At 39.5% G+C, this 59,413-nt stretch overlaps 1 protein-coding gene across 5 annotated transcripts; it reads right to left on the bottom strand.

Moving 5' to 3' along the window:
• Positions 1-25,336: 25,336 nt before the first annotated feature.
• Positions 25,337-59,062, bottom strand: LOC149814961 (uncharacterized). 5 transcript variants are annotated; one of them, XM_089989569.1, is made up of 9 exons: positions 58,310-59,062; positions 53,605-54,001; positions 51,831-53,278; positions 51,505-51,669; positions 50,643-50,797; positions 49,762-49,885; positions 26,550-26,676; positions 26,217-26,401; positions 25,337-26,113 (listed from the first exon to the last, which is right to left on the bottom strand). In XM_089989569.1, exons 1-6 carry the CDS (start codon positions 58,769-58,771, stop codon positions 49,834-49,836), a joined length of 2,679 nt encoding a protein of 892 aa, XP_089845695.1. In that variant the 5' UTR covers positions 58,772-59,062; the 3' UTR covers positions 25,337-26,113; positions 26,217-26,401; positions 26,550-26,676; positions 49,762-49,833. The 5 variants fall into 5 exon arrangements, with proteins under 5 accessions (XP_089845695.1, XP_089845694.1, XP_089845699.1 ...); XM_089989568.1 differs by lacking the exon at positions 26,550-26,676; XM_089989573.1 differs by lacking the exon at positions 26,550-26,676 and having other exon boundaries at positions 51,505-51,618.
• Between the last annotated feature and the right edge of the window lie 351 nt (positions 59,063-59,413).

The raw sequence follows: 59,413 nt of genomic DNA, 5'->3' as shown, positions 1-59,413 counted from the left end.
GTTGTCGTATCTGTCTATACTTTTTTCATATGTCTGCAAGATCATAATTGAAGGAAACGTTATTTAAAATTCAACAAATTCTTGCACAAGTTTTCATGGTGGTAGCAGTGTAGTTGACGTTAGACCACCAAGCGTATCGCTTTGTACTATTCGTAAAATACGAAAGCAACATTAATGGCTCTTATTCACCACTTTTTTCATATGCCAGCAATAAAGTGATGTTTAAGCATACAACATTTCATAACGATGTTAAATATTATCATTTCGAACATTAGAAGTCTTTGTTTATTGCATACATCGCAGTCTCACTCTGCGACTGTCAATCACGCGGGTTGAGCACACATCTTTTATCAATTACAAGCCTTTTAGATCCTCGTGACGCCTCCGTCAGTTTCTCCAATCACGCGGGTTGAGCGCACATCTTTTATCAATTACAAGCCTTTTAGATCCTCGCGAGGCCTCCGTCAGTTTCTCCTCCGCAATTAGAAAGGACGTCAATTTTTTGCAGAGTTCTTCGTGGAATCCGGGTATATCAACCTGCAAAAACAAATTGTAAAGTAGAAGCAATAGACATGCACTTAATCCCCAATAACAGAGGCGAAGAAATGGCATACAGCGTGAAAACAGGGTCCTGCACCATTGTATATCGCTTCAATATACTTCATTACAAATACGCCACAATCAACGCCATTATCTTGTAAAGAAGCATGGTATGTCGTGCGATAGATCCACTCGCTAACATCGACTCCCAAAATGGCTTTGAGGAAACCGATCTGAGAATAATGCGACCGACAGTAAATTCATGACCCCAGTACACGACTTGTTCCTCACATAGATATTGAAACTTACGAGATGGGAAATGTCTAGCCGTAAACCACTGTCAACTTCCAACAAATTGTAACACCATAGTTGTTTTTCGTGTAAATCCATCACGTATAAGACCCAATGCTTTTCATATTGCCAGAGTGTAGGAATCAATATCTGCAAATAGATTGAAAAAATGTTGTTAGCACTGTTATGCTGTAATATTGCACTCTAGGTTTGTTTGCTTACCTTTTCACTTGACAAAAGGTCTCTGCAGTGATTACTGTTAACCCAATAAGGTATGCCGTCTTGAAATCCACTGGAGTATGGCAAACGGCGTAAGATAGTCTGCAAACCGAAACATTGCTAACACCAACATTAACATACGAATCAATTGGACCAAATCAATAATGAAAAGCAACATAAAATACAACCGATATACCATGAAATATGGGCTGACGACGCTTACAGTCTGGCTTGGTGCGTTGCTTTTAATATAACTAACGAAATCGGATATAGTCTATTTGCAACAAATATGTTGTTGTTAACGCACATACACATGGCTTACGTATATAGACAACTGCTACTAGTTTCATACTAACAAAATTACTAATCATGTTGTATTGTGCGAATTCACTGCGCATTCGGTTGATGTCCTCCAGGAGTAATTGACTAAGTTTTCGCCCAACTTCGTCGGTGGATGTTCGACTGAAATGAATGCGGACATTGCAATGAACGATATTGAAATTACATTATATAGTACACAAAAATAAATCACAAAAAACGGCATGAAAGAGACGGATTTTGCTGAACATGTAGACGATGTGTAGACAATATACCCATGATTCGCCATTGTTGGTCGTGTAGCTGTCTTCGTCTGCCTCATGACCACAATTTTCTATGTTCGAGGGCGGATCTCCAGGTTTATGAAGGAACCGTCGGTTTGATTGTTGCTGGTTCATGAAGTAGAAGACAAACACAGCTTCCAATACTTGTGTGACTATTTATGACCTAAAAGATGTACTGCTCAACCAATATGATCAATGAATATTGTACGACAAATCAAACATTTATGGTTATCCGTTGGAACTGCGTAATTCGACTTCATATTCGCTGCATAGCGAGTTGTGGTTATCGCGGGAAAGCGATTTGTGCAGCAATACTCGGCCTTTGTAAAGGGTGTTAGTCAACACCGATTTGCGGTGTTAAACGATACTAGTATAACGCGATAATGAACGTTTGTTGATAAAAACTCAACGGATCGGAAAGATCACATGGGTTGAACTACATAGCGATTGTGAGAAATTGTGGAGTATCACTCACACTTGCACTTCCACTGTTAAAGCGAACAAAGTTCCCCCTGTACCAGATGAAGAGGTTTACTTACCTCTTAAGAAATGAAATGAGGAAGAGAAAAGACACATTGAGTAGCCTTTTATTTATAATATATAAATACAACTTTTCACAAGATAACAATAATGATTTCAAAAGGCAATTGGAGGTGTCGGGAACACGAAAGATTTGCTGGAGAAGAAGTTGAATCGACGCTAGGTCATAGCTTTGCCAACTAAAGTTGGTAAATTGACCGGAATTCCTTCTTTGTTCCATGGTTGATCTCTCTTCGTCCAGGCATGGTGCCGAAGAAGTGTAAGCTTCGATTAGTGATTATCGCTTGGAGTTGCGTAAGTAGAGTTCATATTCCCTGCGTAGACAGTTGTGGTTAACGCGGAAAAGCGAATGTGCTGTCATCTGGACAAGGATTTGTTGTCATCGTTAGATACTTTGTGCTATGAGTCAGAGAGTGATTTATGAGTAGTGGCTGTTAGCGATTTTTTGCTTCTGCAGGAAGTCGATTGATGACATCATTGTATGGCGATTTGTGGTTATCATTGAATAGCGATTTGTGGTATCGCAGCATAGTGATTTGAGGGTATTGTTCGACTGTCAATCAAAGCGGGATGATAAAGGTTGTTCAAGTAAGCTTTTTTGGGGCATTGAGCAAGGTTGAGCTTTGTTTTATGATCTAAGTAGGCTTTCAACCGCGCAGGTGATAGCATACTTAGATCATAAAATGAAGCGCAACCTTGCTCATTGCCCGAAAAAAGCTTACTTGAACAACCTTTGTCATCCCGCTTTGATTGACATTCGAACAATACACTCAAATCACTACGCTGCGATGCCACATATCGCTAATCAACAATAACCACAAATCGCCATACAGTGATGTCATCAAACGACTTCCTACAGAAGCAAAAAATTGCTATCTATCGATTTAAGCAAATCCAACCACGGACCGCAAGTCGTCAGTGACAAATAACTATAAACTCTCAACAAATCCGGCATTGTGGAGATCGGGGCATGCAAAGAGGCATGACAACTAAATTAATGGCCCACACGAGATTCCTGTGTCCCATACCTATCTGTCGAATGCATCAGAGCCTGTCATGAAAGAGAAAATATTAGACACTGAATTAAGTTTCACAAGAAATACATACCTCCTCGCAACATTGATTACATACCAAAAGACTTGTAAAACTGTAGCGATCGTTGCCGGAAATCTGGTCAGGAGGAATGTAGGTTTGAACGTTTGGTGGTACTTCTGCAAGGTATTGTTGCATGATGGACATTACACGAGTTAGCTATTTGACAAGCTTCACGCAATGGGAAACAATATAATGTTTTACATACCTGTTCATTTGAAGGGCTTTGTTGTTTTTTATTACAGGTTGGTTGTTTCTTAGTCCTGTTCTTGCCAACCAATTCTACTGCACCCTTTGCCCTCTGACGACTGCGATCAGAGGCAAGTTTTCTTTTGATACCCTTCGCTTCATGAATATGTCCATCACAATCAACAACGTTCACTACTGACTTGTTGAAGATAATGTTTACGCTTTGGCGCAACTTCTCGGGAGTGTCAAGCGAAACATGATTTTGACCTACGTTGTTCGATCCCATTATCTTCGGCTAGTATTCATTCGCTGCAACGGACTTAATGTGAATTAACTCCACATTTTCAAGTAACTCCGTTGCAACTTTTCTCGCACATGCATAGCCTTCTTCACTTCTCGATGCCAAATCAGCAACATGCATGAATGACCCACACAGTTGTTGGTAACGGGAGGCTATGTGGCACTTCTCGTCAACACCAGATTTACTCGCACTGTCCATAACGAGCATTTCAATCTTCGCGCGTCTCGTCCATCTTCGCATTACGTAAGACTCAGGTATTTCTTGTATCTTCTCTTGATTGAGTGCCTTTAATGCATGACAACATAGAATACCTTTGAATTCATACATTTTGCACGAACATCCTACCCTTCCGTTGTCAACATTGTACGTGACATGTGCTTCTTGTCTTTCTTGATGCTTTTTGCCCTGACAAAAATTATGGTATTTGTGCATATTCTCGGTTTGCACGAGTTCTTCTATTTTGCAATTCATGACATGCAACACCTCCTTCTTGATTCATTCAAATACAGTTAGTGTATACAGAGCTGCAGGTCTTATCAATATTTTCATGCCAAAAGTTAGAGGTCGTGTATTGAAGCATTTCACGTCTTGTTCAAGCTCATTATGTCTTAGACCGTCTACAAATAATTCATATTGTTCCATGAAACGAAACATTGTTAAACATGAATACAGTGTTTTCTTCAGGGTGGCATGCATAGATTTGGCTCTTTGTGTGCTTATCATACCTGCACAAAAGTATTGTCTTCCATATGCCAATGCCCACTTCTCTTTTTCTGCATATAAATTTTGTAACCACAGACAGTTAGTAAGGTCGTATGTCTCAATCATTTTGTCCCAATCTGACTTAAAGGTGACCTCGTCTACGCTATGAAGTACACACCTTGTAAACTTTTTGTCAAACCCTGTATTCTGATTAAATATGTGTCCTATGTTCTTTGCTGCATTTTGAAAGATATGCCACAAACATAGGTGATGATGTGCATATGGCCACACATGAAGCACTGCAGCCGCAATTTCGTGATCACCATCTGTAAGTACAGTTTTAGGATGCTTCTCGTTCATTGCCTGTGTAAATACTTTGAACAACCACTCAAAGCCTTCCTTGGTCTAGTCATACACAAAAGCACCGCCTAATATACAACTCTGTGCGTGATGGTTCACTCCCACAAACTGCGCAAATGGCCATTGTTCAGTATTAATCTTTATTGTAGTATCAAACACAAGCACATCATTGAAGCATTCATAATCTACTCTAGACTTTGAATCTGCCCAAAACATATTCACAGCATATCCATCTTCGTCCACTTGCATTGCACTAAAGAAACCATGTTCATTGTTTGATTTATTCTGTAAGTAACGAACCAAACAACATATTTCTCCGTTCTTCATGTTATTTGTCCTCTTCCTTCTCAAGTGGTTTCTTAGATCCAAAGGTGTGAATGGCACATTCGCGACCACCATCTATGCAGGTAAACAAATTGTATGTCTTCCTTGGTGCAATGCCGGCGTTGTCGGCTATTTCAGCCATTGCAGCATGTGCTACAGTTACTTTACGATGTGACCTTAGCATAGGAGTCATAAATGATGCAGATAAATCATGATTATGATCACTGATTAAAGTACGCACGACAAATTTCTCATTCGGTTGTCTTCTCAAAACCAATCTCGTCTGACATCCACATCTTGATTCTGGCATGCTCCTTGTTGGATTTCTCATTGATTTCTTCCAACCTTTCTTGGAACAGACATATGTCTTTCTAACCAAGACACCCTGTGCATTTTTTGACCAAGAAAACCTTCTCACACTGAAGCCAACTTTTAAGGCATAATCATTGTAAAATTTATATGCATCTTCCTCGTTATTAAACTACATTCCTTCTACAGGAACATAGTCAAGTGTAATTCCATGTACATTCCCAGTTCCTACGGTTTTATTAAGTGTATTGACATCAAAATCTACCTCATTATTGAATTGCATTTCTTCTCCTTGAACATTCAAGTCAAGTGTACTTCCGTGTACATTCCTAGTGCCTACACTTTTATTATGTGCACTGTCAGGGTAGTCTACCTCATCATTGAATTGCATTTTTTCCACTGGAACATTCAAGTCAAGAGTGGGTCTAATGCCTGCACCCTTCTTTTCATGTGCATCGTTAGTGCAGATGTTCAATTCTTCAGTTGCGTCATAAGTATAGATATTCAATTCTCCAGATCTTTCGATTGATTGAGCTACATCGTCTTTATTACAACCTGATGATAAGCTCAATAATGTTTTAAGCAATATATCAATTTGTGTTTGCAGCAAAATAGCAAATAAATCGATATTAACTAACAAAACGAGAGTCTGTTACTAATACAGTGGTTTGAGATACAATGCATATAATGAGTGAATGTAGGATACCTGACGAGGTAGAGGCCCTTCCTAGCATCTGCAAACAAGCATTCTTGTCAACAGGTCCCAGCGTCTTACAAATATCGATAAGTTTCCAACCTTCGTAAGAACAAGATCTACCTGCAATAACCAAACAATGCCTTAATGGCACACAAGACGACATGCTTTCTTCATCGATAGCATGATGAGATAAAAAGCTACTCACGTTGTCTTAATGGCACTGGTTGGAATGTTTGTGCATCATTGCTTTCTTCCATAATGCCTAACAACAACGACAAATAAAAGAAGACAGTGGAATGTTTTGTAAGCAATATATCAATATGCGTTAGCAAGCGGCATAGGTTTACTACGATTTAATCAGGATGCATATAACAACGGATACCACAAGCTTTAAGCAAGTCAAAGCAACGATTTAATGAATGAAAGTATCAAAGCAAGTGCGGTTTGATGTTTGCTTATACTGAGCATCGACTTGTCGCTTACCATGTCAATAAAATACACATGTCGTACATGTGTGTTGACGATAACGCTCTCACAATATCCACGAGGCTCTAAAGCGAGTTCAATAGAAGTCGTTGAGAGAGCAGCGATATGCATGCGAAAATCGCCCCGCCATGCGTGTAACGATGTGTTTCTGCATCCACACGTTTTCAAAGTCTGTGTACAAATATCTTACAAATACATATTACAAAACATATAATATCTTACAAAACGATATATATAGCGATTTGTAAGATATTGAAAATCGATACGGCAGTTCAGAATAATAACTTACAACTCGACGATACAAAACCATACTATCTAAAAGGTCGATAAATATATCGCACAATAAATTACAAATCGATAAGGAAGAACTTGAGCATAATAGCAAACAAATCGATATTAACTAACAAAAATGTATCTCACAAAAATGGAAGTTTGTTACTAATACAGCGGTTTGAGATACAATGCATATAATGAGTGAATGTAGGATACCTGACGGGGTAGAGGCCCTTCCTAGCATCTGTAAACAAGCATTCTTGTCAATAGGTCCCAGCGTCTTACAAATATCGATAAGTTTCCAACCTTCGTAAGAACAAGATCTACCTACAATAACCAAACAATGTCTTAATGGCACACAAGACGACATGCCTTCTTCATCGATAGCATGATGAGATGAAAAGCTACTCACGCTGCCTTAATGGCACTGGTTGGAATGTTTGTGCATCATTGCTTTCTTTCATGATGCCTAACGACAACAAAAATGAAGAGAAGACACTGGAATGTTTTGTAACACAAGGAGGCACGAGAAGGCGACAGTGTGTTGTACAACAGGATAAAAAACAAGGCGGAAAGCTCGACTGGAGACGAAGGCAAAGTTTGGGTTGATAATGGGAGCAACTGTTACAGCAGATGGCGCAGGAGTTTAATGAATAGGGAATGTCTCCACTTTAACATCAAACTTTCTGGATTGAGGACTTTTTTGTCCTTTTCTCGACCCGTCGTTTCACAACTTTTGAATGGAGGATATTTTTGTCATTTCCTCGAACCGTCATTTCAGGGCAAGAAAAGCAAGTAAGGGTGATTAAGTCTTTGCAACAGCACCAGAGTTCGATGCAAAGTTATGTCAACATACACGGGAATACGAGCCCCATGTGCATGAATATGTGGTGCTCATTCGATCCCCCGAACACAGACGTGGGATTCACTGAATCATCGGGGGCAAACATACACCACCCTCTCATAAAAAACTGACAAAGATTGGAGCAAGATGTGCAACTGGAACCATTCTTTTTTGATATTTGGACTTTTTTCATTATTTTAATTTTGGTATCAAGTTTATGGATTTTAGTGAGAGATAACAAATCCATTTTCCTTTTTCTCTATAAATATTTATGTAGAAACTCCGTCTGAAAGATTGATTGTTTTTATGAATATTTGCTTTAATTTCTTACATACTTTCGTTAGATTCTTAGCTAACATGACCTAGCGTAGCATAGAGTTGACATAGATCGCGGTGTAGATGTGCGATTCCACTTTGAGTTTCCTACATCAAAGTAGTATTATAGCAGGTTTCTCCATTGAATTGACTCGTTCAAAGTGACAGGAGAGTCCAGTGTTTGAATCAATGAGCAAGGAGATCAACGGTTGCATTTATCGACTTGATATCAAAGTGACTGCGGGATTCGCAGAGATGGATCAGGAGATCATACAAATCAGAAAGCCCTTAATGGCATACCTCTTGTCGAATCTATGAAGACAATAGTAAGGTTAAGACGTAGAATCATCAATATCTAAGGTACAAATGTGAACCAATGAGTGGGCAAAGGTTCACTAACCTTAACCCACCCCCTCCCATCCATTGTTTGAGGCTTCTCCATGATGAGAAACACTGAATCAGTTCAGCTGTGAATGGTTAGCTTGGTCTAGCAACCTGTGTTTTCCAACCAGTCGAACCAACCGGCTTCACCATTCAGACGATCCTGTTAACTTGATTTTGGACTGTTACTGCCCTGAAACCCCTCTAGAACCCAACATGCTTTGACCTAAACACTTACCTAATCCATCTGCGTCATAACCTTACCCAATATCAATAAGATTATGGTTGGGCTCAGACCAGATCTTTAACCCACAAAATCCAATCCAATACGAGACCCAACCCATTCCAAGTTTGGCACACAATTCATTTTGGCTTACATCCAACTCTTATTCAATTCAATCCAATCCAAATTCATTATAAAAAACTATTTCAACCTATATCCAAGCTAAACCCAAAGTCAGATCTAACCTAACCGTCTAATAAACCAAACCCAAACATATGAAAACCAGCCACTCTGTCCCCACTAGACAATCGGCACGCCCATATGGTCAGGCCCCATAAGATAACTCAAATGGGAAAAAAAGTTATCAAATACATTTATCAAGATTAAAAGTAAAAACAATGAGAATCATAAACATATTAATAATTTTAAAACATTACAAAATAGTTCTTGTATATCTTTACTAAATTCCAAAAAAAAAACAATGAATAATCTAGGAGTAACTCCATGCAAACTGCTTGTGTGATGCAGATTGAAGAGGATTCATCAGCATCCAACCAGAACCAGAACTTGCAGGAGGATTGAAAATTTGAGGCATTAAGCATAAAACTTCTCAATATGGAAAGAAAAGAATGGGCCCACAAAAATTGATGACCGAAGGCAAAATAGTGAATCATTGGTTTAGAAATAATCATACACACGACATTTATTTCTCATATCGTAAACATACATCTCTACCTATGGTTGAAAGCAACTTCCCTCTTTGGATGATGATAAATAGTTAAAAGCCTTGACAATTATGCACGAGAATGACCAACTCCCATGCATAAACTTTTTTTATGGGCAATAAGAGAGAGAGAGGGTCATGAATGGGCCAACCCAATGCATAACTAAGTTTTTCCAATACCTAGTTTGCTAGCTGTTTGACCAAACCAGGTTTTGGATGCAAAACTTGTTTGACACTCAAAACCAGGTTTGCAACCTGGTTTTAGGTGTCGCGGAGACTAACAGAATCGGATAGTGATCCAAGATTTTTTTCAAAAGGTCAGGCGCTGTTCTTAAATTTTTGAAAACTTAAAATGGCTATAGGTAAATTTTCCATAAGCTAGGCACCTATGCGTAAACTTCCCACTTAAATATTTGTTTCGCATAGCAGCACATCGTACTGAAGTTGTTTGCAATGAAACAAACAAATTAAACAAAGAATCTAAAACTCGGGCCACCAGTCATGCTGTCGTTTCTAACAAATTAGCAGCAGTTTGAAACTAATGAAGGAGGTGAAGGGCAATCATGGGAGAAAGTGTGGTTGCAATTTGTAAATAGTAATAATTAACAAGTTCCCAACTTTTCATGCACTCAATTAATTATATTTCTAGTTTTCATAACTAATTAAGTAAATAATAATAGTTTTCAAGTTACTATGTAATAATTGTTTTTTTTAATGTTTATATTATTAAAAAATTATTAAATAACTCAGGCTCATCGAGCCGAGCCGGTACCCAACGGGCCCGGGAGTAAAACTTTGGCCCATATTATCACTTATCATCATCTCACAAATGATGTTTGGTAGATAAATTGGTTTCTTTCCATCATTTGACCTAAAAGTTTTAGTGCAGTTATAATATTTGAAGACTTTTTGTGGATGTAATTGATTGACTCCATCCCTTAATCTTACGTTATTCGAACAACACGAATTGACAATCAAAGCATCTATCCGATCATGACCTCAATGAATCATAACTTAATGAAAAGGTTTGTTTGTAGTTTTTTTCTAAGTAAAAAAAATAAAAAATAAGATTTATATTTTCTCAGCTTCTTCGTTAGTCAAGTCCGTTTTGTAGGTCAATCAAATTGCTTGACTTGGTAGAACTGCCCTTGATTTCAGTTTTGGTTCCCACCCGATGCTAAGGTGAAGCTTTCTTGAAAAAGTTAGAGGGAGAAAGTCAAGCCCATTAGCTATAGACCGGACCTTTTCTTAACAAATCAAAAAAACAAAATCATTCTTCACTCTCAAGGATAATTTAATGTACTCGGGTAAGAAAAAGTGATTTTTTCTCAGTTTTTAAAATAATAAAAAGAAAGGAAAAGGAGAGAAACTGAAAAACATCAATAATGAGGACTGTGGCTCAAAGATTAAACTTTGACTGAGAGGCGACCTAGGTGTTTTGGAAGCAGATCAGGTCATGATGAACATGAGCTTTTGGATCATGCCAACATCGCGGCCGTCTGTTTGCATTTCGGATGAATGCCACTTAGCATATAACTGTTCTATTAATTTTTTAACTTTTCAAAATACAAAACTGAGGGCCACATGAGCAAAAAAGCTCATGCTCAGCATGACCTGATCTGCTTTCAGCTGTTTTGGTTGTTTCATCCATATGCTTTTTTGTGGGTTGTCATACATGTTTTCGAACCACTGCAGATACAAATTTATCACTAAGTGCATGTCTTTGTTTCTTATATGACTTAGTGCATAGAATCATTCCAACAGCATTTTTTCTCACTTATGCCCTGAGTTTTCATTTTGGGAAATTTTCATTTACGGGGCAACCTTTTACCAGCAATTTCAAAAATGAACCTCACTTCTCTAAAATTCCAGATATGAGTCAAACTTTTCATGAAAACAGTCATATGGGGACATCGAGCCAACATTTATCATCGTGGTAAACGTGATTCTTTCTTAGTACCCTTTATTTTTCCTTTAAAATTGAAAAATGCTCGTTTGTTCTCATAAAAAAGAAAAAGTAAACAGTTTGAAGTCTTAGTCATTTGATTTTATAATTATTTGAGTTAAAAGGACAATAATAAATGCAAGCCTTTGTTTCAGCAGTTTCCAATAAATCAAACGTGAGGCCCGTGTTTAAAATTAAGAACAAAAGGTTGGCCTCTAATAAAGTTTTCCCTTGCATTTTTCTTTTCAAGCTTCTATAAACCACGATATCAACTAATACAACTTTTTTAATTGGAGGCATGCTGTTGCCATACGAATATAATTCCCCAAAATGTTAACTATGATACTGTCCGACCAACAACATCATTTGCTATCATTACAACTTTTATCCTCTGAACGAGATGCACTACCTTTTACTTGTCTTTCAGGATGTGATGGGGATTGAAGGGCAAGAAGCTGATGCATCCCATCAGGGCGAGCTCTAAAAGAACTTGATGATGACATGTTCCAAGAAAGAACATCAGTGAACCTGAATGTATCAACTAAGCCCTCTCTCAGCTGAAATGAAGTTGCAGGACAAAAATTGCTTATTTTTGGGATCTTTAAATCTTATCTTGGGTGAAAATAAAATTATATTTTTTTCAAAAATAGGTTTTGAATGGCTAAATCTTTATTTTTGAATCCTTGTAATTTTTATTATTTTAGATTTAGTTTCAATGGCCGTTAGGATCTTTTAAGCCACTGGCAGGAGTATGCAGATTTTCTAGGTAGTTTTTTCTTATTTTTTCATCTTTTATTGTTTGCTCGTGCTCAGCCTAATTGAACCTATCCTTGGACGGGTTTAGATCCGAGCCCAGTTAGTTCCCTTACTCTTGGGCAGTGGGTTAACAAACAAAAATAAGGAGAGACGTGTTATCTCTCCTTCTTACTTTGTCTTGCTTCTTTTTTTTATCAACATCTCTCTCTTTTTTCTCTCTCATCTCTCATGAGCAGCGGTAGGGATGGCAGTGAATCGAGGAAAAGCAGAGCCCAACCCTGTTTGGACCGAGGATGAAGGTTAAAACCCATCCCCATGCGGTGACGAAGACGGGGATGGACTTACACTTTCTCCTGCCCCGCCCTGTCCTCGTCTCGATTCCTGCCTTGTCCCCGCCCTGTCCTCATCTCGATTCCTGCCTTGTCCCCGCCCTGCCCCCAAACCTTCTAAGGAATGACAATAGACTGAGGGGAAACGGGGCCTCGCCCCCGTTTGGACCCGGAATGGAGCACATGAAACGGGGATGAAGGCAAGGGTGAAGGTTAAAATCCCTCCCCGTGCGGGGATGGAAGCAGGGATAGAGGTTCGGATTTTGAGATGGGGCAGGGGTGGAGACCTTGTCCCCCGCCCCTGCCCTGGTCCATTGCCATCCCTAGGCAGCAGCTTCAAAGAAAAAAAATAAAACTAGAAAGGGTTGGGGCTCCTTGGGAGGCAGCGTGAAACCCCAAGGACCTCCCAACTTATCTCCCTCCTCATCTCTTCGCAACCATAAGAGATGATAATGAGTGTGCTTCTACCTCAGACAATGAGGGTTGAACTGTTTTTAAGTCCAAGAAGAGGCGACGTTTGGAGAAAAAACAGATGCTGGCAACCGCAACCGCAACCAAACAACAAAGTAGAGATTGGATTTGTGAATCCTGCAATTATCGAAACTTTCGGCGATGGCTGAAATGCCAACGCCGCAATGGACATCGGAAGCATACTCCCACTGCTTCCACTATGCCCGCCCATTCGGTCGTTGTACTCACCCTCTCACCGACCTCTATTCCTTACGGGCAGACGATGGCCAGTGTTCAGTCTGCTCAAATGAACGCATGTTCTTCCCCGGAGGATGCCATTTTTGTGGGACAGATCAGATGTCGCATTTCTTCCAGACTGCAACCTGCTGGTACTCCTTGCAGGGGCAACGTCACTCTGGTAGGGGCGATTGGCTGGCGATCCGGCCACCGAAGATGGGCCTTGGGGATTGGGGACGATTCCTCCCCTACAATCATTGCTCAAAAGGAAACCTTGAGGTCCCATCGTAGTGTGGAGGATCCCAAGGCGCCTCACACGTCTCACGTTTCTTGTTCAAGATTTCCTTTGCAGTTGGCACCTTCCAACGGAGCAATCATGATGAAGGATCTTTTAAGTTATGGGATATTCAAAGAAAATGCCTATGTGTCTGCCTTCCATTGGGATTTGGTTGGAATAAAGGCTCATAATTGTGTTATATTTTAATTGAGGATCTAGGCATGATCTGTGGTTGTGTTGCTCTGAATAGGATTATGTCTAGAAGCAGGTTATATGTCCCCCCCAAGACGGCTGTTAGCTACATCTCGTGTTTGGGGGTCTCAATCAGTGCCATGTATGTAAGCATGTGTGGCTCGTATCCCCATGTTTGTCAGCATAAGTTAGTGTCGAAGTCTGGTGCGGTTGCAAAGACTTAAGTATCTTTTCCTCCATTGATGTCATAAAACGATGATTATAAAAAAAGAGCAGTTGCAAAGACTTAAGTACCCCGAAGATGGTTATTTAAGACCCAATCACTTCACTACAAGATTATTTCGAGAAAGGAATCTCCCTCAAGAAGGCCATGAACATCAACCCTCTCTATCTCCCTTCTCTTTCTGCCTCTGTGCACATCCATCAGACGATCCTGAACTTCGATGCTAATTGATGCTGACATACATGGAGATACGAGCCCCCATGTGCTTACATATGTGGCGCTCATTGAGACCGCCCGAACACACCACCCTCTTAGAGGTTGTTAGCCACACCGCGTGTTTGGGGGGTCTCAATGAGTGCCACGTATGTAAGCACATGGGGCTCGTATCCCCATATTTATCAGCATCAATTAGCATCAGAGTCCAGTGCGGTTGCAAAGACTTAAGTACCTTTTTTTGTTATTCTCGCCTTGAAATGATGATTCAAGAAAATGACAAAAATGTCCTTCATTCAAAAAAAAGGGAAACGACGGATCAAAAAAAGGACAAAAATATCATTCATCCAGAAAGTCGAGGATGATGTTAACTCTTCAAAGTCCAAACAGCGAAACAAACCTGAAACACTCTCTCTTCCTTTTCTGTTTGAACTTTTCATCAGCATATTCTTCTTCTTCTTCCTTCTCCACGAAACACTGTATTAAGGGAGGCAAAGAGCCAACGATCCGATGGTGATGGTCGTCCTCTTGCTGCTAGCATTGGCCAGAATGATGCCCTTGTTCAGCGGGCAACCAACTGCGGTGGCCCCTTCGCCGCCCTCGAGGGACACCTACAACGAAATCTTCCTTCAGTAGACCTACAACGGAGTCTTTTAAAGTATAATCTGTTTACCCCTACATCAGCAATACTTCTGATCAAGGGTATGCCTTCCAAGGCACCCTGACGTTGCTCAACACGTGCGTTCCCACCCTCAAGTCTTGGCGGGCATCAGTCGGGTTCTGGCACCGCGAGGTCCTCAGCTCGACCTTCGGTGCAGTGCTCTCCGACGAAAATCTCATAGCGAAAATAAATGGCAAATCGCTATGCGATTTTCATAAATCACTAAATCGAGTAGCGATTTACGAAAATCGTGCAGCAAAAAAAAACAGAAAATCACGGGAAAGGGTGTTACGAAAACCTCGAGCAAGAAACAATCAAAGGAAACATATGAGCACCACGATCAAACAAAACACTTTATTGCTCTTTTTCGACAGTTGCAAGAGGGAAAGAAAAAAAAGAATTGATACAAGGCCCCAAAAAAAATGTTCTTGGGGGTGCTGCCCCAAAGACCCCTGCCAAGGGCGGGCCCCCCTGGACCCCCGCCGCTGACCGCGCAGCAAGACCCGCACCAGGGAGAGCCCCTGGACCCCCGCCCGCTGACTGCGCAGCAAGACCCGCGCCAGGGGGAGCCCCCGGACCCCCCTCCTGTAAGGGCAAAAACTCTGAACCAGGCTCCATAACTCATCAAGTTGAACCATGCTACAGTTAGTGTGCAGGTCAGTCGGTGCTTGATGGAGCAGTGTATGATCGTCTGCTGGATGTGCATAGAGGCAGAAAGAGAAAGGAGAGAGAGAGAGAGGGTTGATGTTCATGGCCTTCTTCAAGGAGGATTACTTTCTCGGATAATCCTGCAGTGCAGTGACTGGGTCTTAAATAACCATCTTTAGGGTACTTAAGTCTTTGCAGCCGCTCTTTTTCTAGAATCGTTGTTTTATGGCACCAATGGAGGAAAGGGTACTTAAGTCTTTGCAACCACACCGGACTCCGACGCTAACTGATGCTGACAAACATGGGGATATGAGTCGCACGTGCTTACATACGTGGTGCTCATTGGGACCCCCGAACACGAGATGTAGCTAACGGCCGTCTTTGGGGGGAACATATAACCTGCTTCGCCACCCTCTCTAGTCTGCATCCATCTTAGCTACATTCGTGCACTAGTGCAAAAGCTAAAAACAGCCAAGTGAATCCAGCTGCTTGACATCTACCATCAAGCATGCTTGAAAAGTTTGTCATTAGTTAGAAACTTACAATGGCAAGCACAAATTCTTGTTTACATTCGAATGCATATCAATAAACAATAGCAAATGCTTTTTGATATGCAATATTTCTTTTCTATGGTTGTAAATTACATAAATGATAACCATACCACCATTGTAAAGTGGGAACCCCATAGTAACTTGCTAAGAATATGATATCTTCAATTTACTACGGATTTTAGCAAATATTGAAACTTACAACTATATTAATTGTGGAGAAGTCTTTCAATTTTAATCGCAAGCATCCTTTTCTTTTTTCCTTTCCCTTTTTCCAGGGTTTATCAATCTCGACTGTGGGGCCTCTGATAACTCAAACTATCAGAGTGATATTGGCCTAAATTATACTTCAGACTCTTTCTACATATCCAGTGGAGTTGACCAACAAATTTCGTCCAAGTTCTCGAACTCCCCACGTATCTACCATACAGTAAGAAGCTTTCCGTACTACAAGAGGAATTGCTATGAGTTGAGTCCTGTGACCTCAGGCAAGAGATACTTGATTCGAGCTTCCTTCATGTATGGGAACCACGATGGGATGAACATGCTACCAAATTTCGACCTGTATGTGGGGCCTGATTTATGGACTACAATCAAGTTGGACAATGAAAGCCATATCTTCCGAACTGAAATAATCATCAAGGCCATATTAACAACCATGAGCGTTTGTTTGCTGAAGACATCTAATGGAGTGCCATTTATATCTGCGGTAGAACTTCGGCCTCTCCATGATCGCATCTGCGAGCCGGCAAATGAGTCTTTCTCCTTTTTGACATTCATGCGGATCAACTTTGGTGGAACCAAAGAAGTGTGGTGAAAATTCCTTGGATAAAAAGGAACTGTTTGGAGCTGGTTTGCGTGATCAGTTTTGGCATATTTTTATAACGACTGATATTCCACCTAGTTTTTTCTAAGAAAATACTCGATTTTCTCAAAATATCTCAGGGATTTTCCTCGCCGATAATTCTTTGTGACCATGCTATGGAGCAGCACTGCAAGGTCACCTTTAGGGTGCGTTTGAATTGTGGGACCCACCCGAGTGGGGACAGACCAGTCCCTGCCGGGGTGCTGTCCAGAGCATCCTATGCGACACTTTGTAAAGTGACTGCACAGGACGCGCCAGGGCCAGGATGAACTCTATGTGTTCCGCCCGCACCGAGTTTGTCCTGAGGCACAAAACGCTTTGAATTGTTCAGGCTGTCCTTCCAAGGACAAACGACATCAATGGTTAAGTTTTGAATGTAAAAGAAATAAATAAAAAATAAGAAAACAACTTGTACCACCCCAAAAAGGTGCTACCCTTTCGGGTCTCTCTATGATGCCATTTTGGGTAGCAGAGGGCATCTCTCTATCTCTCTTTCTCGAAAGCCATTAACAATGGGAACCTATTGCTGTCAACGCCCTTACCATCTACAAACCAACCCCTAATAATTTCCTCTTGCAACCATGGATTTAGAACCAACCTCTCTCTCTCTCTACAAGGGTTTCTGATTATTAAGACGACATGGAGCAGAAGCTAACTAGAAGGTGCAAAAAAAAAGAGCTAAACCAATTGTGTTGGTGGTGGCTTCTTCTTCCCACAAAAAACCCTTTGATGGGTCTCTCTCTCCTTTTATTTTAATATTGTGCCTTTAATAGGGTGCCAAGTTTGATTTTGTAAATTTCTTATTGGCTTTTAGCTTTTTGTAAGCCCTATTTCGTTTGTGAAGAATCTTTCCTTTACAATGTCATTATCATTAGTCTATTGCTTTATGTTTTTGTTTGTGGAAAAACTTTCTGAATTCATTAATTTTTTGGTATGTTGTAAAATTTGTTGAATTCATTAATTTTCTGGTATGTGGAAAAAATTGTCGAACATTGATGTTACTCCACTTCCATTGATGGAAGAGGTTGTTGTGTATGTGTTGTATTTTTAAACAATGGTTGCATTTTGTGAATTTTCTTGGTTTTTAACCTTTTTACAAGCTCTCTATACCTTTAATATTGTTGTTTGTAAAAAATCTTATTTTTACGATGTCATTAACATTAGATGCTAATGATATTTAAAAAAACTATTTTTTAATTTTTTGGTTTGTAGAAAATTTGATGAATTCATTAATTTTCTAGTTTGTAGCAAAATTTGATAAACATTGATGAAACTTTGAGTTCATTAATGAAGCAAGTTGCTGCTTATGTGATGTATTTGCAAACAATGGTCAAATCATGATGGAGCAAGTTGATTTTGTTGTGGATTTAATGTCATTGTCATCAAATGCTATTTTTTTAATACCATGATATTTTAAAATATGTTTTACTAATTTTTCTAGATTGTGGCAAAAATTGTTGAATTATTAAGATTTGAACTAGCACAATTCAGCCATCACAGCAATTTCTTAAAAAAATCGCCATCATCAAGAACATTATGAAAAATTCTTAGGCTTGCCCTAGGTGATGGCCCCTGCGTCGCTTGAGTAACCTAATCATTAGCATAGGTGACATCTGATTCCTGTAAACTGTGAACTGAATTAATTGAAAACACCAAAAAAGTTGAATTATGAAAATAAATTTTGATTATTGAAAAATAATCTAAAATTTAGAAAATGTCATATGACCAACCAGTTTATGAGTTCCATGGTAATGCAACGAATTATTTTTTAATTCAATTTTTTTTATTTGCAAATAAATGAAGATGTTGTTATCCCTTATTTGTTGATAGGGTTCTTGATTTGTGGCATGTGATTTGGAGTAGCTTTTATGTTCTTTGGGATGACTTGGAATGTTGTTGGTGTTTGATTTCTTACAATCGGGTTTGAGGAGTGCTTCTCTACTTGTGTAGGCTATTGCCACTAGTTGAATTTGTATAACTTTCTCATGTTAAAAGAATTTTATCTTTAATGTATATTTTTATTATAAAAGTGAAATATGGTAAATATTTTTTTATAAACAAGGCCTTAAAATTTTTTTTAAGCATCAGGGTCTTACATTTCTAGCTGATTCCACCATTGTTTCATACATTCCTTTATGCTTAAATATTTCACTGCTTTGCTCATGTGAGCATTTGTTGGGAATTTTGCCTTTCGCATCATGCTTTACGCATCAAGAAAGTTTCCAAAACTTGCCTCCAAGTGGCTTTTACTCATGAATATTCGGATGCAATTATCCTTAGTATCATTGTGTGCATGCATTATATATTGAGTTATTCTTGTAAAAGAGAAGAAAAAAACCATGAAAGCAGTTTTAGCTAAAAAACATCATTCACACCATTGTTCATGTGAATGTTAGCGCCTCATGTCCAATATTTGAATAGAATTTCATGGTACTCGACACTTTATATTTTTGCTAACTTGAAAATTTTAGCCCTTGTAAAAGGCCTAGTTGAAGTCCAGCTCAGTGGGTCCAATTTGCCTCTGTCTGGATGAGATGGGTTTGGAACTTGGACCATCTTTGTTTGTTTTTTGACTTTCAAGTTATGGATTCTTAGAATACTATAACCTGACTTACTTTGGGACTAACCTAAATTGGTTCAGTCAAGCTTCCATCATGACATGTACCAATTATATAAAATTAGAGGCATAATATAGAAGAAAGGTGAATAATATTTGAGAGAGGATACTTGAGAGACTTAACAAGTAGCATGACAACAAATTTAAAGACATTTTCCAAACTCTCTTGTGGATAAGATATAATTTTTCATTTTGATACGAGAAATTGGTAATCTTGTAACTACATACCCGACTTACCTAAGTGGGGAACCAATCTAGATGTGATCTATTTTATTGAATAACCAGATGCTTGGGCATCAAAATATAATTTGATGAACCTCCCTCACTACATATGTTTGCAAACTGTGGTTGGTAGTTGAAATCCTCCTTGACTTAATGACCCCCACCACCATAGTTTCGATACCCTCCTCTTAACCCCATCATTGAGCTTTGTCAATGTTATTAACTAAACCATCACGATTCAACCATTGTTTAAGAATACATCTCATGCATACCAACCTCTCCCATCAATGAATTTTAACATCAATGTTCAATAAATTTTGCAACAGACCAGAAAATTAATGAGTTCAACAAATTTTACCACAAAATTAACCAAAGCTGATCGAGGATTTTGGAGGATGGTTCGATTACTTGGGACATCATGCCAGTTGTGACGTGTGGAATGCCCAAGTTCACTAAGCCACTCACTCAGAAGGTTCTTTGGCTAGTGGGCCACTTTTATAAGGTTCATTACCGTGAACCGATGTCTGCATCATTTTTCTCAGATTTAGAGGACCATGAACAATAGGTGGCTGAAGATAAAGTTGTTGGAGATGGACAATAACTCAGCTGTGGAGCGTTTGCTTACAGACTATCACTTCTTCTTGGGAAACGACAACGACAAATTGTTTGTCATCAATGGACTGGAGCTGAATCCGGGTTTGGCGACCCGAATTGCTGACGACTAACAAAAGGACTGCTGAGAACACTTTAGGGTGAATAAAAACTTGTCTGGGCCTATTTTTCTGCCATTTTTCAAAATTTTCTTGAGATTTTCCAAGGTTTTATCAACGAAGGGCATCCACAAGCGGTAGAACGTCTGATGCAATGGTACACGCCACATATTCATCCAAAAACTACTCGAAAATGAGGTATGCAAGAAAAACCCTTTTTTCTCAAATTTTTATTTTAGTTTTCCAAGCCGTAAATGGCCAATTAAATCGGTGCAAACGGTTTATAGAGTGAAAACAGCATGTGGGAATGATTATGCCAATTAAAACACTCAAATTTGGCAAGAATAGAAGGTGACCTTTCGGTTTCCAAAAAAATCCCAAATCAGGTATTTGGGCCAAAACAATGCTAAATCTTATATTTTTAGGCTCAAAACATCAGAAAATTAGTTTACAATCATTGAAAACATGTTTAGAGACCCAAAAAGTAGGATTTAATGAGAAAAAATATAAAACATCAGAAAATTAGTTTACAATCATTGAAAACATGTTTAGAGACCCAAAAAGTAGGATTTAATGAGAAAAAATATAATGAAAGGGGTCGGACTGTCGCCGGAAACCCTTGGTCACTAATGACAATCTGTTGTCGGTGTCGGGTTTTCTGACGACAATCCTGAGGGTGCTGATGATTATTCTTTCAGAATAATGTGTCGTCAGCATTTCCTGTTGGTAAGCTGATGGCATATGTTAGTCGTTAGCAACTTGCTAACGACAATTGATTTGTTGTTAACGGCATACTGACGACATATGCTTGTGTGCAGAGCCCAAACATGGTGAGAGATACTTACCTGGGCTATTCTTCTACCTTGCAGAGATGAGTAGGAGGATTTGCATGCCATGATCTTTTGCACTTTGAAGGGTGAAGGGCATGTGTTTCTTTTGAGGGAGGCTCTACAGAGGAGTGGAGTCTGGAGATCCTAAGGTTCTTCTCATCGAACCATACTGAGAGTGGGTCGAGGACGCTACTTGCAAAAGGTCATAGCAGCCTCTTTAGGAGCAATTGTGTTCCCAGTGGTGGTGCGTCCATGGTGGCAGTTGTTCAGCTCAAGTAATTTTTTCTTCTGCTAGCAGTTTTGAGACTTTCTTCCTGATCAGATACATCATATCTCCGACCTTGCACTTGTGGGAGCGATGGCTCATTCTTTCGTCGCTCACATCATACTGACTTATTGCTTTATAGTTCTCAATTGCAAGAGATTCCAAAGGCAAGGGTTTGGGCACACTTTGATTGGCTTCGATAGCTTTGCTCAATATGGGATGACCAAAGCCAATCAGAACATTCTGGCACTGGTCGAGAGATGGAGGCAAGAGACAAATACCTTTCATTTTTCTTGGGGTGAGATGATCATTACTCTGGGTCAGGAGCACCATCTTTTGGGCTTTCGATGGTGATTACGAGTGAGGATCCAGTTAGGATCTTTCAGCAGATCTTTGGTCAAGAGCCTCCTTCAAACAACAAGCTTCAGATGCACTAGCTACGGGGCGAGTATGCAGTACTGGAGGGTGGTGTTAGCCATCTGGGCTGCATTTCTCATGTACTTGATGGGTGCAATCCACTTTCCTTCAGGCAACGGGACCCACATGCCTCTCCAAGTACGTGGAATTTGTAGCGCAACTGACTCACTACAACCGGTGTTGCGCAATGCTAACTTACTCCTACCGTTACTTCAACCAGTTCATTCTGAAGACAGTTGATGCTTTGATGGGCAGAACCCTCAAAGTATAGAATTTCTTGGAATTTTCTTTTCCTGCTACCTCACATTTTTTATGCATGTTCTTGACCATGCCTGATTTTCTTTGCACTTCTTAGCCATTTGCCTTCAAACCGAGCAGCAGCTAATCTTTTCAACAACCTCATAGCCAAGGAATTCCCAAAACAAACACACAACACTACTGCACATTTTCATGGGACCTCAACAAGCCGAAACTATCCACTGCTTCCATCCTGATTGCATAGCATGCATCTGTTAATGATCATATATCCCACTCTGTGCAACTGTTGAGGTTCATAATACATTGGGTTCTATGGATGTCAAGGGACCTCGTGCTACAGATGATAACAGAGTTTCTAAAAATCTAAAACCAAAATCACTTGATTGGTTAAATTACTTTTTCTTTCATAGCATGGATTTCAGTAACAAGAAACACCAATTTCTCCTAAACATAAATGAAAATCTAAATAACTCCGCCTGTGTAGTTATACACTGCCGGTCCCAAGCCCGGATAAAGGAGGAGGGTTGCGGTAGGCCTGTGACAGCCAGCATAAAAACTTTGTCATATCCTATGAAAATGAACCAATATGAGAATTTCGTTGGGGCGTTCCCTACTGAGCGACGCGCTGTACTCTCTAGGCCCGGAGGCAGTGATAAATGTGCAAGGGTTGCTAGGTCGTCGCCCAGAAGCGACGCGTCACACCGGCGCCCGGGTGTGGTGTCAAATAGGCAAGGGTTCCCTCACTTTGTTGGACGGGTGGGGGTAAAGAAGTTAGTCCAAGACCATAAAATTAGGTTAGCCACTTGGAACATAGGGTCTTTAACTGGTAAGTTGGTAGAGTTAGTAGATGTTATGTGTAGGAGAAAGATTGATATTTTATGTCTTCAAGAGACCAAATGGGTAGGTGAGAAAGCTAAAGTGATAGAACCTTGGGGATATAAGATTTGGTATACAGGAATAAATAGGAATAGGAATGGAGTAGGGATTGTTATGAGTCGTCAGTTTATAGATAATGTAGTTGAGGTCCGTAGGAAGGGTGATAGAATTTTACTTATTAAATTAGTATTAGGTACGGATATTATTAATATTATTAGTGTTTATGCACCTCAAGTAGGTTTAGATGATTCCTTTAAGCATCAATTTTGGGAAGATTTAGATGGAGTAGTACAAGAGACATCTTATGGAGAAAAACTTTTCATCGGCGGTGACCTTAATGGACATGTAGGCATTAGTAGGGATGGATTTGAGAATATCCATGGAGGCTATGGTATAGGAGAAAGAAATGAAAGTGGAGAAAGGATTTTAGATTTTTGTTTGTCCTATGATATGATCTTAGCAAACACTTGGTTTAGGAAGAGGGAGTCTCACCTAGTAACATTTAAAAGTGGGGTTAATACGAGTCAGATAGATTTTTTCCTACTTAGAAAGAGAGATAGGGGTTGTTGCATCGATTGTAAGGTTATACCAGGAGAAAGTGTAGCTACACAACATAGAGTCTTAATTTTAGATCTTAGAATTAGACAATGCCGCAAAAGGGATAGACATAGGATAGATCCTAGAATTAAGTGGTGGGCACTGAAAGGAGCTAAACAAGGAATGTTTGTAGAGCAGGTAGTTAAGGAAGTTGATTGGTGTCTCGAGGAGGATTCAGAATCAATGTGGAATAAGATAGCGGGTGGTATGAGAAAAGTAGCTAAGGAGGTATTGGGTGAGTCTAAAGGCGGTGCACCACTAGGTAAGGATACATCATGGTGGAACGAGGATGTCAAATTAGCTATTAAGGTTAAAAGAGAGTGTTATAGAAATCTAAGTAAGAGTCGTGATAATGAGAATTTGGAGAAGTATATGATAGCAAAGAAGGAAGCTAAAAACGTTGTTCGAAACGCGAGGGCTAAGGTATATAACTTATTGAAAGATATAGAGAGAGGAACAAAGATTTGCACATGGTTTTTATTGATTTAGAGAAGGCATACGATAGAGTACCTAGGGACGTTCTCTGGTGGACAATGATGAAGAAAGGTGTTTCTCTCAAGTACATTAGTATAATTAAAGATATGTATGAAGGAGTAGTAACCAATGTCCGCACTTGTGGAGGGGTGACAACCAATTTCCCGATAACGGTTGGGTTACATCAAGGATCTGCTTTAAGCCCTTTCCTATTTGCAATAGTGATGGATGAGCTTACGAGATCAATTCAAGAAAATGTACCGTGGTGTATGTTGTTTGCTGATGATATTGTTTTGATTGATGAGTCTAGAGCTGGGGTTAATGCTAAGTTAGAATTATGGAGACAGACATTGGAAGCTAGAGGTTTTAAGTTGAGTAAGAGTAAGACTGAATATATGGAATGTCGGTTTAGTAAGCAACGAAGTAGTGATGGGAGTGTAGTGAAGCTTGGTGAGCAAGATATACCGGTGAATGATTATTTCAAATATTTGGGATCCATCATTCAAAAGTATGGAGAAATTGATGGAGATGTAAATCATAGGATAAAGGTTGGGTGGATGAAATGGAAAAGTGCTACTGGAGTGCTGTGCGATCGTAGAATGCCATTGCGGTTGAAGGGAAAGTTTTATAGGACGACTATTAGACCCGCTTTACTATATGGTACGGAATGTTGGGCTGCCAAGAGACATCATATTCAAAAAATGAGTGTAGCTGAGATGCGGATGCTTAGATGGATGTGTGGAAATACAATAAAAGATAAGATTCGGAACGAAGAGATACGTAAGAAGGTAGGTGTTGCACCCATTGAAAATAAGATGCGAGAGAATCGTTTACGGTGGTTTGGACATATTCGGCGAAGGCCTAATGATGCTCCAGTTAGAAGGATGGAGAAATGGGAAAATATATTAGTTAAAAGAGGTCGGGGTAGGCCTAGGAAGACTTGGATGGAGATGATAGGAAAGGATATGAATGCTTTGAACCTCACCGAGGACATGGCGTTGGATAGAAATGATTGGAGGAAAAGGATTCATGTGGAAGACCCAAAATGAATTTCTTTTTTGGTTCATATCGCTGACCCCAATTGTTTTGGGATGAAGGCGTAGTAGTTGTTGTTGTTGTTGTTGTATAAATGAAAATCTAAATGCGTAAATTCATATATAACATATTCTGCTCATTATGGAAATGACACGGTAACAAATAACCCGGTAATACTTTCATGGACCCACAATGCCCAATAGCTCTACCGTAGGGGAAATAGGATAAGTTTTTCTTCCACATCACAGATTGAGCAATAAATGGCACCAGCAACGTCGACCAAACACTAAATGCATAAATCCATATATAACCAAATCCCCTCATTAGGGAAATAACATGATAATATATAACAACACTTTCATGGAGTCACAATGCCCAACAGTTCTATTCATAGTGATCTTTCGCTATTTAGAAGGAAGAAAGTTTCCTTGTTAATTTAATTATTGATAGCAGGAAACCTCTCAAAACTATCATTATATACATTCAAGTGGATGGTGCTTCTAACGTAGCAAATCACAGGTTCGATGTGTAATACAAAAGGGTTAGTTAGGAGCAAGCAAATTGGGGCACGTGAAGAACAAAGATGCATTTGCTCCACCAAAGTCAAAGGAATTACAGATAGAAACTCTTATCTGCATCTTCCTTGAACTACTAAGAGACATGAAAGAATCATGAAATACAGCATCAGCTTCAATGAGGTTGAGATCCAATGCAGCAATTTCCTTCATCAAATACCAAATAAGGTAGGCACTCAAAGATCAAGAAAATATTTGGCCAAAACATACAGATTGCACTAACAATTGCTTCAACTCATCTTATGGGGAAAGGGAAATAAAGAACGTCCGCACACATACACAAAAGCAGTGTTTATGGCAGGTACTGTAAAAAGTGCTTCCGCTGCTCCTAGTAGATGAGCAGTAGCTCCCTGTAAAAAGAAAGGGAAAACTATCTGGATGCTAACTACAATATAACCCCTTCGTTGAAAAGACGGCCAATGCACTGATGTTGCATGCTCTGATAACACAGGTTTGAATTCCCTCATTGCAATAAGATCACCTGAATTAGTAAGAACATATACACATTACTCGAAACTAAAACTTGGGAATCAAAGAAAGCAGCAAATTTATGGAGAAAATGGGTCAAGGATCAGAAAGCTTACCCAATGGAGTCGATGTAGCATGGGCATTTACATAGTCCACTTTAATGTGGATGAAATTGCCGATCTTGTCTGATCCCAGCAGGCAGCCATGCCACAACTTAGGTAAGGATTCTTTGCATGTAAAGCCAAATCAGATATCACCCCAACTTGGTGAATTGGAAATCTCTGAGTCAGTCTCAACTCCTCTGTGTTGAATGCAGTAAAAAAAATAAAAGTTAAGACAAAGCTTTGAATCTCATTAGTTCACTCATCCAATCTCCCAATGTCCAACATTTAGTTAAAATTTAAAAAGAATTCAATCTCTCATTGAAAAGCAATGAATGAACCATTTACCTCTTGTGAATGCAATGTGCACTTTGATATTTTTTTTAGTACTCACTGTTTAACACACTCCTGTTAAAAAAATCATGTCCGTGTCAACTGACTGTTTTGAGTCAAAAGTATGATACTGTTTCCATGTCTGCCAACAAAACCAACAAGTCGAGTGAGGAAGCCATGGACCAAGAATTGAGCCTAAACCTAAGGGGACCAAGACTAAGACCAGACAGATACTTTATTTCGCCAGGACTAACTGCTCACCAAAAATTCAACAGGCTAAGCCAAGGTTGTCTGTATTGTATACGTATCGTTACTATGAAGAAAATTGATACGATACACTTGCATTGTGATACAAGTGTGCATTGTAGCATATGATACAGACCCATATTGTACTGTACGATACGAGATGTAACGTACAATACAAATAGGCGTAATTAAAAAAGGGCCGAATTATATTTTTTTTAGTTTTGGGTTTTAAAGACCTCTTGAGGGTCGACTTCATTTGTGTAGAAGCCATTAGAGAGGTATCCACGTATTCTAGGACTCGCTCTGTATGCAAGGGAGGGCTTTTACGGTTTGTTCAAGGGTGCATTTCCACTATTAAAGTAGAAAAAAACCCTATTATTCGCTTCTTATTGAGCTTTTTGGGGGAAAGATGGCATCAAATGATCTAGCATGGCAATGGGGCACTCGAATAATGAGTGAAAGTCGAACATAACTATTGTCATACTATTATTACAGGTGGTATATCTTAGTTGAAGTATCAATTAGTTGGGACACATTTAAATGTTGCAGCATACACGTCAAGGATTTTGTCGGATGTCGTGAAATGGCAATGTCAGTAATTACTTATTGGTTTGAGAGATAAAAGACAATAAAAGATATGAGTGAGGCAGAAATGAAGTATGTGCAGCCCTGGGAGGACGAAGATGAGCTCCCTAGCATACCATCAAAAGTAAAAAGTTTGAAAAACGAAGGGAAAAGGTAGTAAAATGGTTGTAGGCACAAAAAAAAAGAGAAAGATGAAAAGGAAAGAGTTCTTCAAGAAGAGGTAGAGCTAAAAACTCTATTAGGAGCTTTTTCCCTCCCAGGATTATCTCTGGGGAGCAACTTGACATTCGTAAAGGTATGACTCAACATTTAGTTGAGCAAGCGAATCTCGCAGTTGGAAAATGGTTGTATAATGTCTGCATTCCTTTCAATGCGGCAAATTCATGTCATTTTCAAGTCATGACAAATGTCAGTATTGGGCGAAGCAGCCATGGAGAGAGACTCGGTGTCGGTGTAGGATCATGGCAGATGGATGAACAAACAAAAAGTCTAGGACTTTGATAAATTTTCTTATCTATTGCCTAGAAAGAATCGTGTATTTAAAATCATTTGATTTGTCTCATACGTCGAATACAGCAAATGTAACGACCCCAACTGACCCTAAAAAAATAGTAAAAAAAAATTTAAAAACAATTACAAAAAATTTCCCAAGGATTCGAGGTATAACACAGATTTAATATATCCAAACAACAAACCTGTCATGGGCTTACTTTTTCAATAAGTCAGTGTGGCGCGACGGTCCTTCCTTACAGCCGCAAGCGTTCTTATCGCTCTGTCACGAGTATAGAATTTCTCGCAAACCCGTGACGCGCCAAACTGCCCAATTTGAACAACCTAATGGCCAAAGGCCGCGCACCAACACTTTTTCATGTGCTGAATCATTTTCAGTAGCCCTGTGCACCACCTCGTGTGCAGTTGCCTAGCTGAAGCTGATCAAGCGCATTCTCAAACGTGAATTCTATCTAGTCCATGTCGCTTAATGCATAGTCGTCTCATACCAACTATCACTTTTGAAACGGGTACAAACTTGCCTTAGCCTTGCGGGACATGGAGCGTATTGCGACTCCATGCGCACGCCATAGCAAAACCTCGCCATTGAAGGAACAAGACCTTACGGCCCCTAGTCTGAAAACCAGTTGATGATTGAACACCATAGCGAAAAGCACCACCCAGACTCATTCGTCCGCGCCTCAGCATTCACTCGCCTAGCCCCGAGTCACCATACTCGGTTGGAATCACCTAAGGTGATTCCTGAGGGAATTAACCCTAACTCACACGCACCCCGTGCGTCCAACCGCTACGCGTGAAAAATCCTGCAAGCCGAGAGGTCCTTAACCAAATCTGTCAAAGGCAGCATCCTCTGATCCGCTGGCACTGCTTAACCAAACAACACTCCATGTTTGTGCTGCCATACAGCAATGCACTAATGACGATATTGTTGCCTATCGCGTGCCATGCTACCACCGCACGTCACCGATCAAGCCAATGCACACCGCACGTTCTCGATGCATTTTCCACTCAATAGAGTTTCGCACTACAACTTGCCCTATTTCGAAAGATCGGTCTAGGACATTCTCCCCCACCCAAACCATTGTCGTCCTCAGCAATGCTGGTGCAGGTAAGAACAAAGTCCCCACTGATGAGCCAATTTCCTTTTGTACTTATCTTTGATTTACTCCTTTTCTGCAGCCTACTCAACTTGTTCTTGTTTTCGTCCACCATCGTCGCAACCTTTAACACGCCAAGTCTCATTCCTTAACGCGCCTTCGATCACTTAGACAGTGGTCTTCTGCTTTATCAACATCGTGCATTTTCTGCTTGTGAAACCTCAGTGCAGTCTCATGCACAAACGGGTCATTCTCGCCCGCACGAGAAACTTGTTGTCTTCATGATCATGGCTAATTTGCCTTCCAACCCCAGCAAGGGCAATTCCAAGCCCTTCGTGATCCTTGCAGAGAAAGATGACCACCAACGCGTGCTGCAGGGATATCAACTCCCTTAAGCACCAGCTTGCGATTTTCCAACAGTCCAAACTAGTCCTCAAGTGGAGAACGCCTACTTGCGTATCACCCCAAAGTGATCATTCAAAATGTCTTCCTCGAGACTCGTCTTCACAAGGGCACATTGGCCCAACGTTGCAACTCCCCTCCTAGAGCCAGCACGTTGTAACTCTCATCCAGATTCAGCAAAATGTTCCCACAGAAACCGACAACTTTTTCTGCACACACAATCCACAGAGGATCTGCTAACTCAAGGGACCAAAACAACGAGCATTCTGCTCAACGTGAGTACTCTGCTAACCCACAATCTTGAGAGAGAATCTAGAAGTTTAGTTAAATCTCCCATACCCAAAGGTACAAATCCATCCAGCCGAATCCAACGTGCATTCTCTGCATGCACAAGGCAAACATCACGCTCTACCTGTGAGCCTAACGCACAACTGGTAGTAATCTTTGGGTTATCCGCATAGCCTTAACCAACTGAATAGCAATCTTACACTTCTGCTTACCATGGTCAAGATGTCCCATACCATCCTGCCAACATCTTACTTCTGTGCTCGGTGAACAATACTTCAGTTGCGCAAAATTTGTGTAACTAAGATAAACCATCTATGTCATCTTCAGTGTCGCATACAATGAACAACAAGGTCTCTGTGAATCTTTCTGCTCTAATACCAATTTGTCACAGGCTTACTTTTTCAATAAGCCAGTGTGGCGCGACGATCTTTCCTTACTGCCGCAAGCCTTCTTATCGCTGTCATGGGCATAGAATTTCTCGCAAACCCGTGATGCGCCAAACAGCCCAATCTGAACAACTTAATGGCCAAAGCCTACTCACCAACATTTTTTCATGTGCTGAATCATTTTCATTGGCCCTATGCACCACCTCATGCGCAATTGCCTAGCGAAAGTTGATCAAGCACATTTTCAAATGCGAATTTTATCTAGTACATGCCGCTTTGTACATAGTCTTTCCATACCAGCTATCACTTCCGAAAGGGGCACAAACTTGCCTTAACCTTGTGGGACATGGGGCGTATTGTGACTCCATATGCACGCCACAGCAAAACCTCGCCACTGAAAGAACAAGACCTTGTGGCCCCCAATCTGAAGACCAGTTGATGATTGAACACCATAACGAAGAGCATCACCCAGACTCATTCGTCAGCGCCTAAGCATTCACTCGCCTAGCCCTGAGTCACCATACTCGGTTGGAATCACCTAAGGTGATTCTGCTGAGAATTAGCCATAACCCACACACACCACCATGCATCCAACCGCTATGCGTGGAAAATCCTGCAAGCCGAGAGGTCTTTAACCAAATCTGCCAAAGGCAACATCCTCTTATCCACTGGCACAGCTTAACCAAACAACGCTTCACGTTTGTGTTGCCATACAACGATGCACTAACGACGATATTGTTGCCTATCGCATGTCATGCTACCACCGCACGTCACCGATCAAGCCAACGCACACCGCATGTTCTTACACCCAATGCATTTTCCACACAGTAGAGTTTCACACTGCAACTTGACCTATTCCAAAAGATCGGTCCGGGACAAAACCATTCCATACATAATCACTTAGAAATAATAAGTCAAACTTCGTTAATTAAATCAATATGTCGAATGTCAAAATATAGAAATCGACTCTTTCAAAATCATGCACCCTGGTCAGAACCCAAACACCGAGTCACAAGTTTCTCGTCCTGCAACCAACTAGCCCTACACATCACTGAGCATCTGTGCTAGTAAAACAATTTTAGAAAATGGGTAAAAACTGAAGTGCTAATACGAATTCCTCTAAAAATCCAATAGTAAAGAAAAAAGCATAAATTAACTCATGAATAAATTTCAGAGGAAATCACTAGCAATAAATTATCATAATTAACTACACATTCAAGCATCCAACCAGGTATCATGCATAATCAAATATACAGAGATGCATAAACTAATGCTGAGTAGTAAAATATGCATGATTAAATTCACATGCATGAATAAGTTATTAAGTTATTTATTAGAGTTGTTTTTTGCATACGTATCCCTATTTAAATGCACAAAAGTTTAATTTTCACTTTTTCTTAAACACAGGGATACTCAAAATGGGCACAATTCCCAAGGTTCAAGTTAAGTTCTCAAACATAGCTTAACACAGAATTTGTATTTTATTTACCGGGTTTCACACTTGTCCCTCGACCGATATCAGGAATCCTCACCTTCTATCAAAACATTAGGAATCATCATCTAATGCTGAGATATCAATGAAAATCTTTAACCATTGATGTCACTTTCTTGGTATATCAATAACTACAGGTGAGTCAACAACACCACCCCAGACAAAATGGCTAAAAGCTCTGGCTCCAGTTCTTCCATGTCTGGCACTAGATATTATCTCATTTTTATTGATAGCTATTCTCGATATACATAGATCTTCTTTATAAAAAGTAAATCTGAAACCTTCAAGTTGTTTCAAAATTTTCATTCCTTTGTTCAAAATAAATTCTCTGCGAATATTACTTGTTTCCAATGTGATGGAGGGGGTGAGTTCTCTTCAAATGACTTTATTAATTTTCTCCAGACAAATGGAACAAGTAGGCAGGTGTCTTTCCCTCATACACATCAACAGAATGGGATTGTTGAACAGAAGCATCGCCATATTGTCGAGAGTGCAATGAGCATGATGCATGATAGTAATCTTCCAATTACCTTCTGGGCAGAGGCTTTTCATACAGCAGTCTATGTCATAAATGGATTGCCCATGAATATCTTGGAAAACAAATCACCCTATTTCTCTTTGCATGGTGTACATCCAGGTTATCATGATTTGTGTGTATTCGGGTGTGTATGTTATGTTCATGTTGACAATTCAATGCGACACAAGTTTCAGGATAAGGCCTTATAGTGCATATTTGTGGGGTACGCTGATGATTACAAAGGATACAGATGCTACGATCTCGTGAGCAAGCGCATCAAGATATCCATAAATGTTATGTTTGATGAATCAAATTTTGGTCATAATGTTGACACTCCTCCTGAAGTTGAAATTTATCACCCTTTGTTGAACTCAAATCTTTTTTCTAGTATTGACGGTGTTTGTTCTTCAGAATGTAATCAAAGAGACGAGGGAAACGTGTCTACTGTTGTGCAAAGAACTCAGGAAAGTGTGATCTCTGAACCATCATTGCCCCCCGAAAGGTATAAAGGCATTGTATACTCTCGATGTGAGAAGGAGATATTCTACAGCTTTAATCAGGAGCTGAATTCTCCTGTTGTTTCCATTCAATCACCTGTTCATAGAAGGTCTACCCGGTCTCGACATCCTATTGATAGGTGGGTTAGTTATGAGAACTTCACGATAGATTTTCAACTCTTCTTAACCTCTTTGGGCAAGGAAGATCAACCCACCACATTTTATCAAGCAATAAATTCTAAAAGATGGATTGAAGCTATGAACGAAGAAATGGAGGCTCTTCGTGAATGTGGCACTTAGGATATTGTTCCCAGACCACACAATCGAAATGTGGTTGGGTCAAAGTGGGTGTATAAGATAAAGTATAAGCCGGATGGTACTATCGAGCGATACAAAGCTAGATTGGTTGCCAAAGGCTTTACACAGGAGCAAGGACAAGACTATGATGAGACCTTCAGTCCGGTCGTGAAAATAGGCACTATCAGAATCATACTATCATTGGTTGTTGAGCATCAGTGGACTCTCAGTCAATTGGATGTGAAAAATGCATTTCTACATAGAACTCTTAAGGAGGAAGTATACATGGAGCAGTCCACTGGGTAAGAAGAAGGGAACTCCAAAGAATATGTGTGCAGGTTAAAGAGAGCTATATATGGTCTGAAGCAGGCTTCTCGATCTTGGTTTGACAGTTTCTCTCTTGAAGTGAAAAAATATAATTTTAGTCGGTCTCTTCTTGATCATTCTCTTTTCATATTCAAATGTAAAGATATAATTACCCTATTATTGATATATGTTGATGACATTAGCATTATAGGTAACTCTAATGAACATATTGATGACTTATTTACAAAGGGGCTTATCAAAGACAGATTCTGGATGTTAAAAGGCAACTTGTTCATGGTTCAAAACCATGTACAACTTAAGGGAGGGTGAAAAGATGTCATTCACGATTGGGTTTGAATCTCAGGATCTAGACCCAACTCAGTTTTATTTTAACACATGCTCATTAATGGCATAATGTAATTTTATGTTGTTATGTAATGGGTATTTTCGTACCCTAATAGTTGTATCAACACATATTTAATGGGAAGTCAATACCGCAAAACCTAATTGGGTTTTCTGCAGCCTTCGACACCTCTCTCCCTCTCTACTCCTCTTCTTGTGGTTGAATGGTGGAATACCATTTTCTAACAACCTATAGGTTGTCGATGGGTTTACAAAGTCAAAACCAAGAGTGATTGAAATCTTGAAAGGTATAAAGCTCGTTTAGTGGCTAAAGGGTATGCCAAAAAGTACGGGATCGATTATGAAAAAACTTTTGCCCCTGTTACTTGTATGACCATTGTCAGAACTTTAATAGCTTTGGCCTCCATTAGAAAAATGACCCATATTTCAAATGGATGTCAAAAATAATTTTCTGAATGGAAATCTCATTGAAGAAGTATACACGTAAGCTCCACCTGGTATTAGAATCTCTAAGGGGTAAAGCTCTTCATTTAGAAAAAGTTATTTATGATCTTAAACAGGTAGCAAAAGCCTGGTATGACAGATTTAGGCATGTTATGCTTGATATTGGTTTTCAATTTTATTTGACTGACACTGCTTTGTTTATTAAAAATTCTTATGCAGAAATTATTGCCCTCCTCTATGTGGATGATATGATCATCACTGAAGGTGACAAACAAGAAGTTGAAAACATCAAAACTCTTTTTAAAACTCATTTTGAAATGACTGACTTAGGTTTATTAAGATATTTTTTAAGAATTGAAGTTTCTTATTCATCTCGTGGGTATTTGATATCTCAATCTAAATTTGCTTTTGATATTGTTTTCAGGTCTGGAATTACAGATGATAAGAAAGTGGACACTCCAGAAGTTGTCAACGTTAAAATGAGAATTGATGATGGAGAACCTTTTGATGATCCCACTCTTTATAGACAGCTTATCGGAGCACTTTCCTATCTTTCTATTACTAGACTAGACATAGCATACGTGGTACACACAGCTAGCCAGTTTCAGCATGCTCCGACCTCTGCTCACATGAGAGCAGTTTTGCGAATTATTATATATATTAAGTCATCTCTTTCACGAGGCATTTTCTTGTCTGCTTCATCTTCATTAGATTTAATTGCATATACTAATGTTCACTGGGGAGATAATCCAATAATAGACACTCAACCGCTGGTTTTGTGTTTTCTTAAGTGAATACTTAATTTTGTGAAGGTGCAAAAAGCAGCAGAAAGTCTCTCTCTCTCGTCTACCGAAGCTGAATACCAAGCCATGGTAACCACGACCATGGAAGTAGTTTCGTTCAAACGTTTCTGACATGGGAGTTGAAGCAACGCAAGCTTCACGTATATGCTGTGACAACAAGAGTGCAATCTATATTGCAAGCAACCGAACATTTCATGAACGCACCAAACATATTGAGATGGACTGTCACTATATCAGAAAAGAATATCTATATGAAATCATTGATCTGCCATATGTTACGTCAGAGTATCAATTAGCAGACTTCTTCACCAAACCTCTCCCTGCTCCCAGATTTCACTTCCTCTTAAACGAACTTTCATTCATTGTACCATAAGTTTGAGGGGGAGTGTTAAAATGTAAACATGTAATATATATTTTATATATATATATAATAAAATAATAATATAATATATATTTATATTTATATTTTTTATTTTCTTTATTTCTTTTCTTTTTCCTTTTTGTAGTTCAATTTGAACTACATAGTCAAGATCTAATTAGATATTGACTACACATGTAGTTGTTGGACCTAGTCCAACGGCTAGAAATAGAGTTATTGGACTAGGTCCAAGGATTGTTTTGAAAGAGCTCTTCCCACCTAATTTCTCTCTTGTATAAATAGGGGTGATCCCCTCTCATGTAAATCAATGCTTATAAAGCATCTCTTGTGAGGAAATAAATATTTATTATTTTAGTGTGTTCTTACATTTTTACCCTTTAATGGGTTGTGCTTGAGGTGTCTCCAATAGACACTCTATTGAAGGTTTTTTGTGCTTTTGTGGAAGACCACCATTTCATTAGAGTGCTTGTTATGGTCGTGGAAGAGGAGGAGGTTTCTCATGAGGAAGAAGACATGGGCGTAATGCAAAACATAGCGGAAGAGGGTTGCTGCCACGCTTAGTACTCCTCCCAACATGACTGCCGAATCAAGTAGAAATACTCCTATCTGCTACATATGTAAAAAGTGTGATCACTTGAAAGCCAATTGTTGTTCAAGTATGACCCCAGGTACAATCTTGAAGCAAGAAACAAAGGACAGCAGGCTGGTCAAGAACAAAACAAGGGTCTTGATAGCTATGTAGTCAAAAGCGCTAGTTGGCACCTAAGCGGCAGATGTTTAAAAAGCCTAGTCGGGGCCTAGGCGGGACTAGTCGGCCTAGTCAAGACCCCCAAAAAAAGGTTAAGAAAACACAAGATTTACAATAATCATAAGACTTAATAAAACTTGTACATACACACATACATTATCTTTAAAAAAAACTATATATATATATATATATGAAAAAAGAGTGTATATGTGTGTGTGTGAAACAACATATATATAATACAGGTTTTTGCCTATGTGGGGACTAGTAGGTGCCTAGTCGGCCTAGGCGAGGACTAGTCAGCATCTAGGAAACCTAGGCAAGGACTAGGCGGAATAATCAGGACCCTTTAAGTCCACAGCGCCTAGGTGACCCGGTGATGCAGGGCAGGATGGACCCATACAGCAGGACCCGAGACCCGGATCCAGATGAGGCCTTTAAATGCCTCTAGGGTTGCGTGCACAGGAGCAGAGAATATTCAGAAATCACAGCAGCAGCTTTTCCCTTTCAGCAATTTCTTATTCTTTATTTTTTTTTGCAACCTTTTTCTGATTGCTTTTCTTCAGCAGCTTTGTTTTCATTTCTTTCCCATTGTTTATTCCCCTTTATTGAAGTATGTTCCCTTGTTTGATTGAAGACCATATTGAAAATATAAAAAAAAAGGTATCATCGTTCGGTGGTTATTCTTTTATTACTTCTATACTGCATACGACTAGGAAGGTCGTGCCACTATTTTCCCCCAGTCAAGTGTGTCAGAGCTGATCCTTCCCACGGTATACGACTGTGAAGGTCTTTATTTTTCTGCGCATCGCACGAACACGAGGATCGTGCCTCATCAGTCAACATCAAGGTTAGTTGTTCTTCCCTCCCTCGCTGCATCAAAGTGGTATCAGAGCTCGGGCGTCCACCTTCATCAGCATGATGTCTCTTGAAGCGAGGACCGATCCGGCGAGTGGCGATGAGCGGGAGATCGATACCGGAGACCCAATTATGCGTCTGATGGAAATGATGACGAAACTGCAGGAGAATATATTGCGCATGAATAAAGAGGTTGTTGGGGTATCGAAACGGCTGGACGGGATCGAGGATCGTCTTGTCGCCCTAGAATCGCCAGCGGAACTGTGCCCTACGACAACTCAAAAAATGGGTAAATGGGTACAGTAGTGGCCGACGGTGCGGTCGACCTCCTCAACGCGGCAGCGAATGATCCAGCCCAACTGAACCGACAGCTTGTCGTGCAATCGAGAAACATCGGGGGGGATCCGCGCCGAAACGCCAATCGCGAGACACTCCAGCTAGGGGTACTGATCCTGAACCAGAGCCCGAATGCCAGCCGGGGGGTCGTGGTTGTCCAACCGACCCCCGGGCCCATGAGAGACCCTCCTGTCGTGAGCCTGGGTGTGTCGGCTGGGTACCGAATCACGACCCAGCGGTTGCAGGCCAGATGCGACCTGCAGGGCCCGGGCGTGATGCAGGGTCGGGCCGCATGCACACCTGCGCCAGCCCGGGCCGGCACGGCCCTGACGACCCTCCTGGCTCCTGTGCACGGGGGGCTCGGTCACAGCCCGTCAGCAAGCAACTGAGGATCATCCCTCGTGGGTCGGACCGAACCCGACCGAGTCCAGCCAGGATCCGAGACTATTTGGGCTCGAACCCGAGTCCCGTGGGCCATCCTTTGGGTCCCCTGGCGCGGGTCCGAGTCTCGAAACCCCACACCCGACCAACCCAGTTGGGTTTGGGTTGCGGTTCACCCCGAATCAGACTCAGCGCGTTATGTTCCAACCCCAAAATGGATTCAATGCCGACCCAAACCCATATCGAACCCGGACGGAGCTCGAGTTTGAATTTGAACTAGGTCAAAACCGAGCCCATAATCATATGGATCGCGGATCAAGTTCAAACCAAGCCTTTTATCCCCACAACTCGATCCTCGATCCAAGCTACCTAAATCTGGGTCCGACGAGTAGTTTAGGGATAGACCTGATCCACATCCAATCGAGCGAGTCAACCCAATACTATATCAATCTGACCCAATACTTGAACCCGAACCAACCCATTAATCCAATCCTGAGCCAGAATCCAATACTGTATCCGATCCCACACCACTATCTTAGGCTGACCCATAACCCAAACCCATATTATCTCATTCCTACCCACCTAGAGCCCGAGACCCGACCAGTCTTTCCACACATAGCAGGACCTCCTGTCATACCGGTGCCACAACGTCGGCCACAGATGGCTCCCGCCCACGGGCCAACCAGACCGAGACAGATTCAGCAAGGACCGGCGCGACCTGAGCGTCGACCACACGACGTTGGAGTACATCAGCACCTGCCGCCAGGCGAGCAGAATCGCGATGATGGAGCAGTGTGGGACGTTGATGCTTTTTGGAACGAGTACCCCGTCGGCATGGTGGAGGCCTGTCAGCAGAGAGCACCAGAGTGCCCCTCCACGTACGGGGTGAAGCTGGAGCTTCCCGAGTTCGTAGGCAAGTTCGATGCGGAGCAGTTCTTCGACTGGTCCTTCTTCGACTACCACGATGTCGCCAAGCGCCGTCGTGTCTCCTTAGCCTCTACTCGGTTGAGAGGCCTGGCGCAGACATGGGTCGAGCTACAGAGGTCGAGGGAGCGGCAAGGACTAGAGCGCATACAAACGTGGGAAGAGATGCAGAGGTTGATGCAGTCTAAGTTCGTGCCGTCAGATCATGCCGAGAGGGCCTAGAAGGACTACCTGACCCTGCGTCAAGGCACAAGTACTGTGGCGTACACTGCTGAGTTCCATCGTCTTTCCCTACGAGTGCAGATCGAGGAGACCGCCCGACAGCAGGTCATGAGGTATATTTCTAGTCTCTGTCCTGCTATCTCTGACGATCAGTTGTATCACGGTCGAGTCATTAGATTAGGCAAGTAGTTATGCCATGAATGTGGAGGAGAAACTGAAAAGGAGGCAACAACATAGGACATCCCGTAGTGATCAATCCAGTCAACCCAAGTCGAGTTTCCCAACTAGGGGAGCGAGCTCCCCTAGGAAAGAAGACTCAAAGACCACCCCTAGAGTCGAGCCTAACAAACTCGATGGAATCGACCCTAACAAACTCGATGAGTCTGGACCCGCGTACGACACCCGATCCAAAGGTAAGCCCGGTGAGTCCACCGTTCGTTGTTTTAGGTGTCAAGAGTTAGGTCATATTGTGTCCAAGTATCCCACCATGAATAAGAACACCCATCTAGCAGAGGGCATTGTTGAGTCTGCGTCCGATAGTGAGAGCGAGGGTGAGTCGCCTGTTGAGAGAGATAACGATATGAAAGTCGTAGAGTTTGATGGCAGCATCAAAAATTTGTTAACCATCCGTCATGTTTTGACCACATCCTGTGAGTCGGCCCCAATAAAATGGTTGTGGAATAATGTTTTCAGGACCCGGTGCAGTTGTGAGGGGCGTGCATGTGATGTTATCATTAATACTGGGGCGTGCGAGAATATGGTGTCCAAGAATGTTGTGTCCACCTTTAACCTAAAAACGAAAAAATTGTCCCAACCTTATAAGATGGCATGGTTCAAAAAAGGGAACGAGGTACCTATCACCCTTCATTGTCTAGTTCGGTTCTCCATGGGGGAGCATTGCCACGATGAAGTGTGGTGTGACGTGGCCCCTTTGAGTGTGTGTCACATCCTTTTGGGACGTCCCTGGCAGTTTGACCGTAAGACTATCCATGATGGTCGTAGGAACACGTACAATTTGTCTTTAAGGGTCATAAGATAGTTCTCCTTCCCACCAAAGAGACCGAGCTTCCCCGGCTAGCGGGCCTATCTGGCCAATCTTACCTCCTTGGGCTGCCCAAAAATTGGCACCTTTCTCCTACATTTAATGTGTCTGATCTAAATGCTTATTGTGGATACAACAAGTCGTCAGAGTCAACTTCTTTCCAACCAGGGGAGAATGATGTAGGGCAGGATAGACCCATATATCAGGATCCGAATCCAGATGAGGCCTTTAAATGCCTCTAGGGTTGTGTGCGCAAGAGCAGAGAATATTCAGAAAACGCAGCAGCAGATTTTCCCTTTCAGCAGTTTCTTATTCTTTATTTTTTTTTTGCAGCCTTCTTCTGATGGCTTTTCTTCAGCAGCTGTGTTTTCATTTCTTTCCCATTGTTTATTCCCCTTTATTGAAGTTTGTTCCCTTGTTTGATTAAAGACCATATTGAAAATATATAAAAAAAAGGTATCATCATTCGGTGGTTATTCTTTTATTACTTGCATACTGCATACGACTGGGAAGGTCGTGCCATTATTTTCCCCCAGTCAAGTGCGTCAGAGCTGATCCTTCCCACGGTATACGAATGGGAAGGTCTTTATTTTTCTGCGCATCGCACGAACACGAGGATCGTGCCTCGTCAATCAACATCAAGGTTAGTTGTTCTTCCCTCCCTCGCTGCATCACCCAAGCTAGGCGCTGACTTGTCATCTAGGGCGACTAGGGGCCTAGTCATTGATTTTGACCACATAGCAGGCAGTGCTTCCAAGCCTGGGGCAAACAAGGAGTTATTGTTGATAATTTAAAGTAGAATGAGCAGAGTCTGATATATCAATTCAGAGGCAGCAAGCCATGTCACTAGGTATGCAAGTAAATTCTCTAAATTAACTCATTTTTGGCAAAAAAAGTATTATTATTGGAGATGGATCTCGTCATTATATATTACATGTTTGAAATACGTTTATTCCTTTGTCCAGTTCTAATTTCATTCATCTTTCTAATGTCATGTGTTTCTAATATCAAGAAGAATATAGTTTTTGTGTCTGATACAAATTCCCTCTTCTGTGTATGTCAAGGATCTTTAAACAAAGATGTTTGTTGAAGGAAAGCAATGTGAAAATATGTATATCTTCAAGGAAGATCCCTTAGCCAAGCATCGCTTCGTTTCTAACTTGAAGCCCGAGAAGGAGTCGCCATTGACATCGTCTTCTAGTTGTGTTATAAGTCTATCTACTTGTAATAAGTCAAATATATGACATGGTCGTTTGGGTCACTATAGGCAATCATTTATTGAGAAACTTGTTTCTGATGGATTATTACCCAAGTCTATTTTGAGTTCGGAATCTAGTAGTTTTATTTGTTTCAATTGTTAGATTTGTAAGAGTCATGATCTACTCTTTCATTCAACAAATGAAAAGGCTTCAAGAAAATGTTAAATAATGCATTCTGATGTTTGGGGTCCTGCACCAGAAATTTCTCTTTGGCAGTCGATACAATGTCACGTTGATTGATGGGTTTTCATGTTACACTTGGATATACTTCATGAAACATAAATCTGAGGTGTTTAGTTTGTCTTGTAAATTTCATGCTTTTGTTTAAAATCAATTTTCTGCCAATATTCTAAATTTCCAATGTGACAGTGGTGGTTATTCATCGAAGGAATTCATCAATTTTCTCCAAAACAATGGAATTAATCGCATATTCTTGCCCATATACACCCCCATAAAATGGCATTGCCGAAAGAAAGCATCATCATATTGTTGAGAGTGGATTAACTATAATTAATGCTAACAAGACTCCCATCAATCTTTGGACAGAAGCTTTTTATTCAGTAGTCCACATCATAATCAGACTGTCCATGAAAATTTTAAGAAATAAATCTTTGCATTTTGCTTTATTTGGAACTCATCGAGATTATGAATCATTGTGGACTTATGGATGTGTTTGTTATATTCATATTGATCAATAAATGAGAAACAAGTTTCATGACAAGGCGTGCTTGTATAGATTTGTGGGTTGGCTATGATTTCAAAACCAAGCACGTTAAGATTTCAAGGAACGTCACCTTTGATGAAGAATATTTCATGGATGATTTGAAAGATAGTTTGGTGTCCAACAAAGAAAGTGGAATTGAGACGTATCAGCCATGGTTAAATGCAAAGTTGTTTTTTATCCCTCAAGCCAAAAATATTGTCCCATTTACAAGTCAGTGATCCAGCTAGGGAAAGTGGCAGATTCAAGAAGGATATGTGTATACCAGACGGCCAAGAGAAACCATCAATATTAATGATCATCCCATGAGTGAAGAAATCGAGAAAATGATTTATAGTGATCAACCAAGTGCAGTAAGGAGATCAACTAGAATAAACATCATATTGAGGGATGGGTCAGTTATGAGAATTTTAATGTTGATTTCTAAACGTTTATGACTTAGATCAGGAAACAGGAGGCAAATTATTTGGTAATTGTCAAATCCAATTGATGGATAGAGGCTATGAATGAAGAAATGGAAGTCTTGCATGAATGTCAAACTTGGAAAGTAGTTAAAAGACCAATAGATAAGAATATTGTGGGATCAAAATGGGTTTATAAAATAAAATATAAATAAGATGGGAGTATTGAAAGATATAAGACTAAGCTAGTTGCAAAAAGATTTACTCAAGAACATGGACAAGATTGCGATGAAACATTCAGCGCAGCTGTTAAGATGGGAACAATCAGAATTATTTTACTATTGGCAGTGGATCATGGATAGGAGCTAAAGTCAACTTGATATTAAAAATACATTTTTGCATGGTAATTTGAAAGAGGTAAACATGTAATAACCTTCAGGATACATTGATCGAAAGCCAGGTTGAAAAGAGCTATATATGGCTTAAAACAAGCTTCTCACTCGTGGTTTGGAAGTTTTTCAGTTGAAATTCAAAAATATGGGTTTTACTGTTCTCCTTTATATCATTCTTTATTTGTATTCAAAGGAGAGAATGTTATCACTCTTTTTTTGATTTATGTGGATAATATAATCATAATTGGAAACTCGGGGCAGTATATACAGAAGATAATGGATCTCTTGGGTAAAAAATTCAAAATGAAGGATCTTGGAAATTTGTGATATTTCCTTGGAGTTGAAGTAGACAGAAAAGGTGAAGAGCTTATTTTGACAGCATAAATATACCACTGATTTATTGACTAAGAAAGACATGAAAGATTACTGGCCAGTTTTAATGCCTAGTCTTTTTCATCAAAGATTGAGTTCCAAGGATAGCGATTTATATGATGATCCTATAAGATATCGCAACATAGTCGGGATGTTGCAATATTTTACTTTTACCAGACCGGATATCGTATGCGCAATTAATTAGGTATCTCAATTCATGCACGAACGAAGGACTACTCATATGAAAGTAGTGAAGAGGATTCTAAGATACCTTAAAAGAATTGTTGGAGATGGTCTGTTGTATAAAAGATTGCAAGGAGAAGACAAACTCACTATTATGGCATATTCCGATGCCCATTGGGTTGGTGATCCAGATGAAAGGAGATTGATATCTGGATATTGTGTTTTTATCGGAAAGAATTTAGACTCTTGTAGTAGTAGAAAACAAAGAGCAATGACCAGGTCAAGCACAGAAGCGGAGTATCGATTTATGGCAGCATTGACTGCAAAAATTAACTGAATCAGACATTTGTTGATTGATCTGTTAAAATGTAAAACTGTACATATATGTATATATAATAATATTATATTATTATATATATAAATACATTTTTAATTTCTTTCTTTTCTGTATTTTTTTTTCTTTATTTTTATTTTTTGTCTTTATGTCATCTAGTTCAGTTTGAACTAGAATGACTGTTGCTAGTCAAGTCCTGTCCAGACTTGACTAGCAATAGAGCTGTTGGACTGACACATTCCAACAGCTCTAAATAGAGCTGTTGGACTGTGCCCAACAGCTCTATTGAGTCCTCTTTCAGCTGTGTATATAAAGGGGTGCAGCCCCTCTTGTATTTCACTCCATTGCTTCTTAAGCAATTGGTTTTTCATATCAATAAAGAATACATTTTTATTTTTATTTTGTTTCCAGTTATACCCTTTTTAAGGGTTATGCTTTAGTGTCATTCTTGACACTTGCTCTTGTTAATCAAAGCTCGTGTTTCGAAGATCCCCATTTCATTTCATGGTATCAGAGCCGCGGAAGTACTAAATCTTGAGAAAAAGCTGCCTCGGTTTCCGTGCCCGTTTGCAAAAGTGTTCGCCACTTGAAGAGAAGTGTTTTATCACTTCATTGGAGAAGATTTCACATCTTGTTGTATTGTTTTTTTTTCTTTCTTTCTCATTTTCCTTCTTGTTTCTCTTCTATCCCTATTCTTTCTCTCCTTGTAATCGATGGATGACAATGATAAAGTCACCATCATGCCTATGAAACTAAGCGATACGAACTATGTAACATGGGCTTCAATCATGAAGCACCATATATGGGGAAAAGGCTTATGGGGGATTGTGGATGGTTCTGATTCGGAACCTAAGCTATCTCTTACTAAAAAGGAGGGAGATAAAGACGTCCCTCTATCGGAAGAAGAGAAAATCAAGGCTATTGCCTCATACGAGAAGAAATGGAAAGAATGGAGAATATCTCATGCGAAGATAATGTCATGGCTTATCAATAGCGTTGACATTAAAAAATGCTCAAGTCTTGCCAAATTTGATCATGCCGATAAGGCATGGGAATACCTTAAGAATATGTATTCCCTTAAAGATATTGCACACGTGTGCAACCTCCAAGAAAAAGTTCGAATGATGACACAAGGAGACAAAACTATTCGTGAATATTACAATGGGTTGTCCGAACTTTGGGAAGAACTTTCTCTTTTAGAACCAAAGTGGCATTGTGCCGAAGACATCGAGCTTCGTCAGAAACAACTCGATGTTGAACATTTTTACCAGTTTATCACTGGATTAAGGCCGGAATTTGAAACCACTAAATCGGCCCTACTTCACCGGGGAAAAATTTCTTCTATTGTTGAAACTATTGAAGAGTTAACAATGGAAGAAAATCGTCTCCGGAAAGGTTCTTTAAAAATTGAAGATGATTCCGTTTTAGCCGTGTCTAGACCAGGGAATCATGTTCGATCATATAGGCCTCCTCACTTTAACCGACAAAATGGTGACTATGATAAGAAGAAAGTTATTTGTCATCACTGTCATGAACCGGGACACTACAGACCACAATGTCCCAAACTTAAGGAGCTGAGAGAAAAAAGAGCTGCAATTGCTGGATCGGAGCCTAAAGATCAGGATGCACCAGTTTCCCTGGCCCAACTAATGGAGATCCTTCAGCCTCTCATCAAAGGTGCATCTTCCTCATCTGAAGCTTCAACCGGCGCAGCAGCCTCATCTTTTTCTGATTTAGGTAAAATTTCTTGGCTTCTTGACTCTGGTGCATCTTTTCATATGACCCCAAATAATCAAAGTCTATCCAAATGTGTTAAAAATAAAACAAGTGTGTCAAAGGTCTTTACTGCTGATGGGACTTCTCTTGAAATAGAAGGAATAGGAGATTTTGAAAAAATTTATAAAACAAAAAATTTTTTTATTCCAGAAATTAGACATGTTCCCAAATTAAATTTAAATCTTTTATCTGTATCTCAAATTTCTGATTATGGGTGTAATATTTCTTTTTCTTCTCATGGTTGTTGGGTACAGGATCGCCAGTCAGGCAAGCTGATTGGGGAAGGCCAAAGAGAAGGAGGACTCTATTACATGGATTTTTTGGAAATGCCGAAGAAAGCTTTTTGTTATAATATTCAAAAAATAGAGTTGGAACTGTGGCATAAGAGACTTGGTCACCCACATATAGCCAAAATCCAACATTTTCCAAATCTAGGGAAATTTTGTAACTCTGAATCATTTGATTGTAAAGATTGTATTCTCGGCAAAATGAAAAGATTACCATTTCAGAACAGAACCTTTTTCTCTTCAAGACCACTTGAATTAATACACTCGGATGTTTGGGGTCCTGCACCAGTAATTTCTAAAGGAGGATTTGTTTACTATGTTATTTTTGTCGATGATTTCTCCCGACATACGTGGATGTACTTTCTCAAACATAAGTCTGAAGTATTTTCATACTTTCAAACTTTTCATAATATGGTTAAAAACAAATTTCAAAATGATATTACTATTTTTCGCACAGATTCAGGGGGAGAGTTTTTATCCACAGATTTTCAAAATTATCTTAAATTGCATGGCATCACACATCAAAGATCTTGTCCTTATACACCTCAACAAAATGGACTGGCAGAACGAAAACATCGCCATATTATAGAAACCACTAGAACTTTATTAATAGCAAATCAAGTCCCTAAAGACTTTTGGGCAGAAGCTGCCTTAACTGCCACCTATCTCATTAATAGGATGCCATCTTCTTCGTTACAAAATATCACTCCCATTGAAAAACTTATGAACATTTCTCCAGATTACTCTAGATTAAGAATATTTGGGTGCAAATGTTTCATATTTACTGACAAAAATGATAAACTTTCCCCTCGTGCGATTCCCTGTGCCTTTTTAGGATATGCTAAAAACGAGAAAGGTTATAGATGTTTTGACTTCAAAAATAATAAACTATATGTGTCTAGAAATGTTTCCTTTCTTGAAAAGGAGAGCTTCTTTGATTTTAGAAAATTAAAAGACATCACTGAGTACTCCTTTTTGCTAGATCTAACATCAACATCTGATGAATATGACCTTGATTGTAACTTTGATGATGATCCAAGAATTATTGATCTTAATGTTGAAAATGAAGAAGTTCATAGAGATACTAGTATTCAATATTCCAGGCGACAAGAGTCTAATACTCCATGTGCACTTGAGAAATATTCTAACATTCCAACTAGACAATCATCCCGGATCTCGAGGCCTCCAGAAAAGTTTGTATCATACGAGTCTTTCTCACCCACATATAGGGCAGTTATTGCATTAATTCACTCATATGAAGAACCATCCACATATTTTCAAGCAAAAAATGATATCAAATGGATAGAAGCCATGAAAGTTGAATTAGATGCACTTGAAAAGGCTTCTACATGGAATATTCAAGATCTTCCTCCAGGGAAGAAAACTATAGGATGTCAATGGGTTTATAAAATTAAAACCAAGAGTGATGGTACTCTTGAAAGATATAAAGCCCGTTTAGTAGCCAAAGGTTATGCCCAAGAATATGGGATTGATTATGAAGAAACCTTTGCTCCGGTGGCTCGTATGACTACTGTCCGAACCTTAATTGCCTTAGCTTCTATCAAAAAATGGTCTATTTTTCAAATGGATGTCAAAAATGCTTTTTTAAATGGAAAGTTAGTTGAAGAAGTATATATGGAACCCCCTCCTGGTCTAAGTATTCCTAAGGGTAAAGTCCTTCGCTTAGAAAAAGCTCTTTATAGACTTAAACAAGCACCAAAAGCTTGGTATGATAGGTTTAGTCGTGTTATGATTGATATTGGTTTTCAATTCTGTTTAACTGACACTGCTTTGTTTATTAAGAATTCTGATGCAGGGATCATTGTGCTTCTTCTCTATGTGGATGATATGATCATCACCGGAAGCGATAAACAGGGAGTTGAAACAATCAAAACACTTCTTAAATCTCATTTTGAAATGACTGATTTGGGCTTGTTGAGATATTTTTTAGGCATTGAAGTTGCTTATTCTCCTAGAGGATATTTATTATCTCAGACTAAATTTGCTTTTGATATTGTTTTCAGGTCTGGTATTACTGATGATAAGAAAGTTGACACTCCAGAAGTTGTTAATGTTAAAATGAAGATTGATGATGGAGAACTTCTTGCAGACCCTACTCCTTACAGACAGCTTGTCGGGGCACTTTCCTATCTATCCATTACCAGACCAGATATAGCACATGTTGTTCATACAGCAAGTCAATTTCAACATGCTCCTACTTCTGTTCATATGGGAGCAGTCATGCGTATTATCAGATACATCAAGTCCTCTCTTTCACGAGGACTTTTCTTATCTTCCTCCTCTTCTCTTGATTTAATTGCATATACTGATGCTGATTGGGGAGGTGATCCCAATAACAGACACTCAACCACTGGCTTTTGTGTCTTTTTAGGGGAATCATTAATCTCGTGGAGGTGTAAAAAGCAGCATAAGGTATCTCTCTCATCCACCGAAGCTGAATACAGAGCCATGGCAACCACGACCATGGAAGTAGTTTGGCTCCGACGACTGCTTGCTGACATGGGAGTTGAAGCAACAAAGGCTTCACAAATGTGTTGTGACAACAAAAGTGCTATCTACATTGCCAGTAACAGAACATTCCACGAACGCACCAAACACATCGAAATGGATTGTCACTACGTCAGAGAGGAATATCTACACGGGATAATTGATCTGCCATATGTCACTTCAGAATATCAGTTAGCAGACCTCTTTACAAAGCCTCTCGCTGCTCCCCGATTTCACTTTCTCTTAGACAAACTTTCGCTCATTGTACCGTAAGTTTGAGGGGGAGTGTTAAAATGTAAAACTGTACATATATGTATATATAATAATATTATATTATTATATATATATAAATACATTTTTAATTTCTTTCTTTTCTGTATTTTTTTTTCTTTATTTTTATTTTTTGTCTTTATGTCATCTAGTTCAGTTTGAACTAGAATGACTGTTGCTAGTCAAGTCCTGTCCAGACTTGACTAGCAATAGAGCTGTTGGACTGACACAGTCCAACAGCTCTTAATAGAGCTGTTGGACTGACACATTCCAACAGCTCTAAATAGAGCTGTTGGACTGTGCCCAACAGCTCTATTGAGTCCTCTTTCAGCTGTGTATATAAAGGGGTGCAGCCCCTCTTGTATTTCACTCCAATGCTTCTTAAGCAATTGGTTTTTCATATCAATAAAGAATACATTTTTATTTTTATTTTGTTTCCAGTTATACCCTTTTTAAGGGTTATGCTTTAGTGTCATTCTTGACACTTGCTCTTGTTAATCAAAGCTCGTGTTTCGAAGATCCCCATTTCATTTCATGATCTAGATGAATTAAGTTCAAAAGTCAATTTTGAATTGTGATAACCAGGGCGCAATCAAGATTTTTAGTAATCCTATACATCATGGGAAGACAAAGCATATCAAAATAGACCAGTATTTTATCAGGAGGAAGACTGAAGATCAAGAATTGGAAGCGAGATTTATTGGTTCAGAAAATCAATTGGCTGGTCTTTTCACGAAAGGGCTTACACGACGGAGATTCTGGCTTCTTAAATCTAGGTTTGTCCATGAAAAAAGATCATGCACAACTTGAGGGAGGTTGTTGAGACGTGTTTGGTTTTGGATCTTGGGTCCCCAAGTCATGTTCTCTTATGTGTTTTTATTCACATGTATTTACCCCTTTTGCCCCTTCATGTCTATTAGTTTTTGTTGTACCAATAGGGGTAATATTGTCCATGTAATATTATATGATTGAGTATATAATGAAAGAGACCTACGACACGAACCACATTGGGAACTCTCTCTCTCTCTCTCTCTCTCTCTCTCTCTCTCTCTCTCTCTCTCTCTCTCTCTCTCTCTCTCTATATATATATATATATATATATATATATATATATATATATATATACACTGGTGTGCATAAAGTTTATCACGTTGGTCACGAGCCAGGTGAGCAAATCCAAGCCCGATTGAAGTTGGATCAGCCCAACCCCACAATTATCAGGTTGGGCTCTTGGCGGCTTCAAATTTTGTCAGTCAGTCGAGCTTTGTAGGCGCTATTGGCCCGACCCAATGTCCACCCAAGCATAGTAGTTACACATTGCACCATCAAATATATATATAGAGAGAGAGGATCAAAATTACCAAAAGACACAAAATACACAAAACAAAGGCAAAAGATTGAAGGCCACAAAACCAAATGAAGAGGACAATTTTTTATGCTATTTACACTGTAACCTTGAATCATCAATTCCCACTTTTAAAACATCAAAGTCACAAAATTAAATTTTAAGTACACATACAAAAACACTAGAAACTTAGTGGTAATAACTTTTACGCTAACAGCGTGAAAACAAGACAAACAAAAAAGAAAATAAATTGAAGTACCTTATAGTTAGATGTGATCAAAACTTCATAGTCAAAAGGAATTGAGACATAGAACACATAGAAGATAACAAATCATTGTTCTCTAAATGGCTGGAAAAGTCCCATTGGTTCATCATAAAACCACCTGTAAGCAAATGAAAATTTAGATAAGATGCTATATATGTAAGCTGACCTAGGAAACTAAGTTTCAACAACGGAGAAAGCAACGCAGCTAGCCTGCAAACATCAAACATCTCCAATCAAAAGGTTAAACAGAAAATTAATTTTTGCAACAGCTCATCAAGACGAAACAAAAATGGAGAAGTGTGAACTAGCTATTTGAGATAGAAGCTGTGGTGGCCCCCTCCTGGATTGCCCAGAGCACAAGTGTGAATGAAAAGTTGAATGTTTAAATAAAAAGGCAGGTGTTGCACATGAAAATTGAATGCAAAAAGGAAGAGAGGAGAAAAAAAAAACACCAGCTGCTAATGATTACATCTTCAAAAATACATGTAAGAAATGGAATAAGAAAATATGGAATGGACAATATTATTGACAAATATAAGTGAATATACCAAATATTATCAAGCTAAACATATTATATGAAACTAACACCAGAAAAAAAAAAGCACTCATAAGCATGACCACATGCTTTATTCATTACTTGCTCCCAAAGTTGATTGGACCTCCACATTAATGCAACAAAAAATAAAGTAGGTCTGTTTCACATGCTGAAGCAATTATGTATAAACCCCTTTTGTTAGATGCATGGTTAGTGCATTTGAGTCAACTTATAAATGCTTTCAATATATATCTCACATCCATGTAGAATGAACAGTAAATTAATTATTAATTCACAATTGCAAGAAATATTACGAAAGAGGCATCACAATGACACGTACTTGCAAAGAAGAACTGGCCCCAATGTTTTGCTGGATTCTGATCCTAATTGGGTTCCACTTTCCCTTTCTTGTATATACTTGCTTGCAGGCAGTACACGGCATGGACCTTGAATTAGGTGCAGAAGTACTTTGCTTGGGTGATTAGATTCATAGACCTGTGTAAAACACAGAAATTAATAAATAAATGAAGTTGATAAATGTTAAAATAAAATAAATGAAATAAAAAAACCTGAACCAAACATTGGCAATGGATAAAAACACAAGAAATAGCAGCATAGTTACCAAGAAACAAAATGGATACAAGAAGTGATGTGTGAAGCAGAAGTGGGGAAACGAGTGCTAAAAAAGTAGTATGAAGCGGGATGCGGGATACGGTTGTAAAGTGATTATAAAAGGCACATGAAAAATGAAAAGGGAATACATAGAAAGCAATATGAAGTGCAAGCAAAAGCAAATAAAAAATACATGAACACAAGTATAAAATCCTATAAAACCAGTCAATCCAAAAAAAATCATATAAAACCATGTTGTTATAAAAAACATTCTTTTTTTAATATGAAAAACATAGAAAGTTAGGGAAAAGCTAGTGGGAAGTGACAAAAAGAAGGAGGGAAACATTAAAGAAGTGAAAGGGAATCGATTTCAGAAACAAAGAGGAAGCAGGTTTCCCAATAAAAGGGATCAAGTTTCCCATATTTTGGAAGCGGGTTTCCTGAACCCCTCTTTTCTAGGAAGGGGGGAGTTTCCCACTTCCGAAGCAAGCTTCCCCATGTAGCAAGAAGCTTCCGGTAACTATGTGTAGTAGTATATACCAAACATGAAGCATTTCAAGGTGAAAAGTATGGCAGTCAAGGTTACAAACCTCATTCTCTTCAGGAGTACAAGGCCAGCCAACCATCTCCGGTAGGTCAACAGGAGAGTAGCACCTATTCACAAGTGCCCATCTTGTTCCATTCGTAGTATCCTCCCACAGAACCTGTAGTAGAAAATGTGTTTTGAGAAATTGTCCAGTGATCCAAGCCAGCAGCTGCAAGATGATTTACATTTATGACATGCCTATGCTACAAACAGAAAACTAGAAAAGAAAAACAACAGCAGCAAACAGTATGCACCTATAATCACTGCCAAACCACAGCCAAAATATTATTATGCAATTTAACTCAGAAATATGAGAAATCAGGACATAACCTCAAGTTTTGCAATATAAGGTGACATGTTGGGTTCTTCAGAGTGAAAAAAAACATGATCTTGCACCTTGTAAACTATTTCATTAACACAACAAGCCTGGTAGTAAGTTTTTTCATCTAGAACCTGCACCCTGTCACCCACCCAACTAACATTGCTAAACCCTTCTGCCAGAAATTTACTGGAATCTACAGCCCCATTTTCACTCTCCATGGTCCCACCAGCTGAATGAGAAATATCTTGACCTTCTTGACTAATCACTCCACCAATACTGTCCTTATGGGAATCTTGTAAGCTAGTTGATCCATTCATCCCTGCCTGTGTGGTGCTGCCATTTTCAAGAAGTGGACATGCAGAAACTCCAAGACAAACTCCTGCATGGGACATTCCATTGGTTTGGGCTTGATTTGAACGTTCAAGGCCATCATGGGGGCTAGTATCAGATTGTTGAAGTGGACAAGGATCTTCAGGTCTAACGTTTTTGACTGGAACAAATTCATCATTAACAGTTGAATGCCCGACCTGGCTTTGAGCTACGGTGTCACCCTTCATCTGCAACTTTTCAGGTTTAACTGGGTCAACCTTTTCTTTGATCACAATTGTATTAGTAGGATGTTTTTCCCCATTCCCCATTTCAATTGGGGCATTGAAAAGGTGAGAGGCAGAAGTTTCAATATTCAATGTTCTTGCATGTGCAGTGACGTCTTCATCAATACTGCCTTTAGTAGCATGGACATGGTTCACCAAAGTAGCACCTCCATTGGTTGCTAATTTCTGCTGATTGAACATTCCATCACTGCTTCCCGTTTTGTTCTCCTCAAAGGATTGTACTCTATTGGCATTTGATGGCTTTGGCACATTAGCAGTTCTACCAACACGTCCATATTTAAGTGGTAATGGCTTTCCATTATTTGAAATCAAGCACTTGGGACAATGCCACTCACCTTGAGGAATGCCTTTCTGGTTGTACGCATGAAGGCATTTCACATGGACACCCTTCTCACAAGCATCACATACAAGCAAACTTCCAACATCTGTAATAGTAATTTTGCATATTTGGCAAGTGAGAGGAGCATTCATGTATTCAATTGAAGGTGGTGACCACTCAGGATGATTATGATTTCCAGGCTGTAAAATTTTCTGAATGTCTCTGGCAATATCATTGTGGTTAGCATGAGTTGATAAATATCCCACTGAATTTGCAACTTGAGCAGGCTGATGCATAATATGAGGACCACTTGATGCATCTTGTCTAAGCATTCCAGAATTCTTAACATCAGGTGGTTGGGAAGATGACAGTAATATAACATCCTTATGTGTTTCCTGATCCACTGTTAAGGAATCAATTGGGCTTTTCATTCCTTGAGAAACTTTATCTTGTGGAGCAAAAGAGAGTTGTGAAGAGGACAAACCAGAAAAAGTGCCCAACACTTGATCACTGGCAGAGGCTGCTGTATTTAAAAAAAAGGAAAAACAAGAGAAATAAGAGGAGAAACAAAAAATAGCAATGGGCTGGCAAAAAGAATACTACAAAAGTGTCAAATGCAGAAGAAAATCAGCAATGGCTACAATATGCTGGGTTTACATCTAAATGCCAAGGCAAGAAGAAAAAAAAAATCACCAAATGATTGCAGAGCTTCAAGCAATTTATCACAGCACAAAGATTCAGGAGATAAATAAGTAAATACATCAAAAAATCAATTGCTTGCATCGTCAAACAAAGAGACCCCACACATCAATACGCCATATGATCGAGCAGAGGAGACATCAAACAAACCTCTTACAGATTGAGCAGAATATAACATTTCATCAGAACATGCCTCTGATTTAAAATGCTTCAGTGCTGTTACTGGCAACATAAATCGAGAAGGTTCCACCTCTGATGGATTTCTGGACGACTCAAGAGTAATTTGGGGTGCTTCATTGTTTAGTAAATGGCTGTGACCTGTAGATGCTGACACTAACCTAGAAGCTTGGTTCACAGAAACTTGGTTCACAGGTGTGAAAGGTTGAAAACCCATCAAAGATGGTGCCATGGAATTCAGCTTGTCATGCGAGACTTTGAGATTTGGATCAGTCATACTCTGGCCATGAATGTTTGAAAGGAAGCCAACATGTTGTATCTGAGAAGAATAAGTTGCCGACTTTGCTGCAAATTCCCTTGATTCTTCTATCTGATAGACAACAAGAAATACCAATTAAAACATTATACAGGAACTTGAGAAGGAAGAAAAAACTATGAATTGTACAAAAAAGAGAATAAATAATGGTTCCTATCAAAGAGAACATGGTAACGTATATTTCTCTCTTATATTGGAAAGAACATTTTCAGCTCTACTACTTTGACTTGCTCTGTTAAATGAATTATCTAAAAGAACATTGAGTTTAGCAGTGAATACACACCCTTTGTGTTATAAAGAAGTTACAAAAAATAGGTTGTCATTTATGACTTCTTCATGAATCTAATTGAAACAAACCAACCAAGGAAGTGCATTACCCAAGCATAAAACCCTTGTCCTAGAAAGCATGCTTCCCAAACAAGCCCCAAAAGTGCCTTCCCTCCAGCTTTCAAAGCAACACCCCAGGATACATAGTTTCTAGCAACCACTGTGTAATCTAAAATATGAGATATATAAATTTTACCTTGCTAGGTAATGTGATACCTAGCCAAATGAGCAAGATATGGGTAGGATTGACGCCAGTACAGGTTTTATACATAAAAACAGAAACCAGCTACATGACCCAAACACGACCTCAGTCTAACTCAAATATGACCAAGACATGGTAAGACCCAATAAGGCTGATCAGAGGATGCAAACTAACTCTACCTTTGGCCCAAAAACAAATATATGGGTCAGAATCTGACACCCATTTTTACCCTTATCACCACAACTAAGGCTAGTAAATGAGCCGATCGAACAGAGCACAGGTTGTTCATGCTCGCTTCATTTACCAATATGCCCAGCTCGGGTCCATGTGAGCCGAGCTCAAGCCCAGTCTAAGCCAGGTGAGTCAAGCCCAAGCTGGCTCATGTTAAATAAATAAATATGTGCCAACTCTAGAATTCAAAAAGCCACCTTTGTTACAGACCGAGCAGTCCCACTGAAAATCACTTTTTCTTTATAAATTATGTGTATATTATATATATTCCATTTATACGAGCTGCTCAGTTCATTTACCAGCCCTAACTGCAACACACTTTGAGCAAGGGAAAGAAATAGTTTATGATGCATAGCAAGTGAATATTTAAATAAGAAAAAATACCTGGTTAATGTATTGTCAAAGAGAACAAATTGTTAACATGAAGTCAAGCTAAGTAGATCAAACTAAAGACAAGTATTTGGCTAGTCCTTGATGTTTTGATATGCTAGCACTTAACCATGGGAAATTTTCTAGGACAAAGTAAATGCATTTGAAAAAACAGTAGGCAAGAGGATGATGGCAGCAGCATTCCATCACCAGTTTCAATATGAAATCCTTTTGCAAACTGTTGAAAGAGGCCACAAGTCACATAGTGCAGATGTCATAGATCCAAACTTCTCCCATGTATCTAACATGACCATGACTTGGATGCTGCTAAGGATATGGTAACTTTTCATTTCTCTCAAATATTCAACCATCTTCATTGCTTTATTACATATGCATTTGCTAGCCACCCTTTTCAAGAACTGTCCTCCTTAGAGAGCAATTTCCTACTGAATGCTAGCAATGCAAGCTTTCTAGCCTCGTGAACATATGTGCATTAAGTATCAATATGTGCATATGTTGCAAGTATTGTACCATATCGTACAGTACGATATGATACATATCGTGACTATGTATTCTAATGATATGATACACACTCGTATCGCGATACGAGTGTGTATCGTATCCGTATTGTGTGCAGCGTAAGATACACCCTTGTATCATATTGCATCGTACAATACAAGGTGTAGCATACAATACACTTCAAGTGTACTTTAAAACGGCTGAAACTTTTTTAACTTTGGGTTTTAAAGACCTTAGGGTTGATTTCTCTATTTGTATAGAGGTCATTAGAGAGAAACCCATGCACTTATAGGAGACTTGAGAGCGTTTGGGGTTCAATTCTTCTGCAAGGAAGAGGCCTTTGTGGTTTCTAGCCTAAGAGTGCATTTTCACCCAAATTTTACTCGAGGAAGTGAGATAAGGTAAAAAAATCTCGTTCTCTGCTTCATTTGTGTATGATTGAAGTTAAAGGAAGGTAAACTCCTTTCTTTTTTTTTATGCTTTTAGAATATATTATTTTACTTTTAGTTTTTTTACCCTTAATCTCATTTTTTGTGCCTTTAGAACTCAAAATTTGTCCCTAAGTGTGTTATTGAGCATTGTTTTACATCTCTATATTGATTTGATTTAGTAATTTGTGCTCTAAGAGGTTGATGGAGGGTAGAGGTCTTGGAGGATGTCTCTCAAAGGATCTTGCATTGAAATATTGTAAATAAATTGACTTGGATATGTGTTTGACAGGAATAGTGAAGTATAACTTTTGTAGTTTTGTAATGCATGAAAAACTATATAGATTTAAGTATCATGTTGTAGGGCATAGCAACTCCACCGTGAAATTATGCACACATCGCATTCCTATTGATATTTGAGTTGAGCTTGTTACTAGTCTTATAGAAGATAAAAGAAAGCCACGGGCACGTGCAGCAGTTACACAAGAGAAATTGCTAGAGGTGTTCCCTAATTCAGAAGATGAAGATGACTCATCATTATCTCAAGCGACTAAACGATGTAATAAACGAAGAAAATCATTGAGATGAAGTTTGACATTGAAGATGACTTTTGTTATATGTTTCTAAACTCTAGCTTGTATGTCTTTCCTCTTAGCATGGCATTCTGTAACTAAAAATGTAACTTTAACCTTTGTAATGAGTTATGAAAACCTTTTGGCTTTTGAATGCATCATTATTTTGTTTTAACCAATTATACTTGTAGTGATTAGACGTGTCGTTGCACAACTAAATGTGTGGTAGTTTAATGTTTAAGGACATATCTATGTTTAGTTAATATTATTACATAAATATATTGTGTTCATGTATTCTAGTTTTTTTCAGAATTTTTTATATTTAAAAAAATAGTGAAATTTACACTTTTTTACGATATGATATGTATCTTACTTTGGGCCCGACCGATATGGGTTATGATACGCAAATTACAACCTTGATCTCCATTACAATGAAAACCGCTTTGTTCCCCTTTTAAGCATGTTATTAGTTTACAAACCTAATTAGAAAATAGAAAAGCAGGATTTCCTCATTTTCTTGTTATTATTCACTTTTTGGGATAACTTCTTAGTGTCTTCTTGTTTTTACGAAAAAAAAAATCAAATGGAAAGTATTACAATACATTCCCTGCCCGCATTATTTTTTAATACTTTCCTACTTTATTAAACTTCTAATCAACCTGTTTTCTTACCTACTGAATTGAAAGTATACACAACAATTACATTCCCAAGCCATCCAAGTTACAACTGGAAGTTGGCCAAGTCAATTTTGACTTTCAGGTTTCCTTGTCAGGTCATGAAACATATGTGTCACCCTAAGACACGCTCATTAACATAGAACCATTTTATTTAAACGAACTGACCAGTAGAAATATTCGACACTTTGGTTACTTTTCTGTTAAATTTTTGCTTTTGCGGCTTATCAGGGTGTGCCTGCTTAGTTTCTCTCATTTGAATTATTTCAGAATAGTATAATCAACCCAATAACTACCTAATAAGTAGACAGAAGAGTATTCGGAGGGATACCACCAAGGGAGGTGGTGGCAAGACCAGAAGAGTTCCCTTGTTGACAGAAATCGCATTTCACCTCTTCCATAGAACAGTGGTTTTATCTGGGCCCTCTGCAGAATTCCTTTTTCCAATCAAGGAAGAGGTTCCAGCACACGCCCTAGGAAAATGTACAAGAAAGAAGTATCCAATGCAGGTTGGGAAGAATTAAATATCATTTTTGAGCTAGATGAATTCCATATAAAAGCAACTCTAACTAAAAGAACGGAGTTGCTCAAAAATTCTTTTCCCAATTCTAGCAAGTCTGCCAGTTGAAACAACTCCATATGTATCCCTGTCTCTGTTGTCAGTACCACCCTGCCACTTTTGGTATCAGCAAAAAATATTAAATGCATAAATCATATGAACTGACGTGGCAGTACAGTGTCCACTTATTGTATCAGCACAAACTCATAAAATTTATGATAAACATCTAAACCATACGAAACTTCCATTGCAGTTCATCCAAAGAACCTCCATTTGTGGCTCCATAAACAAATCAATAAGAAGCAAAACGGTTGTCTCCAACTGTATATCAGACCAATACTCAAATTCGACATCAAAATAACATGAAATGGGGTTGATACCAAATGAACCTGGATTATGCGAAGGAAATAAGCAAAAGGCGATTTCGGATATTAAGTACGTAAATAAAAAGAAATTTTGGGAGATTGGAGAAAGGCTGGACCTTTCTCATAGTGAGCCGCAGCTTCTCTGCGATAGATGGCCTCGGCCGAGCAAACCCCTTTTGATCGTTCACCCTGTTGAGACCAAGATCTTCTACCAAAACACCAAAGTCATCCTTTGAAAGAAGCTCTCTCGGAGGCAAACTTTCGCACAAGGAAGCCATCTTCCTCCGCGCCTCGGTCATAAGCTCTCTCTCCACATCCGTCGGGCTCCTCCCGCCTCTCATCTGACCCATCGCCGCCAAAACAATCACGATCTCCGCAACCTGCTTCATGTACCCATCAAAATCATCTGCCGGCTCGGAGCCCCCAGAAACCTTCGCCTTCTTCCCAGGTCGAGCCGCAGATTCCTCGTCTCCTCCGTCGACCTCTTTCCCAGTCATCGTCGATGCATCCTCCACCTTCACCGGATCCATCCCCGCCGCCTCGGTCTTCATCGGATCCATCACCACCGCTTCTTCCATTCACAACAATTCCCCTCAGATCTCGGCAACGACGTTCGAGAGCAAGCAAATTTCAACGCCGCAGACACTGGCTAAGGTCGAAATCGATCTAAACTCGTTCCTCAAAATGAAATCTTCACAGGACGGGAAGGAGGCAACAGCGTGCAGGAATCCAAGAGGGCGGCAAATCGAATGAGACCCCCATGACCACGAAACCCTAGAAGCGCAAAGGGAAGGTGAGAGACTAGAGAGTGGAAGCAGGGAAAAGAATAGAGGGGAGAGGAGGGAAGATTTTGAATGCTAAGAACGATTTGAAAAACAATACAAAAGAAAAGAAATATGCGAGAGAGAGAGAGAGGGGGGTGGGGGGGGTTGGGATGGTGTTTCGTTTGGTTACCCTTCCCGTTTTGAGCCAAAACTTAAAGAGATCTCTCTCATGAGTTTCTCCTCTTTACTAATGTTGAATGCCATGTCCAAAATATCGACGGTATTTGGAAAAATATCGTCATTTTGAGCTATTATGAAAGGCAGATATAATACTGAAAATATGTTATTTTCAAAATTATTTTTTATTTTGAAAATGGTGCAGCTTTATTGTGATATTAACATGATAAAAACAATTTTCTGATTTTTTCGTATTATCAACATATATATTTTATATAG

This window comes from Nuphar pumila, chromosome 15 (genome assembly GCF_984573655.1).
Source record: "Nuphar pumila chromosome 15, dmNupPumi1.hap1.1, whole genome shotgun sequence".
Classification (NCBI taxonomy): Eukaryota; Viridiplantae; Streptophyta; class Magnoliopsida; order Nymphaeales; family Nymphaeaceae; genus Nuphar; species Nuphar pumila.
The sequence above is the reverse complement of the archived record's forward strand: the minus strand, read 5'-3'. Positions and strand labels throughout refer to the sequence as shown.

Excerpts from the sequence above, each read along its gene's own strand:
- LOC149814961 (XM_089989569.1), bottom strand. The coding sequence starts at position 58,771 with ATGGAAGAAGCGGTGGTGATGGATCCGATGAAGACCGAGGCGGCGGGG. Across the intron at positions 51,670-51,830 it reads CTTATATTGCAAAACTTGAG|CTGCTGGCTTGGATCACTGG; the intron begins GTTATGTCCTGA and ends ATCATCTTGCAG. Across the intron at positions 50,798-51,504 it reads GTACTCCTGAAGAGAATGAG|GTCTATGAATCTAATCACCC; the intron begins GTTTGTAACCTT and ends TGTTTTACACAG.